Raw genomic sequence first — 50,551 nt, forward strand, 5'->3', positions numbered from 1 at the left:
GACAAGGCACATCATTTTTGCAGTATTCTCATCCAGAATGCCCCAATACAATCATGAGAAAACATCAGACAAACCCGAAGTAAGGGGCATACTACGAAATAACTGGCCTAGACTCTTCAAAAGTGTCAAGGTGATGAAAGACTGAGAAAATGTCATAGATTGAAGGAGACTAAGGAGACATGATGACAATACAATATGGGATCCTGGATTGGATTCTAGACTGGAAAAAAGACATTTTCCCATTGGTGGGAAGATTGGCAAAATTCAAATGTTGTATCTAGATTAGTTAATAGTATTGTATCAATGTTAATTTCCTGTGTTCAATAATTACGTTATGGTAATACAAGATGTTAACATTAGGGGGAACCGGGTGAAGGATAAAAGGGAACTTTCTCTAGCATTTTGCAACTTTTCTGTAAGTGTAAATGATTCCAAAATTAAAAATTAAAAAAAAAAAAAAGGGCCGGCCCCGTGGCTTGGTGGTTAAGTGAGCGCGCTCCACTGCTGGCGACCCGGGTTCGGATCCCGGGCTCACACCGACGCGCTGCTTCTCTGGCCATGCTGAGGCCGCGTCCCACATACAGCAACTAGAAGGATGTGCAGCTATGACACGCAACTATCTACTGGGGCTTTGGGGGGAAAAAATAAATAAATAAAATCTTTAAAAAAAAAAAAAAAAAAGCCAGAGGGAAAAGACAGGACAAGAATGTAAACGATAGCTGATTTATCAGAAACCATGGAACAACATGTTTAAAGTACTGCAAGAAAAAAAATCACCTGTCAACCTAGGAATCCATATCTAAGAAATATCATTAAAAATGAGGGTGAAACAGATGAAAGGAGAGCATATTTGTTGCCAGTGGACCTTCATCACAATATTTGCTAAAGGAAGTTCTTCGGGTTGAAGAGACTGGGGACTCAGACAGCATGTTTTCTGGGCCAGTGGCCACCCCAAATGGTTGGTGCCAGCAGAGCTAGGCTGAGGAGACACTGAGGTGACTGGGAGGTTGGTTATATATATGAGAATTGAGCAAATAAGTAAATATTTATCTAGGCAGAGATGCAACCAGGCTGTGTGACCTGGATTTTGTACCAGGGCAATGACAACGCTGTTGAAGTGGCTTCTGGCCTAGATGCCCTCCACCAGCTAGGGGAGGTCTATGGTGCTGGAGTCTCAAAGCCCAGATCAGGAAGCCCAGCTACCCTGGCCCCTCCCCTGCCCCTTGCAAATTGCCAGTGACGCTTCTGCTGATGTGTGCTACTATTTTGGTGTGTCCTAGTGTTTGGGAGGTCTGAGGAGGGAGTGCTCACCTCTGCAGAGGGTGGTGCTGGAGGAGGAGAGATATCAGACAAGATTACATGGAAGTGATGACATCTGAGATGTTTTGAAAGATAAGTGGAATTTTCCAGGTGGGAAAAGGAAGGAAGATCACTCAGCTGGAAAGGCATGAAGTGTTTGGGAATGCTAAGTATCTTCCTGGGCTAGGGTGGGAGATGAGGCTGCTGAGCTGAGTCAGTCAGGGCCAGTTTTCAGGCATCTTGTGTGTCTCAGGAGAGGGCTTAGGGGAGCCCAGGGGCAGCCTGAAAGCCCTTAGGGGAGCCCAGGGGCTAGTGAGAACTCCAGATCCTCTCTGACGCCTCAAGCCTTGTTATCATCATTAGAGCTACCCGTTGCAGCAGCCTGCACCAGCCCAGCCACTGGTGGCCTCCTGCTCAAAGCCCTAGCATTTAGCCCTTTGAGCATCCTGAGGTTTCTAGACTGGGGAAGACTCAGGGACCCAGAAGAAGGATTGTGGGGGAGGCAGGGGGGAGGCAAGAGGCCTTTGAGGAAAATATGATAAGCTCTAAAGCTTTATCAAGTGAGTTTGGAGGCAGTATATTGACTGTGTCCTGAAACTTTTTTCAGATACTTAATATGTGCAAGCAAGTATTTGTAGAGAGAGGCCCTATATGAACATCACTGCTTACACAAGGTTGAGATGTAGTCTTGTCCTCAAAAGGCTTACAGTCTACCGGAAAACCACACTAACCCAAGAGAAAAATTAGTTAATAATAAGAGACTAAACTGGTGTCCAGCACAGCGTAGGCATTCAACAGGTTTGTCAATTAAACAAATGAAAGTATGAATGAATGAAATTCAAGGCACAGAGGGAAAGTGCCTGAGGAATCCAGGCGAAAGAGAAAGCCCTGTGGATGTCCCCGGAGAGGTGGGACTAGGTCAGGAGGGGCCACAGGCTCCCGGCCTTTCTAAGCATACCAAATGCCTGGGCGCGGAGCCCTGGGACCAGGACAACCCTGGGAGGATGTGCCCGAGACCCTCCTCCAGACCCAGCCTCGCCTCTCATGCGCATCGAGGCAGATCCTCACCGCCGGAGGCTAAGCGGGGAGAGAGGAGCCGCGGTTTCCCACCGCCCCCATCTCGGGGGCAGGGTCCAGAAAAGGGCCGGCGGGGAGGAAGCGCGAGTCCGCGGCCCGCCCCGTTACGTCCCACCCACCGCGTCCCCGCCCCTCCCGCTGCGGGAAAAGTGGCCGCGGGCGCCGCTGCTCGCTGTGGGGCGGGAGGGCGCGGCCGAGGCGGAGCACGGCGGCGGGCGGACGAGATGCGAGCGCGGCGGCTCTGGGCCGCTGTGCTGGTGCTGGGGGCGCTGGCGGGCGTCGGCGTCGGAGGTGAGTGAGGCTCCCGCGCCTCGGGGACGCGGCTCTCCGGTGATCCACGCCGCGCGTCCTGCCGCAGCCAAGTTTGAAGACTTGGAGTGAGGAAACCCGGGCGGGCGGCTCCTGCGCGGGGCCAAGCTGGGTCGTCGGAGCCCGGAGCTGGGGACCTTCCCGGCCCCGCAGTGGCAGGGTGAGAGGCTACCTACGGGCAGGTCCTCCGGGACGCCGAAGCCATTAGCCGGGTTAGGCGCCTGCCCCGGGCGGCCTCGCCGCGCGCGGTGCAGTGGGCGCATCTCTGAGCCCCGTGTTCAGCCCCGGCTGCGCGCGTCGCAAGTGGTCCCGGCCGTGCGAGGAATGACTGGCCGGAATAGGCAAGGCGAGCTGGGGCTTCCCGAGGCTGTTCCCGCGCGTTGGCGGAGGGATGTGGTTGTAGCTTCTCGGCTGCGAGTGTAGCGCGCGCGCGGGTTTGCCAGTTATTCGACATCCCTCTTTCTCCTTGTGTTACACTTTTTCTCAAGTTTTTTTTTTTTGTGTGTGTAAATACTTGGTGGCACCCCGCGGGAGCGATTCGGAGAAAGCTGAGGGCTCTGCCTCCCACAGTGTTCCTGGGTGGCAGCGGTGCCTCTGCTTCCGGAACAGACACTGCGTCCAAAAGATCTCCATGTGTGCGAGGAGCCACGCCAAGGGTCCCTGGAGCTGGCTCGGATCCCTGGCTTTGTCTCTCCTGCTGCTGCACGCACCATCAGCTGCCAAGGCGGTTGGCATTCGGCCTCATTGGTGCTGGGGAGAGGATGGAGGGGCAGAGCAGAGCACAGCCCAGGGATGCTGCCCCTGGTCCTTCCGCAGCCCTGGTGACCTTCCCAGGGAGAACTCTGGCTCCTGGTCGGCTGGGGCCATTCCTCTGCAGAGGACGCACAAATGTGCATATATGTACTTTTAATGAAAGGAGTAGTACTCATTGTAAGATAATTTAGATCCTGCAGAATGTATTAAAAAAAGTGAGATTTACTGATCATCGGTACATCAAAGTACTTTGATGACTGCCTTCAAGACTTTGTGTGTATGTGGATATAGATAGATATAGATATAGAGAGAGATTATACAGGACAGGGCAACAATATCTTTTTTTGTGTGTGTGTGAGGAAGATCAGCCCTATGCTAACCTCTTTTTTCAAAAACCACTTTATTGAGGTATGAGTGACATACAAAAAGCTGTGTATATTTAATGTATACACCTTGATGAGTTTGGAAATAATATACACCTGTGAAACCATCACCACAATCTATGAACGCTATCTTGACGGAGGAGTTACAAATAATATATAGGGTGCTCTTTAAGCTATTATTGCTGAAACTTCCCATGTGAGAGAAGCCCAAACATGTCAATTGATGTCTGTAGCCTGCAGAGAGCAGCTTGATGACCATGGCACAGAAGTGTGAATCTCCAGCCTTCCGCCCTGGGAGATGTTAGAGCCTTGGTTCACATGCTGCTGCTGTTTATGGGGGTAGTGGAGAACTACGGAAGGGCTGTTCAGCTGTCTCCTACGGACATGCCTGCTTCTATGAACTTAAAACATTTTTTGCTTTCTTTTCTTTTCACATCCACAGCTTTCTGAATTTCTGGATGATTTCTGAGTCTAATCATATTTTCTTTCAGTTTTAGAAGTAAGTAAGGTAACATAAGAAAGAGCCTAGCATTGTGCTTGGTTCAATATTAGTGAAGATAGAGTGTATTTGTTATCTGAGTGTCTCTCCCTCCACCTTTCACTCCTAGTATATCTTTTGTTGATCTGGGTTACATAGTTGCAATGATCTATATAGGATTCCATTGTATTGACATACCTAAGTTTACATTATCCTCTAGGAGGTCTCTTCACAGATTTGTTGTGATTGGGCGATTCCAGCAGTGGTGACTGATTGTGCTGAGCTAGCCCCAGGCTCCCTCTGAGAGGCAGGATAGAGTAGTATTTAAGTCTCGGGCTCTAGAATGAGACTGCCAGAGTAATAAGCCCCCAGTAAAAGCAGTTTTGATTATATTTAAATCCCCCACCCCAGTGTTGGTGGCCGGGTTGCAGGTGTCACCAGATCCCTGGGGAAGCAGGAGGCAGGATGAGAGTAGGAGAGCTGTGTTGGGACACACAATGTTTAAGGGACACAGAAAGAGCTGGGTGGGAGTGGCATAGAGAGGCTGTCCCAGAGTAGGAGAGTCTTGTATAGTGAGAAGAGAGGTTGTTTGCGGGTAGAATTGAGTTTTGGAATTTGAGTACAAAGATGATCTTTTTACCTTCATCCAAGAAGTATTGGGTTTTGTGGCTTCCCCATGTATAGGTCTTTATTCTAACCTGAGACCTAATGGATAAGTTTTGTTTGCTATCACCATCTAAGTACTTATGATGAGTTTTGAGCTGAGGTGCTGATTTCTCCTCTGGTGTTTACATCCTGGAAACTCTCCAGTCAAAGGTTCCTCTGCAGGAACTCCTCAGGGCCTGGAAAGATGTGGGAGGAAGGCTTGTTGGCTGGGGGAAGGGACAGCTATGGTTTAAAGCCAGTCACATGTGGGCTTAATTCTTGATTTTGCCTCTTATTGGCTGCGTGACCCTGGGCAAGTTACTCAATCTCTTGAGTCCTCAGTTTCCTCATTTGTAAAGCAGAGAAAATAATACTTCTATGCTTATGCCAATTAAATGAGATAAAGGCACAAAATAAATAATCAATACATGGCAACTACTATTGTCATTCTTCTTCCTATCCATGGTATCTACCTTGGATTGGAGGCAAGAGCTGCCCTGCTTCATGCACGAGTGCAATCCAGGCTCCCAGAATGAGGCCAATGGGGACCCTTTTCCCACACCTATCTGACAGGAGCCCCCTTTTTATTTCAACCCTTCCACATTGGTGGCTTGGCATATTTCAGCCACTCTCACCCAGCAAGAACCCACAGAAGAGGCCAAGGAGGAGAGAGGCTCATCTATTTGCTTTATTCATGAGAAAACCTGAAGTCCTGTCTTGGGAAAAGAGAAAAGTAAAAGACATTCACAAGATTTCAGGTTCCATGAGGAGAAGGACATGTCTATTTGTTCAACACTCTATGCCCAGTCCTGGCACATAGGCGGCCAAAATAAATATCTATGGAATGCTATAGAAAGACATCTAGAGGTGATGTGCCTCAGTTTAAGAAATACAACATTTCAATATCTGCATTCATTCACAGAAGATCCTCAAATGCTCCCTCTGGGCATTCTGGAGGATATTAGAATGTAGCTGAGACCGTGGGTTCTTTGGGCATTTGGATCTCTGTGCTATTGTGCCATTTAGACCTCTGATCTGAGGGTGCTGGAAACTCAGGGGACCCTCTGTGAATTGTCTACCTTTTTTTCCCCTCCTGGGAGGAGACACACAGGAGGGCAGCATTCTTCTCTGCCCACCTCAAAATTGTGAGTGTGAGTGGCAAGAAGTCTTCTGGGGGCAGCATAAGATGGGACAAGGAGGCAGCAGTGAGGAGGGGGAGTCTGGATATGACTCTGGAGTTTCCTAGTAGAAATTCCTCCTCTGCAACTCCCCACCCCACTTGGGGATCTCTGGTTATCATCCCCTCCCAGCCCTAGAAATCCTTCTGCCCTTGTTGGCAGGAATAGCCAGGAAGCATGCCCACAGGAACCACAACTCATGAATCAGCAGACAGATAATTAACTAGGGGAGTGACTGAGCAGCTTCAGGGATAAACCACTTTGGCTTGACCCAGCCCCCTCTGCTGCCCACAGAGCTGGCCTGCTACTTCACTTCATTATCTTTTCCCTTCTTCCGAACCCCGGCCCTTGCTGAGTGGGCAGATCATTGTGCCTGATGGAGCTCAGGTCACGAGTGGAAATGCAGGTAGGAGCAGCGAAATGACATTGTCTGTTCTCCCTGTGTAAATTGCTGGTGTTTATTTAAATGTGAAACTCACCAGCAAAAAATTTATAAAATCTGCCTTTCTCTCCATGTACACAGTATCTCCAGGAACACGTTTTTTTTTTAAAGTTAGGTTTGATGAGGTATAATTTATGTACAATAAAATTCATGCTTTTTAGGTGTACAGTTCTTTGAATTTTGACAAATGCAGATAGTCAAGTAACCTTCACAATATTCAAGATACAGAATATTTCCATCACCCTCAAAAGTTCCCTCAAGCTCCTTTGTCATCACGTCCCTATCGTCATCTTTAGTTCTTGGCAACCAGTGATCTGTTTCCTGTCCCTACAGTTCTATCTTTTACAGAGTAACACAAAAATGAAATCATACAGTATATAGCCTTTCAATTCTGGCTTCTCTCACTTAACATAGTGCATTAGAGGTTCATCCGTGTTGTTGCATGTATCAGAACACTAGGAGGCTATCTGAGGCCGCTCCATCTTCCTCAGGTGCTGAGACAGTCACCCTGAAAGCAGGGGCCTATAAGCGTTAAACCTGAATCCAACTTTCAAATTCTAATTTTCTAATTAGATGGATGCATTTGGGCCGTGTAAAAACCATTAGATTTCCCAAGTGCTAAGTTGTAATATCTTCAGGATATTGGAGAGGATTCTGCAGCAACCAGCACTTTTATTATTCTTGGTCCTAAAAGCAATGGATATTTTGTGGCCAAATATGGTATGTCACAATCCTTAGAGCCAGAAGCTGTTAAATAAACCTGGGCTATTCTACCTTTTAAATTTTTTGGTAGCATCTCTGTAAAAAACAACCCACTGTAAGTCTTCCTTTTTGTTTTTCTGTCATGTTCCCATAAAAAGACTACTTCCCCTCCACCTAGTGTTTCTTAGTTCAGTTAGTGAAGACATTCAAACATTCAAGGAGAGGATGAGGTGATACATGCTCATTATAAGAAAGTCAAACTTTGGAGAGTAAAATGGCTGGTTTCCCTCTAATTCTATTCCCCTATAATGTCCACTATTAATCAGATGATGTGTTCTATTCGTATTTTTTCCTTTTGCATATATAATTCTCATGCGTGTGTGTATTCCTTTATCTAAACTTGTGTTATATTTTTAAACTTAAAAAAGCCACTTCCTGGGCCGGCCTCTTGGCTTAGCGGTTAAGTGCGCACGCTCCGCTGCTGGTGGCTCAGGTTCGGATCCCTGGCGCGCACTGACGCACCACTTCTCCAGCCATGCTGAGGCCGCGTCCCACATACAGCAACTAGAAGGATGTGCAGCTATGACATACAACTATCTCCTGGGGCTTTGGGGGAAAAATAAATAAATAAATAAAATTATAAAAAAAAAAAAAGCCACTTCCTTTCATATGGGGAAAAACAAACAACTCAGTGTGAAAAGAACTGTGGGTTTGGAATTGAGAAACCTATATTCTATTCATGGCTCCACCGGCTTTTTTCATCAATTTGCTGGGTGATTTTGAACAAGTCATTTTACATCTGGGCCTCAGTCTCTTGGTGTTTCAGGGACTGCAAAGTGGACAAAGGAGATGAAGAGAGAGACTTTGGTTTGAAGTTCTTCCTTTAACTGATTAATAACATGGAATCCCATGTAAGGATTTCTTTGGGGGAAAAGGAGGGGGGGTCCCGCAGTTAAAAACGAGCTTGAAAAACTCCACACTAGACAGCTCCAGAAGATTGGCAAAGGGCACATTCAGTAGCCACTTTAAAAGTCCTTGTGGTCAACCCTAAATCTCTTTGCTAATGGGATTCTTGGACAGAGAAAACCTGGGTCTATGAGATCCACTGATGGTTCCAAACCCCTACTGTAGCCACCACGCATGACGAACTCCTCCAGATTAAACCTTTGCTGGAGCTGCCTGTGAGGGGCAGGTTTGAACAAGTCCCCAGAGTGGAGGGGAGTGTGGTGTCTCTGTTCTGGAATTTCTACAAGTTAAGAACAGACCACGCTCTCTCCTGGGCGGTCCTGAAGGCTGTGGGAGTGGGCCAAAGTTTATTCTTGAGTTCTCGCCGAATTTTGGGATTCCAAGAGACTACAGGGCTTTTGATAGTGAAGGCGCTCCAGTTTGCAGAAAGCCTGGTGTGCTCTGGGGAAGCTACATTTAAATGAATGCAAATGAAGAAAGGGAGGCAGAACAGAGGACATATAAAATTAGCTTTAAGCTTATAAAATAATTCAGTTTGTAAAAAAAAAAAGCCAAGCATTACAGAAATAGAATAATGTAGAAAGTACAAACTTAAAGATTACTGTTGACAGTTACTCCAGAGATTTTTTTCCTATGTGTATGTCACCATGCATAATTATTTGTCATTATTGATATTTCTCAAGTAGGATCACCCGCATTAGGATCATTGTCACTTAATAATATACCCTAGGCATCTTTTTATGTTGGTTTATGTCTTTCCATTATTTATCCCAAGAGCTATAAGTCTGGCCAGAAGGCACACTGTTCTATGGCTACACCAGAATTGACAACCAATTCCCTGTTGGCAGACATTGGGATCATTCCCAATTATTTACTACTACAAATAAGGCTGCAGGGACATCCTCGTTCATTATTATGCACCTCGTTCATTATCCTTGTTCATTTCTTGAACTAAAGTTGCTGGGTCAAAGATGTGAATATTTTATTTTATTTTATTTTTTTGCTGAGGAAGATTTGCCCTGAGCTAACATCCATTGCCAATCTTTCTCTTTTTTTCCCCTTTTTTCTGTTGGCCGCCGCCACAGCATGGCCACTAACAGACGAGTGGTGTAGGTCCCACCCGGGAATAGAACCTGGGTCCCAGAAGCGGGGCGCACCGAACTTAACCACTAGGCCACTAGGGCTGGCCCCAGGATATGAATATTTTAAATTTTAACGGAATTTGCCAAATTGCCCTCCAAAATGGTGGGCCCAATTTGCCTTCCTACCAAGACAAGCTGGCAGCGAGGACTGGTGCCAGCACTGCTGTCTGCTGTGCATACCCACTGGACACAAGCTGGAGGAGGAAAAGTAGCAGAACTGGACACTGGACGCCAAGGGGGTCACCAACAGGGCACTGCTGGGCTGGGCCTCAAGCAGGTCTTGGTACAGGTTTGCTTCTTCTCTATACTGAGTGAGTCAGATGGGAGGTGGGGCCTGTTCTGATAAGATTTTCCAGAACTTGAGATGCAGCGTTTGAATCAAATATCAGTCAGGCCATTAGGAAGAAATGGACACTTGTGCATTGTTGAGGGGTCTTGGGCGCTGGGATGCTAGGCATCCTAGAGTATTAGTTACCCTGTTGATGCTCTCTGGCTGGAATACATACTTCCAGGGCTGGCAGCACCTTGAAAATCATCTCATCTAACACTGTTTGTTCTACAGAGAAGCAAAAAGAGAGGCCCTGAGAGGTGAAGTGACTTGCCCAAGATCCACAACTAGTTTAGTGGCATTAGTGGGGTCTAGTCCTGGGGGCTTCTGTCTCCTGGCCAGTGATTTCTTCACTATATCCTGTTAGAGACAAAATGCCCTCTTAGTCTGACCCTGAGGTGGAGGGGAGGGGGATGGGCATTCCTAGTGCAGAAAGTGATTAGAGTGAAGGTCAGGAGGAAGGAAACCAACATTTATTGAGCATCCACTGTAGGTGGTTCTTTCATGTATGTTATCTCATTTAATCCTAACAACTTGTGAGGTATTATGTCCATATTTGGGAGGATGGGGGAGAGGAAGCAGCTGTTTGGGGTCTCCAGTGCTCAGCTGATATGGCTGGTTTAGACCTATTAAATACTAGGCAGAAATTCTAAGTTCTTGAATAGGGATGTGACAGAATCAAAGAGTCACTGGACCTTAGAGAGAGCACCAGAGAGATGAAGAGACTTGCCTGAGGTCACACAGCCAGTGGAATGGCAAAGGTGGCTTTAGACCTGAGGTCTCCTGTCTGCTGCCCTGCATGCTTCCCCCACCACGTCCACAGTTACACAGTAAGAGTGTTCTTGTTTTACTATCCCTGCCCTTACAGTATTTCCCAGGGGGCTGGGTGTTAATTTTAGATCATAACCATAGAGAAGACAGGACTTTGTCCAAGGATGGGCTGTATGCAGTGTTCTCCACAAGGATACCTAATTAACCCAGCTGGAGATGATAACCAGACATGATCTGGCTTCACTTACAAGGGCAGGGCCTACTGGCTCAAAGGGTGGTAAAAGTATGGCTAGTGGTTAAAATATTTTAACTTTGTCCAAGGGGATCACTTGCTTGGGGCAAAATCCTTCCTGTATTTCTGTCATGCCCCACATGCTATCCATCAGCAAGTTCTAGGGATATATCTAGGGTCTGATCACACTATCAATACCACTGCCTTCCAAAGCCATACTCCTGCCACCTGTTGCCTGGATTATTCTAATAGCTTCCTAACTGGTCTCTTTCTTGTCTTGCTCCCCTACTATCTGCCTTCTTCTCAGTGGCCAGGATGATCTTTTCTGCTCATCTCTGCTCAGATTCCTCCAGTGGCTTCCTACAACATGGAGAATGAAAACCACACTCTCTACCATGGCTACAGCTTCCTAGTGTTCTGGCCCCTGACTGCTTCTCCAGCTCCCTCTCTGCCTCTCTCCTCCTCCCTCTCTCTTCCTGCTATTTCTTTAACAGCCTGAGGTACAACTAGCTCTTGTCATGGATTCTTTCTGGAATGCTCATCTGCTAGGTCTTCCCATGACTTACTCCCTCATATCATTTTGAAATGTCAACTCAGAGAGGCCTTTCCTGACCACCTTCTCGAAAGGAGACTCCTTCCCCTCATTGATGCTATTCCTTTATCCTGCTTTGTTTTCTTAAAGCATTTGCCACTGTTTGAAATTGTGCCTTTTTGGGTGTATTTTTTGTTTTCATCTCCTCACTGCAGTTTAAGCTCCACAGGAGTAGGGGGTTTGTTTAGTTCATCAACATGCCTCCAGTGTCTAGGAGAGTGCTGGGCACAGGTAGGTGCTGAATATTTGTTGAGTAAATGAATGAATGTCGACACCATTGATACATGTTAGTAGAAAAGTATAAAGCTAAAGTAACTACTTTCCTTTTATCCATTGGTAGATTAACCATTGCAAAGTTTTCATTCCAGGCTAGCTTTTCTCAATCATGCAAAGTATTTCAGGACAGTGTTCCTCGAAATCGTGTCATATATGTTATGGAAATGCAAATCTATTTTGTACTAGTTTCTTAGGGCTGCTGTACCTGGGTGGCTTAAAACAACAGAAATTTATTCTCTCTGGAGGCTAGAAATCTGAAAACAAGGTGTCAGCAAGGCCATCCTCCCTCTGAGGCTCTGCGTAGTCCTTCCTTGCCTGTTCCTATCTTCTGGTGGTGGCTGGCTATCCCTGGCATTCCTTGCCTTCTAGTTGCATCTCTCTGATCTCTTCCTCTGTTGTCACGTGGCATTCTCCCTGTGTGTCTCTGTCTTCACGTGGTGTTTTCCTTTTATGAGGACATCAGTCATATTGGATTAGGGCCCACCCTAATGACCTCATGTTGGTTACATCTGCAAAGACCCTATTTCCAAATAAGGTCACAATCACAGGTACTGGGGGTTAGGACTTCAACATATCTTTTTCGGGGACGCAATTCAACCCAGAACACATTTTAATATTGGTAGAGGCAAATTATACATAAATGCCTTCCAATGTTAAATACCATATTTAATTTGCTCTGATGCACTTTTTTTTTGCTGAGGAAGATTCACCCTGAGCTAACATCTGCTGCCAATCTTTCTCTTTTTGTATGTGAGCTGCCACCACAGCATGGCCACTGACAGAAGAGTAGTGTAGGTCTGCGCCCGGGAACCCAACCCAGGCCGCCGAAGCAGAGTGCGCGAAACTTAACCACTAGGCCACTGGGGCTGGCTGCACTTTTTAAAAAAATGTTTTAAAATCTCTGAAATCAAGATTCATCCTACATCCATAGACTTAGATTTGATGAAATATGGTAGTTTGGACTTCCTACTACTTTGGGTGATGCTTCCTGGAGCTTTTTGCTCAGAGTACAGAGGTATGTATAACCTTGAATTCACCTTCCTGTCTCCTTCCCTTTCATTGGATTACTGTGCTGCTGCTACATTTAATGAAGAAGCAAAAAGAAAATAAACTTTCTTAACAACTTGCTCTGGAGAAACCACTTGTGTGTCCGTCCATAGGGCAGTTGGCATGAGATGTTTTGTTCCTGGATGAGTCACCCAGCCAGGTGACTGCAGTGGAAGATCAGGCACAGCCTGAGTCAGCCGGTATCCATCCCCGTGAACCTAATTAGGAAGTGACCAGTCAAAGGTCAGTGGCAGGGCTGGGGATCCAGGCCAGAACTCCTCTCTGACAGAGTGAGAGAGATGTCTGTAGTGTTTGCAGTACGGATCATCCTCCCTTCCCACTAAACACCTCTCCTTCTGACCTAGCTCTCTGCTGAAGTCCCCTGGCCTCACTAGGGTGGCACGTTCTGCATTCTGACATCCTGTCTAATTGAACAACATGTTCTCAAAATAGCTCTCATTGACGCATTATGACTTCCACTGGTTCCAACTCCCATGTCCTCTTTTCTCTCCATTTTTCCCATCCTTTGTCTCTCTTCTGGTTCTGTGAATTGGGCTGATGTGCCAAACCACAGCCTCTACTTCTACTTTCCAGGTAAATTTCTTGACTGGGGTTGTCTGTCTTTTCTAATTGGCCTTGTCTTCTTGGCCATCTCTCTTAGATTGGATTTTTGAACACTAACATTCCTAACTCCATTTAGAAGTTAGATCTGACAATTGATCATTTTACCCTAGTCTGATGCTTTCTGGCTCCACACGTCCCTCATGCCCCTGTTAAGGGCAAACTCAGCTGTGTGTATAGTGCCCTATAGAACGGTGTCTTCAGGGGCAAAAAAAAAAAGAGAGTAAAACATTCACCTGCCTTAAACAGCTTGGAACTCAGGATAAAAATAGCAACAATGAAAACAATAGCCAGTGTAGCAGCAGCAGCCTTAATTGAGTACCCTCTGTGTGCCAGCTGTTGTACTCAGAGTTTGACAACATCGGTTCATTTAATCCTTAGGATCACCCTGTGAGGACCAGGGCCAGTCAATCTTGTTTCCCTGCTCTGGCTAAACTGTCAGAGGGAAGAGGAGGTAGGGGTTGTTAATTCTTTTCAATGCAAAGTTCTGGAAGTGGAAGTGGAAGATCCTTGCTTCTCCAGCAGGGCTTTGTCTGGGCGCCTGAGGCTGAGCGGGAACATAGGCCTTATGAATGACTGGAAACAGAGGCCCCAACTCCTTCCCCATGTTCAGGAGGAGGGAGGTGGCCTCGGAGCGGCAGCTCATTGAATCAGCGTGGCCCAGGCACAGACTTGTGATGAGTCAGTCACTTTCAGCCGCTGCATTCCAGGGAAGCTGCCCTTGGTGGGGGGTATCAGGGAGGGGGATCATTGGTTCTCCCGAAATCAACCTGTGATTCATTACAAAGAGGAGGTAAGGGAAACTGGGTAACCATGAGTCCCGGGGCGTGACTTCCTAAAGAACAAATCCCTCAGCTCTTCTCCTCTGGGGTCAAGGACCGCCCATTCACTGGGAGGGGGCCTGCTGTTATTTATTTCACATCTGGCAAGTCTTTCTATTGTAGCTAAAAGTCAAGGACTCATAGGGAAATGCTGATTTGAGAATGAATGGATGGATAAATAGATAGACTGGGAAAAGTTTTCAAAAATAATTTGATAGTGCCCAGACCTTCTACGGCCCTCTTCTCCTCTTTGCATGGTCTCCTTGTGCTTCTCTCCCCAGTGAAAATCGATGGCATTTATGTCCAGAATTACCCCCTGGATGCCAATTCCCATGGAAACTTCAAAAACATAGGCGGATACCTAAAATAGTTCAGGCTAGGCTCCTCTCAGAACTCTTCTAGTAAGGCACTAAAGAGAGGCTGTGTTCACACCTGCCTGGGAAAAGAGCAATTGTGAGCTAAGATATGGCCAGGCAGCCCTTGTAGGGAGAGGCCTCCTGGTTGCATTGTTGGTTCTGAACATTCAGGCATTCTGAATCTGGCAGCTCTGGGAAGACTGGCTACCTTTCTTCCATTAAAGACAGTGCATGGCTGAGGGCTGCCCCAACTCAGAGGTGGCCTTGGTGCTTTAGGGCCAGGCCTGGAGTCATTGTCATAATTCACACCTCTCAGTCCTTGCAGTTGAACGCTGAGGTTGTAGTCAAGTCAGAGGCTGGAGTCCCAGAGGTCACTCATGGGCTTATAGTGGCATCCCACTTGCAGAATTTTAGAGTTGGGAAAGGCCTTTGAAGTTAGACAGACTCAAGGCTCTGAGGAAACCTGGGGCTTCCACGAGGTGCTTCAAGGATTCCACACATATAGTATTTTTAGGAAAACAGTGAAAGTTTACATTGTCTAAGGAACTGTTTCAACATTTGCATGTTTTATGTTGGAATTCTGTGCATGATTTGGATAAATGAGCTCAGTTACTTAAAAAACAAAACAAAACTAATCTAGTCCAGTACCTCTCAATTTGTTCCAATACATATTTACTGAACATCTCCTTTGAGCAAGGACTGGGGCTGGGCTGGGCTGGGCAGGGCAGGCCTCAAGGGGCTTAAAATCTATTTGGTGGCAGTATTGTTAAGGCAGATATATAAATAATTATAAATGTTAGGAATGTTGGAGTTGAAACTGAGGCTGAGAGGAGTTAAATGACTTAGCCAAGCCCACATTTTTAGTGGGTGACTCAATGAGGACCACAGTCTACTGAATGTGTGTGTACCCTTTCTGTTAGATCCTTCTGCCCCCTGGCGAAGCCCTGAGATGGATACTGTGAAAGTGTAATTTTCAAAGAGTTAAAAGTATGATTCCCACACAACTATAAAATGAACATGTGTCAAAGATTTTATTCAACTTAATTAATGAAGGAACTGATAAGATATTAAGATTATTTCAAAAGAGAATTCAAGGAAGGGAGATTTATGGTTGGTCAGTCACAGGAATGCTGAAATCAGTTATCTAATAGATTCAAAATTGGTTAATGTTCTACAAAGCAATAAACTCTAACCTTTGGGGGTTACCTTTTCTACTGGACAGAAGTCATTTGCTTTGCTGTTGGATAAGAATCATATACATTGTTCTCATCAGGAATCATTTCTATTGTTTTTTGTTTTGTATAAATTAACCTCTACTCTTACAGAGTGTAAAATATCCTAATCATGAGCCAGCCCTGATGGCCTAGTGGTTAAAGGTCAGCTCTTTCACCGCTTTGGTGGCCTGGATTCGTTTCCCGGCCATGGAACCACACCACCTGTCTGTCAGTTGCCATGCTGTGGTTGTGGCTCACATAGAAGGACTTACAACTAGGATATACAACCATGTAGTGGGGCTTTGGGGGTGAATAAAAAAAGAGGAAGACTGGCAACAGATGTTAGCTCAGAGTGAATCTTTCCTGGCAAAAAAAGAAAAAAAAATCCTAATCAATAGAAGTCAAACAAAGACACACACTCCTAGAAAATCACATAATCTCTAAGCATGGTGGGTCTATGAGTCAACACCCTGCATTACATTGAAAGGACACCCGGTATTCCCTTTGCCTATTTCCAAATTTTGGATAGTTTTTCTTAACAATACTGTGTGTGTGTGTGTGTGTGTGTGTGTGTATGTGTGTGTGTGTGTGTGTGTGTGTGTGTGTGTATACATCCACATTTTCTGGTATGGTTTTGTCCAGATGTTGGAAGGAAGTTTAGTCACACTATAATAAAATGGACTGAGACATCCAGCTTGATGAGAAGTTTCAGGGACACTGGGAAAATACCCCATGGTCAGCATGATTTCCCCAAAAATAGATTTGGTAGTCCTACCAGCTGGGGGCAAAGGGACCACTTTAGGAAACTGGATAAAGGAACGGTCAGGATAACTGGGTCATGGGGAGGAATGGGTCTTCCTCATTCTGCTCCTCATATTGGAAAATGCCTTCCTGGGGGCACTGCAGGAGAGGAGGCTTACCTGGCTGAGGCCAGGAAGGCTGAGCTAGAGGAAGCAGGGTGGTTGGGGGCTTCTGTCCAAGCAAACTGTGGGGTTTGCCTCCTGGCTGGGCTTCTCAGGGCTATTTTGGTCCCTCTGGTTGTCTCTCTTCCTCCCCCCAGCATTTTCTCTGTCCTTTGACAGTATGAAGACTATTCACGTTTGAATGGTATTTCATAGTATATGGAGTGCTCCTTTACCTCACTGAATTCTTTGCACAAATCCTGTGAGATTGATATGATCTCTTCATAGAGGTTAATTGAGTTGCTCAAGGTCAAGACACGGCTAGTAAGAAGAGCATTCAGAATTCAAATACAGGCCTTCCAACTCAAATTTCATGTTCTTCCAGCTTATATCAGTCAGCCTTTTCTAACATTTCTGCAGTTTTCCCTGGAGCATTCTACACTTGGATCCCAAGATATATGTATTGGGAAGCTTGAGAATATTTCAGAAGATTTGCTTTCTCCTGGCAAGCCAGTGGGACAATCCACAGCAGTCATACAAACACACACACACACACACACACACACAACCCTCTATTTAGGCTGTGTTAATGTTAGTGCATCAGGGCCTTGGATCCCCTGTGTAGCGGCTGTGGAAATATCATTAGAATAATTGGAGAGAGGGCACATTACCATTGCTCTGGGCCTCAGGTTTTCATTTGCACAATGTAGGTGTCAAACTAACTGTTAATTAAAGCCTTTCCATCAGTTGTGATCTGACACTTGGGGTCTGTGGCTCAGCCTTGCTCTGTCACTTGCCATCACTGTGGCCTCATCAGTTGAGGGTGGTGATGAGTTTGTCCTGACCTTCCTCATTCTTCTTCTTCCTTACCAAATAGCCTGTGTTTGGTAAGTGCCAATGGTATGGTTAGGGTGTGTTTGTGTGCATCTGAGAGCTGTAAACCTGGGCATTTGGGAAAGTTGGGAAGGATGGGGCAGGCCAGTTACTTTGTCAAACCAAATCAGGTGCTCATGCCTTTGTCTCTCTGTTGCAGGGCCCAACATCTGTATCACACGAGGCGTGAGCTCCTGCCAACAATGTCTGGCTGTGAGTCCCATGTGTGCCTGGTGCTCAGATGAGGTAAGCAGCAGACATCTGACCTTACTTCTTCCCCAGACTTAGCTGCTTTTGTGCAGAAACAAACCCATGGGGATATCTCCTCCCTCCTAAATACACAAGTCCCCTGTCCCTTCTGAGCAAAACTAGCGTGAAGCCTTCCTATGGATGGATGTCTAAGTGAGCAGTCATGGCGTGTTACTGGGGATGCTGTCCAGAGTCTACCACATGGCCCCTGGCCCTAGCCAGTCTGGTTGGGCCTCCTGGCCTCATTGTAGCCATTGCTGCCCTTTACCACACTTTGCTTGCTTTTTGTTGGGGTGGAACACTCCAGGGAAACAGGGCCTCTGGTCTCAAAAATAGAGGCAGGAGAGGGTTATAGGTACACGGGGGATGCTGGCTTACAAACATCCCAGAGTTTTTAAAAGGCAGATAAAAGAGAAATCTTGCACTTGTGTGGGGGGATGTATAGTCAGAGGGTCTTATCTCTTCCCTTTTCATCTCTGATGATTGGGCTCCCATGGCTTTTCCTTTTCTTCTCTCTTTCTCTTCTTTCCTTCCTTCCTTCCCTCTCCCAGGTGTCAATGAGGGAAGGAGCTGGGCCAGTTTGGTGAGGATGAGAGGGTGACAGGAAAGGGTTAGCTGTGTCTAGGCAGAGGGTTTGTTGTGTCTGGGGCCCTAGGGAATGAGTGTGTCTGAGGGAATGGCTATGTTTGTGGCCGAGACGGGAATTTGGAGCTGGCAAGAGCTGGGGGGGCGGTGAGTGTGGCTGGAGGGATTCCAGTGATTACAGAGTCTGAGGCTGAGTCATTGGCCTGCCTCCCGCAGGTGGTTACCTGAACTTCTGGCCTGGCTGCGTCTCAGCCACCTGTGGCACCCTTTCTGTTATGACAGAATGTCCCTGCCCTCTGCAGTTTTATGACTGCTCTAACCCAGCCCCTCATTCTCTCTGTCTTCTTCTCTTCCCAATCTGCTGAGTTTCCTAAAAAGGCAACCTCCCTGGCAGGCTGGTGAGGGGGGGCAGTGGGAGCTGGGAGGCTGTGTTTATTCCTTGACAGGAGGACTGCCAGAACGGCAGAGGCCGGCCCAACACACTGCGTTGGCCTCTGTGCACTTCAGCACGGGAACTGCTTCCAGAGGCAGCTGCCCAACATCTGGGCCACATTGACTTCATTTAGCAAATGAAACGTTCCCTGGGGCTGGGAGTGGGGGTGAGTCCATCCCCTCCACCCCCACAGGTTCTCCACCCCTCTGGGCTGAGCTGGCTGCTCAAGTATGATGTGGCTTCCTCCCTTCTCGTTTGCTGTATCTTCCTTCCCTTGGTCGCCATCATGATATTATTAAGCTTCTTTTACAAGGAAGTTGGAATTCTGCAACTGAATCCCGGAAGGGAGAGCCAATGGGGAGGGTGTTGTATTGGATTGGATGGCCTGAAGCTGGCTGGAACAGAGGGGTAGCCAGGGGAGAAGTCCTAGTGTCATCCAAAGAATGCTCCCCCTTCCTTCTTTTCAATGCAAAGCAAGAGAAAATGGAGACAGCTGTAGCCCAGAGGAGTCTGGGGAAAAAGAAAATATATTCTTGGAGTGTCTGTCACCTCTATTATCTGTATAGGGGCAAGCCATATAACTGAGGTATACTGAGGCCTGACTAGACAATGCCCCTAGGTCACGTGACCAGGTTTTGGAGATGCAAGTGTAGAGTATATATTGATGACCCTGGTGAATTTTGTTCCCTGGGGCAGACCAGGGGAGGGCAGGGGAAGAAGGTGCAGGGTAGGATCAAAGCATAATGTAGGACCAGCCTAGGAACGGGAGGTGGAGTCAGAGAGGAAATGGGTGCCTCTAGGACCAAAGAAAACTACTGAGGCGAGATAGAAGGTCCAATAAGATATTCTCTGGGAGAATGGAATATAAACAGGAAAGTAGGGGAGACCAAGTGTTTAGTGAATGACTACAACTATGGTGAGCAAGAGGGAGGAGGGGAGGAGGAAAGGATGATAGAAGGAGATGAGGGAGAGAGGAAGGAAGAAAGAGGAGAGGAAAAGGGAAGGAGGAGGGAAGGAGGAGGGGAGGAAGAGGAGAAGAGGAGGAGCAGAGGAGGAGCGGAGGAGGGATAGCAGAGGAGCCCAGTGTGGGGCAAGATGTGTCAACCAGGGAGGAATGGGCATTCGGAATCCCAGACTGTAACCTGAGCATGACTGCTATGTTTTTCCTGAGGGCTTCTCCTGCACAGGCCGAGTTTAACTGCTGAAAGTGCCTTGGCTGTTGATTTAAAAAACCAAAAATGGGGGCTGGCCCCATGGCTTAGCAGTTAAGTGCACACGCTCCGCTACCAGCGGCCGGGGTTCGGATCCCAGGCGCGCACCAACCCACCGCTTCTCTGGCCATGCTGAGGCCGCGTCCCACACACAGCAACTAGAAGGATGTGCAACTCTGACATACAGCTATCTACTGGGGCTTTGGGGGAAAAAAAAAGGAGGAGGATTGGCAATAGATGTTAGCTCAGAGCCGGTCTTCCTCAGCAAAAAGAGGAGGATTAGCATGGATGTTAGCTCAGGGCTGATCTTCCTCACACACAAAAAAATAAATAAATAAAATAAAAAACCAAAAATGAACCGTCTGGGCCTTTTGTATGTGATTTGTTGAATAACCGACTCCGGAGAGCCCTCTGCTTCTGCCTCCCCTACCTTGGCTGTTGCAGGCAGGATTGGTAGTGCCTGGAAAAACAACTGGTTGGGCTCAGCTTTCCGTTGGTCCTAGAGGACAGCAGCTCTGGGTGTGTATAGTAAACACTTGGCTGGGTAATTGGAAAACATAGCCAATGTGGATGAGTGCAGAGTTTTGGGCCCATCTGCATAGGGTGTGTTCTTGGGGGGATGGATACTGACACACGGGTTGGGGTGGTGTGCTGTCTCTGGGCTGTGAATCTAGCAAAGAGGCTGGCCTCACACAGAGTTTCAACCTGTGGTCTTGGACTCAGTGGCACCATGTTGGAATCTAGAACTTTCCAAACTTGCCTAGTGGTGAGAATCACCTGGAGCGCTTGTTAAATATAAAGGTTCCCAGGGTGGACCCTGGACCTGTTGCATCAGAATGGGTTGTTAGGGTAGCAAGTTTGGCAAATACTGCCAATCAAAGGGGCTGATCATTGGGGTCATAGTGGGTGGAGGTGGAGTTAAGGTAGCCAGATAAAATACAGGGCACCCAGTTAAATTTGAATTAAACAACAAGTAATTTTTAGTATAAGTATGTCCCAAATATCTGCTGAATTTGGCAAGGTGGAGGTAAATACTAGGAATTCTTCTGTAGCCCTGAGTGCACATCAGAAAGTGGACCAGCTCACACTCAGCCTGACATCCAAGGATGAAAGAAGAAGAATGGGTTTGGGTCTAGCAAAGCAGAAAAAGACTCCTATAGTTTTTACTTCTCATTTTCTTCTCTACCTCTGCGGGGGAAAGGTTTAGGCCACTATTTAATTCCTCTTTAGTCATGAACATAATTTTGTTCTCACTTTTCTGCTGTTTTTTCTTCCTTTCTACTCTTTTTTAATCTGGAGGATGTTTATCTTGAGAGTTTTGCTCCAACTTGTTATTGTAAAAAAAAAAAGTATAATATTGAAAGTTCTCCTCCCCCTGTAAACAATGGGGTATCAATACCAATAACCATAAACTAAAATGCTTTCCTTTTCCTCCCTTTTCTGTCCCCTCCACATTTCTCTCACTGTATGTTCAAGTGGTTTCTTGTCCTCACCGGATGTCAATCAACAGAACAATGTTAATTTATTTGGATTAGAGGTGTATGGTAGCTCCCTGGGGGAAAAAAATAGGTACCAGGGCATATTTTGTTGTTCAAGGAAAGAGTATGCTATAATAGTAGTGATTATAATGGGAAAAGTAGAAAAGAGTCACCTTCTATTTGCATTTATTTGTTTATATCATATCAAAAGGATTTGAGGGGCCGGCCTGGTGGCCCAAGTGGTTAGGTGCGCGTGCTCTGCTGCGGCGACCTGGGGTTCGCTGGTTTGGATCTCGGGCGTGCACCGACGCATGGCTTGTTAAGCCATGTTGTGGTGGTGTCCCATATAAAAAAAAAAAAAAGTAGAGGAAGATGGGCACTGATGTTAGCCCAGGGCCAGTCTTCCTCAGCAAAAAAAAAGGATTTGAGTATATTTGACTTAGATTGAGATTTTTATGTTTTGAAAGCATTTCACGTACACAGGCTTATTTTATCCCCTGACCAACCCTGTGAGATAGGTAGGACAATGGCAGTTATTCATGCTGTACTTTCCCAATTTCCAAAATGGGACTCATAGCATGTGTCACTCTCCTGGGAGAGGGAGGGAATTCAGCTCACACAGCACGTGGGCTGGAACCTCCCACCTCTGTGATCTTCCCCTGCATCTTGGTTATTTTTGCCCTTTTTGTGTAACATCCGGTTTCACTGGGAGCTGGAGCTTGCATAGTCCTCCCCCCTTCTTCCAGTTTTCTCTCTGAGTAACCTAGAAACATTCCTTCTACCTTCTCAGCCTGGGTTATTAAGAAAGGAAATGTTGCCCGAGTGTGTTGAGGTCACTGCCTTTGTATCCTGGGACAAGAGGCTCTCAGGGAGAGCATGGCCAAGAAGCAGGCTTGTTAGGTTCCTGACCTCTGATGTCAGTGACCACAAAGGGAGGGAAGGAGACAGTTTTTGTTTCTTAGTGTTTATATATCTAACGAAATTCATAACAAACCATAAGGACTGTCAGCAAGGCTTGGCACTTCAAACCTTCTAATAAGCACTGTCATGTTAGGAAATGGGGATCAGGAAACCCCCCTCCAAAACATTCTCTCCATCACGGATGCAGCCTAAAGACTCACAATGGCTTTGCTGTTCTCATCAGTTTCCTGGTCTCCCCCTTCCCTCTCTCCTTCAGCAACTGTCTTAGTCCTGGAAAGGATCAGCTCCTCAGTGCCTCTTGGTCTATCCAATCATTGCCTTTTTTGGAAAGTTTTCTCCTTGGGGCTTTGTGGGCAGCTGGAATCAGAAATACGGTGGGGAGTTTTTTGAGCAAGAAAGAGACTACTTCCTGAGGGAGAAGGGTTGGGAGAGATGGGCAGGGGCAGCAAGAGGAGTTTGGGCACAAAATCCAGAAGTGCTCATGAATCCTCCCCTCAGCCATTCTGTCCTCAGCCAAAACTGGGTGTGGGGAGGTGATGTTCATCTCTCAGAGACTTGGAGGATCTATGATGGCCCTATTAGAATCTTTTGAGCCAGGAAGGTTAAGTCTTGTGCACTGTTTCCCATTGCTGATGTCATTTCTCTACCTCATACCCATGAAGCTGAGAGAAAAAGAAGGAAGCTGCTGGCTTCCAGAAGTTCTTTACACTCTTTGCCTGGGCCAGGGTGGTCTTCATGCCATTTGTCTTAGTCTGTTTAAGCTGCTGTAACAAAAATATCATAGACTGAGTCTCTTTAACAACAAACATTTATTTCTCACGGTTCTGGAGGCTGGGAAACCCAAGATCAAGGTACCAGGAAATTTGGTGTCATAGATGGCCATCTTCTCACTGTGTCCTCACATGGCAGAAGGGGCCAGGGAACTCTCTGGAGCCTCTTTTATAAGGGCACTAATCCCACTCATGAGGGCTCCATCTCATGACCTAGTCACCTCCCCAGACCCCACCTCCTAATACTATCACCTTAGGGGTTAGGGTTTAACATATGAATTCTGGGGGGACACAGATGTTCGGTCTCTAGCACTGTTGGTGTTGTTCATGTTCCCATCCACCTGGGGAAGCCCTTCAGCCTATCAGAGGAGGGCTGGACAGGAGAGGGGGAGAGACTTTGAGCATCGGGAGGGGTTTTAGGCTACAGAGTCTTGATTTTTTGAGTATGGGTGGCTCTTTGTGGCTCAATCCCTCTCCTGGAAATATGGCTCCCTGTCACCTGAGGGGGCTGAGGAGGCAGAACATTATCCTTCCCACACCTCCCACATCCCAATCTTGCAGCCTGTTCCCTGCCTGGGGCATTCCCGGGTGTAGCTCTTCCTGGGACTGTTGCTTCCACACTCCTGCTTCTCTGCTTGGTTCTCACTCTATACAGAATGTCAGACAACTTATCATTTTACGAGAATAATTACAGTGAGAGAACCTAGTTAGCATCTCACTTCTGCCACTTCCTAGCCCTGTAACTTTGGGCAAGTTACTTAACGTCTCCAAGCCTCAGATTTCTTACCTGTAAGATTGGGCTCGTCATTTGTGAAGCCTCCAGGCCTCAGGTTCCTCAATTGTAAAATAATAATAGTTCCAGCTTTACAGAACTGCAATCAGGAGGATTGCAATGATCCACGTAAAGTGCTTATAACAATGCCGGCCATGCAGTCAGTGCTCAGTAAATGTTAAGACTAGTTGTTCTGGGATATTGGTATGGGTGATTCAACTGACTTCTGGAAGTGGTTGTAAGAGGGGCTGGGTAGGGATGGGGGCATTGAGGTTCTGAAGGCCTAGATATTGTGAAATAGGTCCAGGGAGGGGTTTCCCAGCTTTCCGGCCAGTCCCCTCAACCTTGGCAAGGAGCCCGCATGGACTTGCGCCCACACAGTGCTGGCTAAATTTGCTGAATGTCCAGAGCAGGAAGGGACTGAAAACACCATGTTGTCTAACCCCCTTATTGAACAGGTGAGGAAACTGAGGCTCAAAGGAGTGAAATGACTTATCTGAGGTCACTTGGCTAGTTAGTGGCAGACCTAGGATTGAACCTGTTTCCTGATTTCCAACGTGGCATGTCCCCCATTCAGTACTCAGATGGAAACAAGACGCAGAGCCCCAGAGGGCCATGGGATACATGCCAGGGTTTTTGGAAGGGTGCTCAATTTGCCCTTTGTCCAGGGTGAGGGAAGAAGCTTACAGTGACAGGGTAGGCTCTGGTCAGTGGGCTGGCATCATGGGATTCACCCAAGCTTGTGGAGTTTGTTCATCATTAATTTATTCAGGAACTATTTATGGAGCATCTCATAATAATAGCTAACATGTAATGAGTATTTACCCTATGGCAGGCACCGTGCTACATGTCATATGAGCACTGTCTTATTTAGTCCCACATAACCTCCATGTGAGGGTGGGGCTGTTATTATCTCCACATTGTAGCTGAGGAAACTAGGCATGGAGAGTTTAGGTGACTTGCCCTAATAACCAGAAAACCTAATAAATGGCAATTCTGAGATGTAGTCTCAGCCAAACTACTCCTGTGCTCTTAGGCCCTACTCTCTGCTGCCTCCCCATACGCCTTCCCCCGTCACCTTTGTGGTAAGTCCTGGGTTAGGTGCTGGGAACAGAGAGGGAACAAGATGCACACAGTCCCTGCTGTCATGGATCTCACACCCTAGGCAGTGTCTTAATATAGTGGCTTCCAAACTGCTTTGTCCCTGACCTACAGAAAGAAATACTGTGTATATCATTTTTTATTATACATGTTATACCCTACTCCCCAATATATAAAAGTTTCGCAAAACAATATTTACTTTTACTATTTATATGCTTTGATACTTTCTATTTTATTCTGTTACATTTTATTTAATAAAATGGTGGTTGAGGCCTATTAAATTGATTTTGGGACCCATAAATGGGTTGCATTTCACAGTCTGAAAAATGCTGGTCTAACAGGCATCTTACTGTACTTACCCTCTTCCTAGCTACCAACCCATTAACAAGCACTTCACCCAACCTTTCTGATGCCTCAATTTCCCACTTCTGTACAATGGGCTTAGATACTATCTTAGGAAGGACCACACGAGTTCATTTATGCTGGTTTAACTCCAAAGTGCTGGGTAAGCTCTAGGCCATTGGGAGATGGCAGAGCCTGCAGGAGGCAGAGAGCCACCACAGCTCCGATCACAGGGCTTCCCATGGGCTCCTGTCTTACAGGCCCTGCCTCTGGGCTCACCCCGCTGTAACCTGAAGGAGAATCTGTTGAAGGATAACTGTGCCCCGGAGTCCATCGAGTTCCCTGTCAGTGATGCCAGAATCCTGGAGGACAGGCCCCTCAGTGACAAGGGCTCTGGAGACAGCTCCCAGATTACTCAAGTCAGTCCCCAGAGGATTGCGCTCCACCTGCGGCCAGGTAGGAATGGGCTCGTTGCAGGGAGAGACCTCAGACAATGGGCACAGGGCACAAGGTGGAGGTCTGAGCAGGAAGCCTTGGGGAAGTAGCTCACAATGGAAATTGGGTGGGAACAGAAGGATTTAGGGGGAGGCGTGGGCAGAAGAATGGAAGAAAATGGAAGTTGTTGGGACTTGAAGTCAGAAGATCTGAGTTTCAATCTTGACTCTACCATATATTACCTATTTGACCTTGAGCAAGTTACTTAACCTTTCTAATATAGTAGATACTCAAAAAATGTTTGTTTCTTCTTTGCCTCAATGCCTGTTTTACCTAGCTTATAACTTTGTGTTGGGGCTCAAATGAGATATAAGATGAGAAAGCAATTTGTTAGCACCCTTTCCATGAGAGATTGGGACAGGGGCATGAGGGCACAGAAAATAGGGGCAGGAGACCTTCAGAGGGAAGAAGGATTAGGCTAGGAGACAGGCTTTTGGAAGCATTGATTTTGACTTTCCAATTATATCAAGAAGAATTTAAGAAAGTACCTTCTACATGCAAGGCATCTGTTGGGTGCTATGGGATTCAGAGAAGGGTGGGACATAGTTCCTGCCTTTTACAGGGTCTGAAGTGTAGTAACTGCCAAAACCTCTGTGACTCAGGTTGGTAGACCCTTGGGGCCCAGAGGAGTAGACAAATGGGTATTTAGAGAGGCTGGAGAATTTTAGAATGGAAAAGAAGAGGTTAAAAATAGGAGGGTCAAGAGATTTGAAGAGGAATAGAATTTCAAGGGGAGAGGAGAAGGGACCAAGGCTTTCAAGTTTGGTCTGATCAAGAAGTTACTTAATCCCAACTGTGTCCAAATACATTTATTAATCTTAGGGGGAGAAGACAAGAAAAACTAATATCCTTCTGCCTTCCAGATGATTCGAAGAGTTTCTCCGTCCAAGTCCGGCAGGTGGAGGATTACCCCGTGGACATCTACTACTTGATGGACCTGTCTTACTCCATGAAGGATGATCTGGGGAGCATCCAGAACCTGGGTACCAAGCTGGCCTCCCAGATGCGCAAACTCACCAGTAACCTGCGGATTGGCTTCGGGGCCTTTGTGGACAAGCCTGTGTCTCCATACATGTTTATCTCCCCACCAGAGGCCCTTAAAAACCCCTGCTATGAGTAAGTCGCTCCTCTAGAAGCCTAGGGCAGCATCCCTCCCCTTTGCCCCAGGCAGTTCCAAGTCCTGGCTCCTATTTCTAGCTCTAGGGTAGCTTTGGTGGCTGCCTTCTGGTCAAATCACGTCTCCTCTCTACCTTGGTCTTCCTGTCTGGCAAGAGGGCTAGCCTGTTGATCTAGAGTGTTGTGTCAATAGAGTCCAAGGCTGTTAGCAGACCTCGAAAGAAAATTCATCTGGGGCCGGCCCTGTGGCTTAGCGGTTAAGTGCGTGTGCTCCACTGCTGGCGGCTCGGGTCCGGATCCCGGGCGCGCACCGACGCACTGCTTCTCCGGCCATGCTGAGGCCGCGTCCCACATACAGCAACTAGAAGGATGTGCAACTATGACATACAACTATCCACTGGGGCTTTGGGGAAAAAAGAAAAAGAAAAGGAAGAGGATTGGCAATAGATGTTAGCTCAGAGCCGGCCTTCCTCAGCAAAAAAGAGGAGGATTCAGCATGGATGTTAGCTCAGGGCTGATCTTCCTCACAAAAAAAAAAAAGAAAATTCATCAGTTTCTTGGTCTTGGTCACAAATAAATAGGAGACAAGAGAATGGGAGGGAAATGAGATCAAAAGTAGAGAGAAATTTATAGATAATGAAATAGAGGAATTATGATTTCAGAAGGATTGATTCTGTCGTTATTGTCATCATTGTCCTCCTCAACATCAAGAGTATGAGTCCTATAGGGTTAAAATGCAAGGAATTAAGTCCTAATTCCTAAAGGAATAGTCCTAAGTCCAAGAGGAATATAAAAGTGGAAATGATATTTATTGAACCCTCTAATAGTCTATAAATTGATAAGTGTGCCTCTATTGATACTTTGGCTTATAACTGAATGGTTTTATTTAATTGGTGAAAACTATGCAAATCCATGGGTTATAATAATTTAAAATGATGGTTACTGAGCCTGACAAGGTATGAATTTACTTTTTAGTTTTCAAAGTTATATAAATGTGCCTTTTTAACCTTCTGTCTGGGTTGTAAGTTTCCCCAATAAAGATGTCAGCCATCAATTCAACAAACAAACCGTTGGGCTGGGGATCGAAATGCTCCTGTCTGGCACAGATCTATCAATTTATTGATAGATTTAGTGTTCAGGGACATTAAATTATTGACGAACCTTTGCTTTGTTGTTATGTTAATGTTACTTTAGAGAAATGTTAAGTAAAAGGTAAGAGCAGCAACAGAGCCTCACTCTGATCTAGGTGCTTTGCATGTATTGACTCATTTAAGCCTCACAATAACTCTTATGAGCTGTGTGCTATCACACCCCCATCTGCCCCCATTTTTATAGGTTAGGTAGAGAGAAGCTTGCCTAGGGTCCCATGACTAGTGAGTGGAGGAGCTGGGATTTGAACCCAGGCAGTCTAGTTCCATAGCCTACTCTCCTAGCCTCTGGGGTAGCTGGAGGTGAGGGCAATGTGATGCCTCGGGTAATTTGAGGGGTTTGGAGTCTGAACTGTCTGGGTAATTGTGGTTGTGTAGAAGTGGCCTGAGAATACCACTATCCATATTTGTCCCCCTCTCTCTCCCTCCCACTCCCCATGCTGCCTTTTCCATCAAGGTGTCTGCTTAAATTATCTCCTTTCCTCCCCAGTATGAAGGCCACCTGTTTGCCCATGTTTGGCTACAAACACGTGCTGACGCTAACTGACCAGGTGACCCGTTTCAATGAGGAGGTGAAGAAGCAGAGTGTGTCACGGAACCGAGATGCCCCAGAGGGTGGCTTTGATGCCATTATGCAGGCTACAGTCTGTGATGTGAGTTTGGAGGGCACAGAGTGCAAGGTGGGGTTGGCACAAATCAGAATGGGGAAGGAAGTGGCTCAACTGTGGGGATTTCTGTGTGAAACGAGAGATAGGAACTAAGCAGAGCTTCATACAGTATGAGCAATGAATTGCTCCTGATATGCAGCCTCTGCTTCTGTCTGCTCCCTGGCCAGAGTTGACAATCGTTTGAACCCCAGTGGTCCCAGATATTTCCTGGGGAGAGCATCTTCCCAACTTGTCTGGAAGTGTATCAGAGTCAAGCCTGGGTTAACTTAACCTCAGCAAAGTGGGAAGATATTCAGATGGGATTTCTTCTAGCCCAGCCCAGCTCTGCAGATACAGGTGGGTTTCTAGATGGGCCATGTGGTTATCATTGGAAAAGTTATATTTGGAGTTGAAGTAGGTGTTTTTCAGCTGCTTGAACTAATCAGCTATGAGACTTTTCCTAAGAGAACAGAAACCCCTGAGTTGGAAAGCTCCAGCTTGTGTTCCAAGGACTGGGACTGAGGCCCTTCTCCAAGACAACTTGTTCAGCCCTTCAGGCAGGGAGGGCCTTGAGTCTTTGTTTTCTACCAACTACCTGGCTGAAGTTGTATTGTGTCTTTTGCCTTTTTATTTTTTAACAGGAGAAGATTGGCTGGAGGAATGATGCATCCCACTTGCTGGTGTTTACCACTGATGCCAAGACCCATATAGCATTGGATGGAAGGCTGGCAGGCATTGTCCAGCCCAATGATGGGCAGTGTCATGTTGGCAGTGACAACCATTACTCTGCCTCCACTACCATGGTGAGATTCTTGGTACCACACCACCTATGGTCCCTGTTCACTATGGCCAGGGCTGCCCTAACCCACCATCTTTGTTCGAATATGAAAATGGCTGTCCTTCCTCTGGGCAGGGTGCAGGGCTCATTTCAGCCTGCCCTCACCCTGCCCCTCCCCACCAACTGGACACCCACATCCAGGGTACAACCTGCACAACCATTAGAAATGGTCCTTGATGTAGTCAGTGTTACCACTACCTCCACTGCCTCCAGCACCACCTGCAGCATCATGGCATCCAGAATGGACTCAAAGGACTTTTGCAGGTCCAGCCGGAAAGCAGGCCTTCCTGTCTACTGTGCATGATTAGCCCCTTGGAATACCATGCTCACTTGTGGTTATTGGAAGATGATAGAGGAAAAAGAGACAAAGATCGTGCAAAGCATGGAGAGCTGGTCCTGTGAGGAAAGGTTAAAGGACTCAGAGTTATTTAGCTTGAAAGAAAGAAGGCTAAAGGATGATTTAGCTGATACATGAGAAGACTTCTTGTAAGTTGTTTTCTATGGCCGTAGAAGGTTAAATAAGAGGCAAGGAGTTTACATTGAAACAGAGGAAATTACTGTAAGCCATAAAAGAAGTGTACAGACCCTCAGAATGCTGATACTCTGGGTATCTGGGGGATGTGTGAACTCTTCGTCTCTTACAGACAATACAGCAACTACCTCGTCTAGGCAGCTTAAAGGTACACCTATGTAAAGACAGGAGCCTGAGCTAGATGATCTTATGAGCTCCCTGCAAGGTCTTGGTTCCCAGGGACATGTTCACAATTCACCAGCATCCCTATTGTGGCTTGAGTTCCTTGGTGTCAGCCATATCCAAGTCAAGCACTACCAGGCAATGTGTGAATCAGTCACCACTGACACTTAATCTGTGCAAGGTACCTTACCAGGGGCTGAGGGAGAAAAAGAGACTATATAAGGTCCTACCTTTAGTGAGTTTTTAGTTTAGCTGAGGAGATGTGTTACCAATAACACGAGATGCCTGATTAGTGCTAAATGGGTGGCACAGTCAATAAGGGCTTCAGGTATTCAAAGGAGGAAAGCTCATCATGAACTGGGATGGTCAAGGAAGTCCTTCTGGAGAAGGTGGGACTTGAGCTCGGTCCGAAGGAAGGAGGAAGATTACCCAAAAGAAGGCCACTCCAGGTGGGAGAAAGAGAGTGGGCCTGGTCAGTGGTAAGTAGAAGACGGAGAGAGTGAATAATGATTGGAAAGGAAGGTTGAGACCATATGGTCGAGGATTGCAAGCACCAAGTCAAGCCATCTGTCAGCAGCTCCTCCAAAACAGGAGGAAGCTTTGAAACAATGAGGCCTAAGAGTACCTGGCCCATGGAAGCTGCTCCATGGTATGAATGCATTGAATTCACGTAGGAAGAAAGAGGTGCTTAGTTTTGACACCACCAGCCTGTACCTTTTCATCCATCCCTGGAGTTCACAACTAGGTTTGTGCTGCTACTTACCCGCTTTCCTCATGTTGATCATAGGGTGAAAAAGTTTGAGCACCACTACTCTCTGGGCCACAGCCCAAATCAGCCAAGTTCTAAGGCTTCGAATCCAGGGATGTACGTGAATAGACTTCTTAACTAACCTCTACATCCTCCCTTTTCACAGGATTATCCCTCTCTGGGGCTGATGACTGAGAAGCTATCCCAGAAAAACATCAATTTGATCTTTGCAGTGACTGAAAATGTAGTCAATCTCTACCAGGTGACTATGCCTTCAGGGCTCCCTGGAGTGGGAGGCGGGCCTGTGATGAGTGGACCTGTCTCAGGGCACCAGCCCATGCTAGCATTGGCCATGGTCTCCAACCAGGGAAGACCCTCCTCTGACCTGTTCCCTGGAGCTAATGATTTCTCTCTTTGGCCTTTCTCCTCCAACCTTGAACCTAGCAGGATGGGTGTGTTGATGTTTAACGGTGGTGGAGGGGAGTGATTCAGTGGGGTGAGGGGTGCGAGGGGTTCTCTATAATTTTTCTCAAGGTTGGAAAACTGCTAGATTTATTCCTGGCAGTGACAAGTAAAATATCCCATCCTTCCCTCAGTCTTCATTTCAAGACCCTCGATCTGATTTGAGGAGGGCTTTTGGAGACCACCCCCTTCATTCAGTCAGCCCTGAACATCTTTATCTTCCTTTCTAGAACTACAGTGAGCTTATCCCGGGGACCACAGTGGGGATTCTGTCTGCCAATTCCAGCAATGTCCTTCAGCTCATTGTTGATGCTTATGGGGTAGGTATCTTGCTCTGGGAATGGGCCCACTAAGAGTCTATCTCACTTGGCATTACCCAGGAGGGCTCAGATTTGGGAGTCCTGGCTGCTAGTCCACTAAGCAGCCTTCACTGCCTTCCTCTTGTTCTTCCAGAGGCCAGGTGATGGGAGCCAGCCAGATGGCCAGCACTGGGAAGAATGCTGCCTTCTGAGAAAGAAATGGCTCACAAAAGAGTGTCAGGGAGTGTTAGGAACAATGCTTAGGAGCAAGAGCTTAGAGAAGGTGGAAGGAAAGAGAGGATGAGGATGGTGATGAGGAAGGAGCAGAGCCCTGATATTGGGGGTGGGGGCAGGGTGAGGGAGAGCTGGGCTTCCACAATAGAGAAAAGAGGGAGCTGAGCTGCAGGGAAGGTGAGGTTGATTAAAATTTAGGTACAAAGTGCTTCTACCCAGGGTGACCTGCATTAGCACTCCTCTTTTGCACTTCCCTGAAGCCTATAGGAGGGTGTAGCTGGTTTGGATTTTACCCAGACTCACCTAGACTCAAGTGGGAACAGAGAGAAGGAGCAAGTCCTGGGCAGGAAATATAGCAGGAAATAGGCTGCTAGGGGTGCTAAGGCACTGCCAGGGTGGGTCCAGAGCCACCTGACAGATTTTGCTTGGGATGGAATTGGCTCCTACCCATTTCCTTACCTTCTTTTCCCCTTTTCTGCTCAGAAAATCCGCTCTAAAGTAGAGCTGGAAGTGCGTGATCTCCCTGAGGAGTTGTCTCTATCCTTCAACGCCACCTGTCTCAACAATGAGGTCATCCCAGGCCTCAAGTCTTGTGTTGGACTCAAGATTGGAGACACGGTGAGGTGGGCTGGGCAGGGGCTGAAGCTGCAGCTCTGACCCTGGCCTGTGCCCCGGAGCGTCTGTGGGCACCCCACCCCTTCCTTCCCTGGACCTTCTTCCTGAAGCACATTACAAGTTAGATGCAAGGGAGCTGCCAACCTTTTCCTCTGAGGCTTCTATTGCCTAAATCTTCTCTGTTAAGAGAAATTCACCGTCAGGATTTTCAAAAACTTGCATTTAGGTTACCTCTGTTTGTTTATGTACAGTTGATTGCAAATGAAAATATTTCTTGGGGCTGGCCCTATGGCATAGCAGTTAAGTGCATGCACTCTGCTGCTGGCGGCCCAGGTTTGGATCCCGGGCGTGTGCACCGATGCACCGCTTGTCAGGCCATGCTGTGGCAGCATCCCACATAAAAATGGAGGAAGATGGGCATGGATGTTAGCTCAGGGCCGGTCTTCCTCAGCAAGAAGAGGAGGATCGGCATGGATGTTAGCTCAGGGCTGATCTTCCTCACACGCACACACACACAAAAAGAAAGTCACACACACACAAAAAAAAAAGAAAGAAAAAAGAAAATATTTCTTACCTTCAGCTCCTAACCAGTCTCCAACCTCCCTCAAGGTAGTGCCTTTCTTTCCTCCACAGTGTAAAATGGCAGTGTCATCTATAAATACTTATTGAGCACTGACTTTGTGCCAGGCATTGTTCTAGTTGCTGAAGATTCAACAGCAAATAGAACAGGCAAAATTAGGTACCCTCATGGAATTTCAGAATGCAAATGTTCACTTTGCCCCTTTAGTCCCCCTATGGCTTTCCTTCCTTAGTGACTGGTTCCCCTCTGCTTCTGCCTGAGGGGAGGGGGTTGATGAAGGGGGAGGGAGGAAAAGAGGAGGATATCTATATCTATATCTATATCATCTATATCTGTATCTATCTCCATCCATCCATCTGTCTGTCTATATTCTAGGCACATGTGCACACACCCCATGTAAGAAATATTGGCCTGAAATGTGTTTGATTGCACAAGTGATGAAATGTTCTGTGGAAATTGAACAGTCGATTCTGAGCCTGTGGTTGCCAGCTGTGTGGCACTGTGTGGTGCAAAATGGCTTTGTGTGTTTTGCTCATATTATGTAATCAGTCCAGCTAGCTTGGTTGGCCAGAGCAGAGTGTTCAGGAGGTCACAGGCTGTGTTCTTCTTGAGCTGGTTTATATCACATGTGGAATTAAAAAAAAAGCAACCTATCTCATGACTGTAGACCATGTCTCTGCACCCAGCCAGATAATGTCACAACTGCACAACTATCCCTGGGCTCTTGATTTGCTTTGCAGATCTTGGTAGTGGGAAGGCTGAGGAACTCCAGATAGTGGAGGATAAGACACCAGTCTTTGTATTCCTGGGCAGGGCAGGGAACAGCTTCTTTCCCTCCAGGGCTGGAGTGTTAACAGGGTCCACCCTGTGTCTGAATGTGATCTTACTTTCCATCCAGGTGAGCTTCAGCATTGAGGCCAAGGTGCGTGGCTGCCCCCAGGAGAAGGAGAAGTCCTTCACCATCAAGCCTGTGGGCTTCAAAGACAGCCTCACCATCCAGGTCACCTTCGACTGCGACTGTGACTGCCAGGCCCAGGCTGAGCCTCACAGCCACCGCTGCAACAATGGCAATGGGACCTTTGAGTGTGGGGTGTGCCGCTGCGGGCCTGGCTGGCTGGGGTCCCAGTGCGAGTGCTCGGAAGAGGACTACCACCCCTCCCAGCAGGATGAGTGCAGCCCCCGGGAGGGCCAGCCCATCTGCAGCCAGCGGGGAGAGTGCCTCTGTGGCCAGTGCGTCTGTCATACCAGTGACTTTGGCAAGATCACGGGCAAGTACTGCGAGTGTGATGACTTCTCCTGTGTCCGCTACAAGGGGGAGTTGTGCTCAGGTGAGGAAACTCCACACCCCTCCCGTCCCCCGGTACCCCCACTCACACATCTGCAGCCTCTGGAAACGTAGGCCAGGGCTTGAGGTGGACACAGGAAGCCCCAAGGGCAGAGCTGAGTGGATGGTGTTCCACTCTAATGGCAGAAGACAGAAATGAGGTTCTCTTTAATTTGTCTCAGCTCCCTGTGTCCTTGCTTGTGGGGTACAAGCAAGCAGAAATGAGCTTCTGCTTCCAGGGGCTTCTCTCCTATAAGAGGGTGGGAAGGAGTGGGGAAACTTGAAGGTGAAGGTAGTTCTTTTCTTTCATCTGCCCTTCTGCTAATATTTTAAGTCACTGGTTCTAATCTTTTTGAGGATATGGACTAATCCCTTTTTAAGGTAAAAAAAAAAAAATCACTGACTGATAGTAATTGAATGTTTAGTATTTATAGATTTGGAAAATACATGATGTCAGAATATATAGTAAAGTTAGTAATAGTTATTTTACATAAATTTATCTTTTTATTACAAAAGACTTGGAAAATAGTAGTACATATGCAAGAGATTAGAGCACATTTAATGGGCCAATACACTTGGAACAATGGCTGGAAAATATAAGCTCATATTAAATGTCGGCACTATTTTCTTATCACTATTGGTACTATTATTACTTTTTGGATTCTAGATCTGTGCTGGCCAGTACGGTAGCCATTAGCCACATGTGGCTATTTAAACTGAAATTAATCAAATGTAATTAAAATTTAAGTAAATTTTTATTTAAATTTAATTACCTTTAAAATTAAAAATTCAGTTCCTCTGTCACTCAGGAGCCATACGTGGCTAGTGGCTGCCATGTTGGACAGCACAGATACATATATTGGATAACACTGCCATAGAGAGTCCCAGCCTACAGATTGGGGATTATGATTTTGAGTCCTTCTAACTGCGGGATACTGAGTTGTTGTCTTTCTCATTCCGAAATTCAGTAAAATTTTGAGGACCACTGAAAATCTCAAATCTCACTCATTTCTCCTTGCCTCAAAGACCACTCCTGGGGTACTTCGCCAGCCAGAAGAAGTTGATGTTAATGTAGTCTTTTATCTGCAGACACACTGACAACACTCTCAGAGGCAAATGGGCAGTCTGAGTTGTTCCTGGGGCACTTGGGGATACGTTTTTGCTGGGCTATAATCACTATGGCTTAATCTCTCTTGTGACAGACAGATTGAAGACATTTGCAGATTGGTTGGGACTGGTTTATGGGTGTGTTGTGTGGCCAATAGAACAGAGATTATAACTGGCTTCTATGGTGATCAAATCCATGACGCAGATTGGCTTCATTTGCATTGGAGTTCTGACCAGCTGATGTTCACTTTCATATCAGCCTAAAAAAGCTTGATTAGAAAGGTAAATCTGTGTCATTCTAAAGCACAGCATGTCCAAGTATGTAATATAAAAGTGGCTGGTTTTTATTATCTACAACATTGTTTCCTTTACTCACGCCAACAAAATTTGAGAGAGAAATTGGAGAAAAATGACGCAGAGAGATGAGGGGAGAGAGAGAGTAGGTACACACAAACATATACAAACAGCAGTATGAATTAGGGGGTGAGGCAGGAATTTCAGTTCATTTTAATATTTAATAGTATTTATATAATATTCAAAGTACCAAAGGGAATGGGTAAGTTGGACGTGGGAGACCTAGGGGGAGAAGGTTGGGACTGAGGGGGAGAAGGCTGCCCTAGGAGAGGCCTACGGATAGCCTACTGGGGGCACCAGGGATGAAGGGGGGCCCTCTACTCCTCCACGGCCTGATTGTTCCCGGTCTGGTGTGAGGCAGTGTGGGCGGGATCCCAGCCAGAGTGTGTTTCCTTTGGCTGCTGGCCCCACTGAAGCCACAAAACAAAGCTGCCTGGGTCAGCAGCCCTGGTTCCTGCCTCCACCGGTGCAAGAACAGCTCATCCTCAATGTGCTCCAGCCTAATTCATGAGGGAACCCCAGGGGGCCGCTGCAGCATCTCAGAGGCCTCCCTCCCCCACTTCCCGCTGGGCTCTTGGGTGCCCACTGGCCTCAGGTCTGGACCCTGTGGTGCCATCATCACATTCTCCAATGACAGATACTCAGGAGCACACATTGAGCACCTGCTCTGTGCCAGGTACCTGGTGCATATGGGTTAACAGGGGTCACGCGTGATTAGTGACCTCTCAGAGCTTATAGCCCAGCTCACCGTTGTCCCTCCCCAGAGCTGCTGGCCTGTGTCTGTTCTTTGCTGCAAGTAGGGGCTCATGAGGCAGGAGCGCGATGACTTGGCCATTTCTCTAGCCCCTGGCATTCCCCCTCATCTCCTCCCTGCTGGAGGCATGGTCTTCGTGGTTGCACATTATCAGCACCTCTGCCTCAAACATCAGGGAGCACATCCTTGTCCTCAAGGGACTCTTCTACCTGCCATATCCATGAACATAGATTGATCAGGCACCCCCGTGAGCGAGGTTCTGTGTTGTGTGCTGGAGTGTTGAGGGATAGAGAGACATGAGTAAGGCAGTTTGCCCTTCGTTAACTTGCCTGAGGATAATTCACAACACGAGGCAGAACCTACCAGATCCTGGAAGTGAGGTGTCCTCAGGGAGTGTTATAGGAGTCCACCGGAGAGAGACTCACTGTAGAGAGGGGAGGCCTGGGCAGCTTCATGGAAGAGGTGGGATGTCAAAGGAAGGGCTGGTTCATAAAGGAGAGGAGCGGAGTGATGCATCACTCTGGGTCAAGCTATATAAGGAGAGTGATTGTATTCCCTCTGACCTGAAATACCTGCTCCACCCTCTCCTCCTCGCCTCCCCCACCTTCCTTGTTGCCTTCTTCCCAACCTCCCTCCTGTTTCTTACACTTTCTCTTCATTTCTCACTCCCCTCCTCTGACTTTCCTATAAACTCAGGCTCAGCCACCCTTTTGCTGGATGGGTGCCAGTCCTGTGACATTACCACACTGTGGCTTCCTTTTAAGGGCTGACCCTGCCAGGGCTTAGGATCAGCCCGCTGGCTCTGGCCTGCCACTTCCACTCCCAACCTCTCTCCCTGGCTGGCCCGGCAGTCCGTCTTCTCAAAGATCACTTTGTTTAGCTTCACAAAGGAAACACTATGGAACAAGGGTTTCTGAGGAGGCTGAGACCGCTGAGTGCTGACAGGCCTCTGTGCTGTAGGCCTTTCCCTGTCCAGGAGCCATGGCCAAAAGCTGGGTGTCATGGACACTGTGGCCCCGCTGCTGGCTGGCACACCTATCCGCTGGCTGCTGTTAGGGCTGCTGATAACAGCTCACAGCTGCCCCTTCTCTGGAGCATTATCTTCAGCTGACAGGAACTGTCTTGTCCGCAGACCTTGAATGACTGATAGGTAACAGGTTACACAAGGCCAGTCCCTTTGCCTCAAGGTGGGGCTAGCTCTGTGGTGCCATTCACATTCAGGAGCCCACCATGGATCAGGCTGAAGGGAGTCTCTGGCTGAGACCATATTCCTGCCAGCTTTTGACTTCTGCCCTGTCCTGCTCCCCTCCCTCCCTTCCCCTTCCCCAGTAAGTCCCTTGAACAAGAATCTCATCACAAGCTATATCTCTAGGGAACCCAACCTCAAAATGCAGTCCTTTTTCTTTCTCCACCCTTCTGCCAGCCGAGTATCTCTACTCTTCGGATATACTTGGCAGCTGGAGCAGGTGGTGAGGTTATGTTCCCCATCCCTCCTGGGAAACAGACATTTTTTTCCAAGGCAGTGAAGATGTGTCTGAGTCTTGAATGCCAGTGTGCCATTACAGATGGTGCTGCGGTCACTGGCAGAGGGACCTATAGAGGCCAAGAGCCACTAGTCAGACCCACTGGGGTCACTGGGGAGTAGTAGGTAGGTGCCAGCTAGTTGCTGTTTGTGTCTGGCCATGTTCCACTCTCTCCTCCACCATCTTGGGGCCCATCTGTTCACACAGTGGCATGGTTTTCAGACCAGTTCAGGTTACTTCCTCCTTGCTCCCTTCCTTTCCTCTGATTGACAATCAGATTTTTATTATTCATCCACTTCTTCCTGATTCAGAGTCCTGGAGAATGAGTCACCTTTCTGCAGGGTTTAGGAGCCAATTTTTAAAGCCTTGTTAAGTGCATATTAGAGAGATATAGCATTGAGTGAATGCCTGCATTTAAGCAGTCTAAGCCCCGACCCCAGTCTCTCCTCCCATTCCTATGCTCACGTAGTAAAGTGAATAGGTGTTTCCTATGAGGGCTGATGGCTCTTTGCAATACTATGATAATACAACACAGGGCACAGGTTGGTGACTGTTTGTGTTTTCCAGGAATTTAACTAGGACGTAAGCTCCATGATAATAGGAACCTTGCCTGTCTTGCACTGCTGTGGTATGAGCTCAATAAATATTTGTTAAATGAATGGATAAATAAACAAACATTAATTCCATGCCTACTCTGTATCAGATGTTATGCTAATCACTACTGATGGGAAAATTAATATGATATGTGCTCCCCCATCAAGGGGCTCACAATCTAGAAAGAGAAACAGATAGGCAAGCAAATGGGTTGAAGATAAGGGTTGAAATAGAGGTCTGTATAAGTGCTGGGAGAGCACATGGGCATACAGGTGATTTGGCCTGGGGAGGACAGAAAGTTACAGAGAGGAAGGAACATTTGAGTTGACCCTTTAAGGGTGAGTAGGAGTTTGGTAGTGGTCACAGGATGAAAGGGCATCTAGGTAGAGGGAACAGCATGAATAGAAGTGTAAGGATATAAGGATAGGGTAGATGATGGAGTACAGTTCAGTGTGGTGGCTAATGTGTGGCAATGTGAGGAGGGTGATGAGAGGTAAAGCTGGAAAGCAGGTGGAGCCACTGTCGTGGGGTGGGGGCCCTCACCAGCTGGTCTGCCCTCTTGGGCTGTGTGCTTTCAGGTCATGGCCAGTGCAGCTGTGGGGACTGCCTGTGTGACTCCGACTGGACCGGCTACTACTGCAACTGTACCACACGCACTGACACCTGCATGTCCAGCAACGGGCTGCTGTGCAGTGGCCGGGGCAAGTGCGAATGTGGCAGCTGCCTCTGCATCCAGCCAGGCTCCTACGGGGACACCTGTGAGAAGTGTCCCACCTGCCCTGATGCCTGCACCTTTAAGAAGTGAGTGGGGAGAGAAGTGAGTTGGAGAGAGTTGGGTGTCTGGGAGTGGGAAGAGGGTCCCCCAGACTAGAATCTTCAGCTCTCAAGTTTCCGTCTCTTACTCACCGAAGTTTTAGAGAGAGGAGTCTACTCCAGCCGGATGGTTAGCTTTCCTCTTTCCACTGAAAACTCTGGGGAGAGTTGGAGGTAGAGCCAACCGTGAAGGGGCCAGAATAGTACCAGCTGGACTCCAGTTGGAGGAACCCCTCTCCTAGGGTGGCATCCTGAAACCCTCAGTTGGGAGGAAGGCTAAACCAGGTAACTCCTGGGGAATGTTCCATTGCTGATGTTCTGATTCTGTGGGAGATGTGGGGCTGGACTTACGAAGGACACTCTGTGAAACAGATGAGGTTTACCAGGACAAACTTCACTTATTGGGGGGGTCAGAGGAAGCCCCTGTCAGCCCAAGTCCATGGCACTGCCATTTCTCTTACCATTTTAAGCAGGGCTGGATTGATGGGTATATAACCTGTGCATTGTACAGGGCCCTGTGCTTAGAAGGGCCCCATTGGTTTAATGCTCTGTTGTCACTGTCTTGAAATGCTCAGTAATCTTTGAACAAGGGACCTGATATTTTCGTTTTCCACTGGGCCCCCAAATTACATGACCAGTTCTGACTTTAAGGTTCCTAGAAGTGGCGTAGGGTTCACCCTCCTGTCACAGTCTTGGATAGGATATGAAGTTTAATGAAGTTACCTGGGGGCCTCTGCCTGGGTGAGGAGGGCACTCCCATCCCTGAACTCCAGATTTGACTATCTGGGCCCCAGGATTGTCTTACAGATGTTGCTCTTTGTGTGTTTGTTTTCTGAGGTGGACCAGCTTTCTGGGTGTATGGAGGTCAGAGCCAGACTGAAACACACTGAGGTTTGCTCCTCCCTTGCTTTAATCCCCATGTCCTCTCTCCTTTAGGGAGTGTGTGGAGTGTAAGAAGTTTAACCGGGGAGCTCTCTACGAGAAAAATACCTGCACCCGTTACTGTCGTGATGAGATTGAGTCTGTGAAGGAGCTTAGTAAGTGCAGCATGTCTTAGAGTTGCACACACCCAGGTCCCAAGTTGTTCTGATTTAATCCCAGCATGTATCCATCTCTCATCTGTAAAATGGAAGAGTAATTCCTACCTCAAAGGCATGTTGTGCAGGCCTGATGCCCAGAAGGCACTTCATAAAAGCTGGCTTCCCTGAGGATCCTCCTGCACCTCTACAATCTGTGCAGCAGTCCCTCCCCCTTCTGCTTCCCAGAGCCCACAGAATCAGCAAGATCCTGCAAATACTTTTCAAGTATGTATAAATCAGGCAACCCTAACTTCACCTCCTCAAGGAAAGGAAGATAATGCACCCCATTTTACAGATGAAGAAACTGAGGCACACAGTGGGGGAGTGCCCATGACAGTCTTAGCTTAGTAGGCCAGTAAGCATTTACTAAGTTTACTTAACTAAGAGTATTAAGCTATGTCCAGGCATACAGCTTTGCTGGTTTGGAAGGAAACTTTCACCATTATGGATTTGTAGCCAAAATCTTAGCTTGAAGCCCTTTTGGCTCTCTGGAACCCCTCCTGGAATTAGACAGAAATAAAGTGGGGAGCAAAACTCTTGCCTGCAATTATTCTGGTTTGTACTTCATCTTAACTTAAAAGGAGATGATCTTTGCTGCCATCAGCACATCTGATGTGGTTATCTGAGCCAGCTCAGCATTGGGTGGTGTCAGGGAGATGGCTATCTCCAGAGATAGATAGCCATCTCCCACGAAAGGAGGAAACACGTCTTTAGTGAGAGCCACAGTAAGACACAGCCAGTCAGTCAGCTTCTGGATGGTGGTGTTATGGAAAAGAGTCAGATCTCTGGACCCTTGGGCTAATAGCAGAAGTGGGGCTGAGGTGAGGGTAGCAATTTGGGGATTGAGTTTGAAGAGACAACTTTTCCTCTGGAGGAGACTGGGCTTGCTATGATTAGCTCAGTGGGGAGAGGCTGCTGAAATGTGAGATATTTTTATCATCTAGACCAGATGGGTATTACAAGTTAATTGATAAGTATTTCTTCCCCCACCCCCACGCTATGGTAATCATAAAAACAAATGCTTATTTGTATGGAATTTTATGACTTACATAAGTTATAAAAGTATCTTTTTATGCACATTATCTTATTCTTCTCCCAACAACCCAGTAAAGTAAACTATAGTACTATTATTATCTTCATTTTGAGGCTGAGGAAATTGAGTCTCAGGGAAGTTAAGTAAATTGTCCAAGCAAATTAATGGTGAGTTAAGATTAGAACTAAATCCTGAAATCCTTACTCTTTCCACTGTACTGTAATACTGCTGGCTTACTGAAGGCTTATTGAGTTCCAGTCTGTAGGATGTGCTTTGAGACTCACGTTCTAGTCCTAGTCCATCACTTATTTGCTGTGTGGCCTTGGTACATTTGCTTAATCTCATCGTATGTCAGTTTTACCCATCTGGTTTCATCAGTGTAGGGCACAGTACCGCTGATAGAGGGTAACCCATAGTTTCCCTGTCAGAATAACAGGTTTTAGAATTAGAAGGGATGAAACCTATAAAACATAATGGGAGTCAGAAAAGAGAGAATGGCTCTGGAGAGGAACTCTGGATCAGAAGCAGAAATGGAAGAAATATAAGGCCTAAGTAAACAAACTATTGAGAATCATTGAGCAAGCAGAGAAAGGAAAGAGGGGAAGGGAACACCCGTTGTGTGTTAGGTACTGTTTACTTTATGCTGTTTAATTCTCCACCAACCTTGTGAGGTGGGGGTATCATCTTCCTTTTATAGATGAAGAAAGAGAGACTTGATGAGGTTGAATAACCATTCAACTAACTAAGATCACACAGCTGGTAGGTGGTATAACCAGGCTTTGAATCGGATTGTGTAATATGTTATGTCATGTCCCTTCCAGAGGAAGGAATAAAAACCAAAAAGGGCCTGTGAGGGACAAAATACATCAATGAGGGTCATCTAGAGGCAATTACCAGGCACAACAGCCGTCTCAAATCCAGGCATCTTGCCTAATGTCATGCGTAGGGTTTCCTGTCATATACTTTCCCAGAAGTCTCATGACTGGGGTTCAGGGGTGGCCCCATCTTCCAGGATTTGACTCGTTTTTCATTCTCCCATCTTTCCCCAGAGGATACTGGCAAGGATGCAGTGAATTGTACCTACAAGAATGAGGATGACTGTGTTGTCAGATTTCAGTACTATGAAGACTCCAGTGGAAAGTCCATCCTTTATGTGGTAGAAGAGCCAGGTGAGTGAACCCTGAGGACCCCTGGCCATAACCCCAGGGAGAAGGAGAACCATATTGGGCAGTGATTTCCACCCATCACTCCTCTTAAACAGAACAACCAGATTAAGCCTGGCCTTACAAGTGATGCTTCAGGGCCTGTCGTCTAGGTATGGAGGATATATTAATACAAATATGAGCAAGACAGTGACTCGCTAATTGAAGAGAGAGAAAAATAAGAGGGTGGGTAAGGAGAGGAAGAAGGTAGATATGGATCCCATCAAGGAACAAAATATATCATGGCATTTCTTTGAAGTGGTAATGTTAAGAAGTGAGGAGTTTAAATTCTAGCACTTTTTAGGGGCTGGCCCAGTGGTGTAGCGGGTAAGTGTGCATTCGCCGCTTCAGCGACCCAGGGTTTGCAGGTTCAGATCCTGGGCGCGCACCGACCCACCGCTTGTCAAGCCATGCTGTGGCGGTGTCCCACATAAAGCAGAGGAAGATAGGCACGGATGTTAGCCCAGGGCCAATCTTCCTCAGCAAAAAGAGGAGGATTGGCATCGGATGTTAGCTCAGGGGTGATCTTCCTCACAAAAAAAAAGAAAAAAAATTCTAGCACTTTTCAGCACACGGCATCTGCCCTACTAAACGTTAAATGGTTGCCAAGAGCAACCTGCTTGCTGCTTCAGAGGAAGGCCTGATGGTTGGAGGTGTTGACCTTACCAGGTTCACAGCCCTGAACACTAATAAGATAGTGCTTACTCTCAAGAGGAGGAGCTCATCCCATCACACACAGACCAACCACAGGTTTGTCACCATCCATCGAAGGAGATTTGCTTTCCTCCTCTTACCACCTTCATCACCTTTCTTTCCCTGAAACAACAGATTAAGATATGAATCATTAGGAAATATTTTTGAGTACTTATTATATATCAGGCACTGAGCTAGGTGCTGGGAATATAACAGTAAATAATGCAGACATGGCACTCACAGGCCATGGAGGAGACAGGCGTGTAAATTAGTAATGACACTGCAGAGGGATAAGGGCTATGGTATGGCGGGGGGGAGTGGGCGAGAACTCCTGGAGTAAAGGAACAATGCTAAAGACAGAGGCTAAAATCACTTGGTTGCTTGACATTCTTTACAGCTGTAGGAATTTCTTTAAATCGTCCTTTAGACCAGGGGTCAGCAAACTTTTTCTGTAAAGGGCCAGATGTTAAATATTTTAGGCTTTGTGGGCTGTATAGTCTCTGCCGTGACTACTCAACTCTGCTGTTGTAGCAGGAAAGCATCTGTAGACTATACGTAAATGAAGGGGCCTGGCTGTATTTACAAAAACAGGTGGCAAGCCACATTTGGTTCACTGGGCCATAGTTTGCTGGCCCCTGCTTTAGGGCAGTGGTTCTCAAACTTTTGTATGTTCCCTTGGTAAAAAATCCAGAGTCCTGAGCCCTGTCCTACTTCCACAAGCCTATGTCTCTGTGATCTCTATTAGTGCTCCTGGTAATTGTGATACACCCCAATATTTGAGTGCCTCTGCTTTAGACACATTTTTCCCCATGAGCCTTCTCAGGCCTCCTCTAGCCTCCATTCTGCTGCTAGGTTTGGTGCTGCTGTTTGACTCTCGTAGTAGCTGTGCTTCCCTTAGAAGGGCCTTCATCACACTATTAAATTGTTTCTTTCATCAATCACCTGTCTCCCTCGGTAGTTCATAAGCTCCATGAACACAGGAACGGCATCTGTCTAATCTACTGTAATATCCCCATACTTGGCTTAGTCATCTGCAGAGAAGATAGTTAATAAATGGGTTTTGAATGAATTAATAAGACTGATTATTCCTAGGAGACAGGCAGGCTTGTATACATCTTGATATCTCTTGGGAGAATTTTGGTGCTTGAGAAGGAGGGGGATGAAAGTGGGAAAAGAGCTGCTACAACTGTGTCACCCGGGGTATTGCTGTCTCCATGGGTAGAGGAGAGCATGGTGCCCTCATCTGTGATATTGTTCATCAGCCTTTGCCAGAGCACTCACCCTCACCCTTTATAAGGGAGAAGGAAGGTAAAGAAAGGGCATCACTTTAGTTTTATTTAGTGACTCAAGGGAAGGCTGATGTGGGGAAGGGGAGAGGGAAGAGCCTGGGTATGTATCTCTGTGGGAGCAGATGTGGATTATTTGACCATGACTTCCTTACACTTTCCCATCCACCTGTGTTAACACATTTCATGAATTTTTCCACAACCACCTTATCTGTACCTTTGTCCCTTCTCATTTCAGAAGGGTGGTATGTTCTTGCTGTTGGATTTAACATTACTTCATCTCTTTGCTACAACAATCCTTCTAGTGCTCCTGCTGTATCACTTACCAAAATCATTTGGCTTGGTATTCTGAGACTGGAATCTCCTGCCTGGAGTTGTGGAGAACAAAGGTGATGATAATCTAGGGTGGTACAAATAACCTCCTGGGGGTAACTTTTCTGGCGTACTGCCAGTAGATTCCTTCCTCCACATTAGGAGGTGGGACCCCAGACCTACATTTCCTATCTCGTTGTCCTGGAATTCCAAGTTCTGCCTCTCCTCTCACTCCCCACCCCCAACCATTTTCAGGAGCTCTGGTTTTGAGTAGAATGTAGCATCTGGGGTACATGAGTGTAGGAGGAGATTATTCTCATTCTCTTCCCGGACTCATGCTCTTGCAGATGCTCTCTTTGTTTTTGTTTTTGTTGTTTTTAAATATTTATTTATTTATTTAGTGTGTGTGTGTGTGTGTGTGTGTGTGTGTGTGTAAGATCAGCCCTGAGCTAACATCCATGCCAATCCTCCTCTTTTTGCTGAGGAAGACTGGCCCTGAGCTAACATCTGTGCCCATCTTCCTCCACTTTATATGGGACGCTGCCACAGCATGGCCTGAGAAACAGTGTGTTGGCGCACGCCCGGGATCCAAACCCGGGCTGCCAGCAGTGGAGCGTGCGCACTTAACCGCTATGCCATGGGGCCAGCCCCTGCAGATGCTCTCTTTGAAGGGCTGAGCCATTGCAGGGCAGTAAACAGAGCACTGCCACAGGGTTTGCCAGTGGCCAAGTGGTGTTCAGCCCACGTGGAATGGGCTCCCCTGAGTTGGGCCCTCATCACTCTCAGATAGGGCTGCCTGATAAAATACAGTATGTCCCATGCAAATATTTGGTACATACTTATGCTAAAAAGTTATTTGTTGTTTATCTGAAATTCAAATTTAACTAGACTTCCTGTGCTTTTGTTTGTCAAATCTGCTAACTCTACCTAGTCTTTCCTGACCTGGGGTCACCCACCATGGGTCCTCATCACTGTGGCTGAGAGGGCTCTCCAGAGACCACCTGATCTTGTCTTTTGCTTCAAGGGAGTCTGCCATCCACCCCTTTCAGGATAGAGGGTTAACTGATTTCTTTTTCCCCTGAAGACCTCCTGGCATTCTACCTGTCCTGCCCATACTGACATGCAGAATTGAAGAGATTTCATTTTGACATTTGAGAGTTGGCCCTACCTCAGTCTTCCAGAGAATTTATAATTGCTTTTCCCAGAAGCACTGGGGCCCTTCACTCCTGGGAAATTGGACACTGGAACTTCACAGCTTCTCTCCAGGAGCTCCTTTAATTGTAGACATATTGTAATTTGGTGGCTTGGGAAATAGCCAGCTTGGGTTTGTGGTGGTAGTTGTTTTTGGGTAGTATGTGGTGAGCATGGGTGTATGTTTAGAGAAGAAGGTGGGAGACAGTGTGGAAAGTGGGTGTGACCTCCTCTCCAGACCCATCAATACTCATATACAAACAGCTAATTACATAACACCTGAGAAGTTACCAGAGTGAGGTCACCCATCAGACATCCGTGGTTTTTGGGAAGCAGAGCTCTGCAGAGCATACTCAGTAAGTATGGGGTGACGCACCTCTGTCTGTATGGGTTGTTGACTGGGGTTGAACAGGAAGTCAGCTCTCAATAGGGTTAGGATTTTAGATGACTAAATATTTTGGGAAGGAACCCAAAATGTTGTCTTGGTTGGCAGGCCGCCTGATCTCTAAGTATACTAAAAAGGTCATTAGGTTAGCACCCCTCAGGGTGGTAAGTATCTGAACCAGGGTAACAAACTCAAATGCCTACAGGAGCTAGATAAATAAATTGGTGAAAACAGCTGGATATAACAAGAACACCAGCAATAATGGCAGCTGGTATTTATTGAACACTGACTCTATGCCAGGCACTGTTTTGAGTTCTTTAAATATATTTAACTTAATTATTCCTCACAACAAGTTTTTGAAGTCAGTGCTGTTACTTTCTCCATTTTAAAGATGGAGAAACAGGAAACAGACACCCAGAAGGGTTAAATAATTTATCAAAGATCATATAGCAAAGTAAGTGGTAAGCCAGTGTTCAAACCCAGGCAGTCTGGCTCCAGAGCCCACAGTAGCGAAGACTCTGTGACAAGTCACACTTTGCTGCCATTTAGTGGAGGAAAGAGAGAGTGGTGAGGATTCTGGCAAATTAGAAAACACATCCCATCTAAAAGGGGTAGCTTCTCCTCACCTCTAGGCAGTTGCTGTCCTGTAAAAATATAGGTTCAGTGTTTCTAGATCTTTTGATTTTTTTTTTTAAAGAGAAGAAGAAGAATCTGAAATTTTAGGGGAAGAATCTCCTGATTTTTCAATGGTGCCAACAAAATCAAATTTTTAATAAACAGTTGTGTGAACCCATGCCAAGTAGGCTAGATTCTGCCCATGGGTGACCAGCTCATGACTTCTGATTTTAACCACTCAGGACAGATTATTGCTGTCCTAAAGATTGGCGCCCCCCTCCTTTTAAAAATTAATTGATTTACTTTATAAGTCCTATTTCCTTCAGAGAACTTTCTAGAACTTTATTACTTTGTCAAGAAGATCTTATTTGAACTAGCCAGTTCAAGTGATTCCTGCTCCATTCACAACCCCCTTGTTCTGTGCTCTTTCCTAACAGAGTGTCCCAAGGGTCCTGACATCCTGGTGGTCCTTCTTTCAGTGATGGGGGCCATTCTGCTCATCGGCCTTGCTACTCTGCTCATCTGGAAGCTCCTCATCACCATCCATGACCGGAAGGAGTTTGCTAAATTTGAGGAAGAGAGAGCCAGAGCAAAATGGGATACAGTAAGAGGCTGGGCTGGGCCAGGCTGGGTGTTTTCTTAAGTCATAGGTTTGAGAGGCTGAAGTGAAGGCTGCAGATGGTTAGGGTGGCCATGTTCAGCCAGCACCGTAGTTTCCCAGATGGCCTCTGTTCTGGAAATTGGGAGATGGTCCGACTGTCCTGTTGTGCTTATACTTCCTGGAAACCGCTTGATTCTCTCTCTACCACCCAGTGACCATGAGCCATATCAGTGAGTACTGACTGACCACAGATAGGGCCCAGCTCTGCTCTGAACATTGTGAAGAGATGAAAAGGAAACTTATTCTCCAATTGAGGGAGACAGGACAAACTTGAGAATCCTACATTGAGAATATATAATACAGTATATACTGATGAAGTGCAAGGCATTAAACACAAACAGAAAAAAAAAATAATAGCTAACATCTACCTAGGTTTTACCATGTACCGGGAACTATTCTAAATGCTTTTTATGTATTAACTTATTTCATCTCTATGACAATCCTATGTGGTAGGCAACATTATTATTCCCATTTTATAGGTAAGGAAATAGTACAGAGAAGTTAGGTAGCTTGCCTAATTGTGGGAGGGAATTAGATTACTATAGGAATTACTTTTTGGGTCAGCCTCTGAGAAATAGTGGCAGGATGTCCTTCTATCTCATTCTCTTCTTTTTCCTCAGATGATGATGGTAGCTTCCAAACCAGACTCCACTTTTATGCTCCCTGCAGTCAATCCTGATTGAATTCAATCAAACAAGCATTTATTGAGAACCTTCTATATACTTGATTTTACTCTGTTCTCCTTTGGCTCATCTTCCACATTTTAACTTTTTTCTGGACCTTCCAAATGGCTGAATGTTCAGGAGTAGGCTGAAAGTTTGTTCCCATTTGATAGTGACCTCAGGCCTTTGTGCCCAAGGGTGCCAAGAAACTGAGATGTTTCTGTTAGTACAATGTAGAAATCCTGAACCTCTGAAGCACATGAGAATCTGTTCCATTTCTGGAAGCTACTACTAAGGACTACCAGACCTTATGAGATTTGTCACTTTTTTTTTTTGCTGAGGGATATTAGCCCTGAGCTAACACCTGTGCCAGTCTTCCTCTACTTTATACGTGGGTTGCCTCCACCACATGGCTGACGAATGGTGTAGGTCTGTGCCCAGGATCTGAACCCGTGAACCTGGGCAGCTGAAGAGAAACTCGCCGAACCCAACCACTATACCACAGGGCCTGCCCCAAGATTTGTCACTTTTTGTTAGAAAATGATTTGGGAAACTTAGTGAGGGTCCTACTTTTTCCTAATAACATGATTGTTTTTGGGTAGTGCTTGAAGAGATGAGATGAAAACAAATTAAGAATTATTTGAGTGGGGCCGGCCCCGTGGCTTAGTGGTGAAGTGCGTGCACTCCGCTATTGGAGGCCCAGGTTCGGATCCCAGGTGCGCACCGACACACCGCTTGTCCTGCCGTGCTGAGGCAGCATCCCACATACAGTAACTAGAAGGATGTGCAGCTATGACATACAACTATCTACTGGGGCTTTGGGGAGAAAAAGGGAAAAAAAGGAGGAGGAGTGGCAATAGATGTTAGCTCAGGGCCGGTCTTCCTCAGCAAAAAGAGGAGGATTGGCATGGATGTTAGTTCAGGGCTGATCTTCCTCACACACACACAAAAGAATTATTTGGGCAAAAGCTGTCCTCTATGTTCCAACCACCACCTGCTACATTTCTCTTCCCTGCCCACATCCCCCAGCATGGTGACAATGAAGGAAAAAGGGGAGAAGGGCAAAAGAGATAGTGTGGGAGAGGGGGAGGAAATAGGAGATGTCGGCTAGAAGCTATCCTGAAATGTTTTGGGATCACCAAAAAGTGATGGGTTGAATTTAACCACTTAGAAATAGTGGCAGGATGACATTCCCCCTTATCTCTCCTCGTATTTCCTATCCGTTCCCATCTTAAGAGAGAATATGTGAATACAATGAGCATTAAGCTGTTCATTGATGGTATATCCCGGAGAAGGGTGTCTTGGGAAAACTTCTCAGATGAAATGTAAGCCTCGAGGGTAGGGAAGAATTGAGGAATTCACTTTTCTGTTCTCTCCGCAGGCCAACAACCCACTGTATAAAGAGGCCACATCCACCTTCACCAACGTCACCTACCGGGGCACTTAATGAGAAGGAGTTGTCCTCAGATCATTACCAGACTGTCCCAGGATTGTAGGCGTCTCTGCTGTCATGTTTACAGGGGACAATATCTGTGGGGTGGGATTGGGGGCTTGGAGTGGGGTGGGTTAGAAGAATGTCAGTATGTGGAAGTGTGGGTCTGTGCATGTGTGCGTGTGAGTGTGCTATGTGAGGGGGAATGTGTAATTTAAAACTTGTGATGTGTCACAGATAAGCGGAGCTCCTCAGCCTTTGTCCTCAGAATGCCTCCTTCAGGGATTCTTCCTGCTTAACCTGAGGGTGACCCACGACCCACGTAGCTGAGCAGGTGTTCTTTATTACCTCAGCGAGAAGCCAGCTTTCCTTTTCGGGCTATTCTC

General features: G+C 46.7%; 1 protein-coding gene across 2 annotated transcripts; it reads left to right on the plus strand.

Moving 5' to 3' along the window:
* Nucleotides 1–2,588: 2,588 nt before the first annotated feature.
* Nucleotides 2,589–50,276, plus strand: ITGB3 (integrin subunit beta 3). 2 transcript variants are annotated; one of them, XM_004432617.3, is made up of 15 exons: nt 2,589–2,667; nt 17,568–17,653; nt 25,530–25,725; nt 26,628–26,880; nt 28,519–28,681; nt 29,317–29,478; nt 31,122–31,217; nt 31,648–31,737; nt 32,434–32,568; nt 34,044–34,473; nt 39,380–39,602; nt 40,551–40,651; nt 42,776–42,895; nt 47,848–48,014; nt 50,115–50,276. In XM_004432617.3, exons 1-15 carry the CDS (start codon nt 2,601–2,603, stop codon nt 50,178–50,180), a joined length of 2,355 nt encoding a protein of 784 aa, XP_004432674.1. In that variant the 5' UTR covers nt 2,589–2,600; the 3' UTR covers nt 50,181–50,276. The 2 variants fall into 2 exon arrangements, 1 of the variants encoding a protein (XP_004432674.1); XR_015554747.1 differs by lacking the exons at nt 40,551–40,651; nt 50,115–50,276 and having other exon boundaries at nt 47,848–47,992.
* Nucleotides 50,277–50,551: the final 275 nt, after the last annotated feature.

The sequence above is a fragment of the Ceratotherium simum genome, chromosome 16 (genome assembly GCF_057802395.1).
Source record: "Ceratotherium simum simum isolate JZ-2026a chromosome 16, ASM5780239v1, whole genome shotgun sequence".
Taxonomy (NCBI): Eukaryota; Metazoa; Chordata; class Mammalia; order Perissodactyla; family Rhinocerotidae; genus Ceratotherium; species Ceratotherium simum.

Coding starts and splice junctions, on each gene's coding strand:
- ITGB3 (XM_004432617.3), top strand. CDS start 2,601: ATGCGAGCGCGGCGGCTCTGGGCCGCTGTGCTGGTGCTGGGGGCGCTG. Junction 2,668..17,567: donor GGCGGGCGTCGGCGTCGGAG/GTGAGTGAGGCT, acceptor TCTCTGTTGCAG/GGCCCAACATCTGTATCACA. Junction 40,652..42,775: donor TGAGTCTGTGAAGGAGCTTA/GTAAGTGCAGCA, acceptor ATCTTTCCCCAG/AGGATACTGGCAAGGATGCA.